Source organism: Peromyscus maniculatus, chromosome 6 (assembly GCF_049852395.1).
Source record: "Peromyscus maniculatus bairdii isolate BWxNUB_F1_BW_parent chromosome 6, HU_Pman_BW_mat_3.1, whole genome shotgun sequence".
NCBI classification, from domain to species: domain Eukaryota; kingdom Metazoa; phylum Chordata; class Mammalia; order Rodentia; family Cricetidae; genus Peromyscus; species Peromyscus maniculatus.
In genome coordinates this window covers 109,884,893-109,936,376 of record NC_134857.1, presented here as the reverse complement: position 1 = coordinate 109,936,376, position 51,484 = coordinate 109,884,893, and the positions used below count along the sequence as shown (strand labels likewise).

The 51,484-nt window shown below is 43.5% G+C and overlaps 1 long non-coding RNA gene across 1 annotated transcript; it reads left to right on the top strand.

The window, feature by feature from the left end:
- The first annotated feature begins 11,624 nt into the window (after positions 1 to 11,624).
- Positions 11,625 to 21,328, top strand: LOC143273778 (uncharacterized). The gene is made up of 3 exons (XR_013051953.1): positions 11,625 to 11,786; positions 15,026 to 15,225; positions 20,953 to 21,328. It is a non-coding gene; the product is annotated as an uncharacterized LOC143273778 (long non-coding RNA).
- The last annotated feature ends 30,156 nt before the right edge of the window (positions 21,329 to 51,484 follow it).

Genomic DNA, 51,484 nt, shown 5'->3' with positions numbered 1-51,484 from the left:
CATCTTTTTGTAGCCTTCAACAGCATCCGCTGGTGTGGTTAGGAGTACGAACTTCACAGCAACACTCTCAACCTTCATCTCTGTTTCTCCACCGGGTGTGTGTGGTGGTTTGAAGAAAAAATATCCCCCAAAGGGCGTGGTACTATTAGGAGGTGTGGCCTTGTTGGAGTGGGTGTGGTCTTGTGGGAGGAAGTGCATCATTGTGGAGGCGGGCTTTGAGGTCTCATATATGCTCAAGATACCGTCCAGCGTTAGGAGGCCGGTTCTGTTGCCTGTAGGTCAAGATGTAGGAATCTCAGTTCCGCCTCCAGCACCATGTCTGCGTGCATGCCACCATGCCGCACCATGTTGATAATGGACTATACCTCTGAACTATAAGCCAGCCACGACAATTAAATGTTCTATCTTTACAAGAGTTGTCCTGGTCATGGTATCTCCTCACAGCAAAAGAAACCCTAATGAAGTCAGTGTGTGACCCTGGCCAACTACTTAACCTCTTTGTGTTTCTATTTCCTCATCTGGAAAATGGCAATAATAACAGTGCCTAGTTCATAATGTTTCTGTGAACATTAACAGGCATATCCCATGTAACAGAATAAGCATCAAGCCTATGAAAAGCACTTGCAAATGCATCTATTACTGAATGGGCTGAACTCAGTGCCCCACACTGCCCCCCAACACCCCCCCCCCACACACACACACACGAGTCCCTTTGAACCCAATCTAAGAAAGCATTTCTTTTTTTCTACCCTTGGATGAAATTTTGAACCAACCTAATAACATTTGCATAATTTGCCTGGTGATTCCAATTACTCTCTGTTCCAAGAAATTAACTTGAGTAATTAAAATATTAAGTATTCAAGTCAACAAAATATCTAACCTTTATCTTACACAGAGCCTTTTCCCTTCCCCAACTTGAACTCCTTCAGGCCTGGTGTGTGTTGGGAAGGCCAGGCACAGGTGAGTGGGTGGGATACGAAGGGTCAGCTTTTGTTCTCTTGCCCACCTTTACCTCTTCTCTCCCTTCATCCCATCAGCATTCCCCAGCCTTCCATGGAAACAGCGCATTATGGTGAATCCACAATCATGCTGGTCATGGCTAGTACAGTTGTGGAGCACTCTGAGTTTGGTAGTAGATTAGAGATAGCATTTTCTTTAATCCAATGGTATTGGACTCTTCTTCCTTTGTTTTTATAAGTAAAAGGCTGTTTGTTAACAGAATTTTCCCAAGGGCCTGCCCTGAGAAGATTCCTCCCAGAGTCGTGGGGAAGACGCTACGTCTGGCGTGGGGTATCTGAGGGAAAAGAATCTATGTACACCATGCTCTTTCATCCGTTTACTTTATTTCTCTATGATTAAATTCTATCTGTACAGCTTCAGTTCCATCCTGACCTCAGATCCTCTTTGTCCCTTCTTTTTCTGTCCCCTCCCAGCCCTAGTAATAATTAATCTCCTATGCTTTCAATCTCATCTCTGTCCCCTGTTCCTTGGTCCTCCATCTTTCCTTCCCAGCTCCTTACTCCTGGCTCTGAGAAAACTCTACGAAAGATCTGCCTTACCGTCTATGGAATCTCCTCCTTTCTCTCTTCTCTCCAGCCATGGGGCTCTGTCTCCCATCTATAGACACTGCCTTGTTCTCACTTTTCCTGGCCGCTGGACTCTCTGCCTCTGGGATTCCTCACTGCACCTGGTTATGCAGAAAGCCCTGCTGTCCTCAGTCAGTCTCTCTGCAGTGCTTCTAGGCCTGAAGGCAAGGGATGGTCTGAGCTTCATTTGCACAAGAAGCAAAGCTATGCATCCACAGCCCTGCCTGTCTCCTAGGCTCTGCAGCGGTGTTAGTTACCTAGTGGATCAGCAGTAGGTCTGAGAAGCTTAACTCTTTGCCATGGCCTGATAGTATATGGGTGCACAAGAATTTCATAGTAGAAGACAGCTGAATAATAATCTATAATTAATAATTTATTAAAAACTGAATAACACCAAATATTCCTTGATATATGGCTTCCTCTAGAAAAATGCCTTGAATTTTCTAGGTATATACAGCTGAATCTCTATAATATATTCTTGCAGCCAACTAGAGTTAATAACCTTAACTCTAATCCTGTGGGCATTTGGCAGTTGTCCCAGACCCTCTTTGTTGGGCCCCTCACCATCCAAAGAGCACTTTAGGCATGATAACGTTAAGAAGGCCCCAAGGTAAGTCGGCTCCCTCATCCTAAATCCTGATTGGTAACTCCTGCATCCTTGCCTTGCAGTCAGTAAAAGAACAACATGGCTTTCTCCCCTTCATTTTTTTCTACTGAGGCTTGTGTATTTAGTCATGCATCCTCAACTCCAAGGCATATGTGTCAAGCTTCCAACAAGGCTCCCTGAAGCCTCCCTCATATAACAGAATGTGAATGCTCACAACCTTAACATGCATCCTCAAAAAAAGTCTCAACAAATGATCTTCTCTCCCAATTTCTTTAACCTCTTCCAGGTGGTGCTCCCTAAGCAGGCACACACACCACCACCTATGGTGTGTGGAGTGATTCAGTTGTGCATCATTTAATCAGCAATTTTTGGCTATTTAACCCAAAGTGTGATCAGAAGTTGCTATAGTTTGAGTGCTGTGTTGAAGATGCTTTCCCCTTACCCATGATGCCATAGTGTCTAGTAGGAGGAAGTTAGATTCCCAGGGCCTGCCCTTGAACTGTGTAGGAAATCCCATCCCTTCATCTTTCTACTTTCTGGCTGCCACAAGTTGACCTGCTTCCTCTACTATGTATTCACCATGCACATGTACTACTATGTACACAACCATATTGTACTGCCTCACCATAGACCCAAAAGCAATGAGTGAGCTGACCACATACTGAAATCTTCAAAAGTATGGATTAATGTATTTCTCCTCCTTCTCCTCCCAGTCCCACCCCATATCCTCTTTTTTATGAGCAGGGTCTCTCTATGTATCGAGGCTCCCCTGGAACTTGAGAGCTCCCTACTTCTGCCTCCCAAATATTTCAGGTATATGCCACCACACCCAGATATCCTTTCCTCTGTGTAAGCTGATTATCACAGGCATTTTGTTACAGTAATAGAAAGCTCACTAGCATAGAAGTGTCCCTCCTTGTGTTTCTTATACATATTTTTAGTAATTGCTCACTTCCAAGCTTCTCTTCACATTTGTTGGGGTCTTTGATAGCTATATTAGTCTCCATCTATACCTGGAAGTCTATTCCAGTGGACGGATTTATGCAAATTTAATTGTACACAACTGTAGAACAAAGAATGTAGGCAGTAAAAGGAAAAGTATGAATTTGAAGCTGGGCTTTAGTAATTACAACCATATGTAATCTCTAACTGGTACATGATCGTCTCTTCCTCCTCCTCCTCCTCCTCCTCCTTCTTATCCTCCTCTTCCTTTTCCTCCTCATCCATTTATTTTCTGTCTATGTGTATATGGAGGACACATGTGCCATCTGGTGTGTGGAGGTCAGAGGACAACTTGCAGGACTCATTTCTCTCCATCCACCATGGACATCGGAGGGAGTGAATTCAGGTCATCCCTCTTGAAGGCTGGTGCCTGTACTGAAGATCTGCCATCATCTACTACTTCTATAGACATATTCTATTTTTCACCATATTTCCATGGCTGAAATGCTTTCAAACTATGTGGTTCTCACCTCACTTAGTACAAGTCTATTATTTAAACATCTGTGGTTTAGAGGCAAATGGCCCTTAAGTTCAAGTGTGCATGTTGTTCCTAATGAAGAAATGCTGATTTTTTTTTTATATAGTGAGAGAGTCTGGGTGACAGAAAGAAGCTTATTTAAAAGAGAGAGAGGAAAAGGAAATAGGTTGACAAAAACATCTTGATTTGCTCAGGCATTCCTTGTTTGAACATTAAAATTTCCGTATCCTAGAAGATTCCTTGATCTCAAGCAAACCAAAATGGTTGGTTTTCCCATTCATAGGGCCAAGTGTGGTACTTAATATTTGTCCTAGTTATCTTTAACTGTCAACTTGACACAGCCTAGGGTCACCTTAGAAGAAGTCTTAATTGAGGGACCAGACTGGTTTGTTGACATTTCTGAAGGAGATTGTCTTGACTGTGAATTGGCCTCTGTGGGCAGCGCCATTCCCGGGAAGGGGACTCTGGAGTTTATAAGAAAGCTAGCTGGTCACAAGCTTAGAGATGAGATAGCAGGCAGCATTCCTCCACTGAGGTATTCAAGTTCCTTCTCTGGCTTCCCTCAGATAGTGATAGTGATAGACTGTGGCATGTAAGCTGAGATAAACCTGTTACTCCCATAATCTGCTTTTGGTCAGAGTATTTTAACACAGCAATAGAGATGAAACCAGGACAATACTTCATTTCAGCTTGAAAGGGTTAGAGGCAGCCCAGATACCTGGCAAAATATTTCTAGATGATTTTGTAAAGTTTTCTGTAGGAAATTAACATTTGAGTCAGTAGACTAAACAAGGAGATGCATCCTCATCCATGGAAGTAGGCCTGGGCATTGTCCACACCACTGAGAGCCCAAAAGTCAATAGAATGGAAAGTAGATGAATTTTCTTTTTCTGAGCTGGGACCTCCATCTTGTGGCCTTACACATAATAGCTGTGCCTCCTGGGGACCCCCACCAGCACCCTCTCCAGGTCTTTGCCCTAGGACCATGAGTTACTTCACTGGCTCCTCTGGGTCTCACTCAGCCTACCCTACACCACTGGCTTTCTTGGCTCTCTCTTGCAAATTGTGGGAGTTCTTGGTCTCCATAAGCCAATTTCCGCAGTTCTTTCTTTTTCTTTCTTTCTTTCTTTTTTTTTTGGGGGGGGGGGGTGTGAGACAGGGTCTCTCTATATAGTTCTGCCTGTCCTGGGACTCACTGGCAGACCAAGCTAGCCTTGAACTCACAAAGATCTGCCTGCCTCTCCCTTCCAAGCGTTGGGATTAAAGGTGTGTGCAACCCACCCCCACCCCACCCCCGCAGATAGTTCTTGATCTGTGATGGCTCAACTTATAATTTTGTAGCTTAAGGATGGTGCTAAATTCACACTCAGCAGACACTGTACTTCAGATTTTGAACTTCTGATCTTTTTCCCTAACAATTTGTGGTACCACCCTCTGTTGTGATGCTGAGGTACGGCAATGACCTGCATCTCCCAGTTAGCCCCACACTCACTTTGAAACAACCAGGACTCTACAGTACAATGTGCAGCTAAGCTGTGATGGTCCATGCACTAAGTATATTAAATGTATTGTCAGCTTTATAATAGTCTTGATTTATGATATGCTAACAGGCTCCAGGTCATTGTGAGCCTCTGCATCTATGCATATTATATTGACTGATGTGGTCCAGGCATCAGAAGGAGCGGCATCCTTCAGAGAGTGAGAAGTAGTGTCTGAGTACCACATTGCTCAAGCTCCCATTCTCTGTCTGCTTCACCATTTTTTCCTACGTCCTTCTTGCCTTTCTCTTTGCTTTTCCCTACATCAAAGAAAAAGAAAAAGACACCAGGTGAATCTCTAGCCAAAGTACTGGAAAGCTAGGTGGGTATTTTATGCAAATTTTAAAGGGGAGTTCTAGAACATTTCATTGCATGCTTCTCAAAGGCTCTTTTGTCCACAAGAGGGAAATGATCCATGAAGAGCACAGTGACCTACTCTAAGCCACACAGCAAGTATGAGGGAAATCTGCCTTTTCTTACTTTTGGCTTAGCCTACCAAGTCATTTTTCTTGGTAAATCTTATTATGCTTGTTTGGACCTCAGTTTTGTTTTGTTTTAACTCTCTCTCTCTCTCTCTCTCTCTCTCTCTCTCTCTCTCTCTCTCTCTCTCTCCCTCTCTCCCTTCCTCCCTCCCTCCCTCCCTCTCCCCCTCCCTCTCAGAAATGGGGATTCCTGTTGTTTTGGTTTTTGCTAATTTACTGGCTAGTGATGAGGACTGAATAAGGAAAATTTGATAATATGTATAAGAAACCTCTCCTGACTCCTCTTTCCTCTCTCTAGGATACTCCTATTGCCAGCTCATCTTGGTCTAGACAAGAGATGCTTGTATTCTCTGAGCTAACCATTAAAACTTGCCTGTCCAAGAATATTCATCATCTGTTTCATTGTGGGTGCCAAAAGAAAACCAAGAAATATGAACAGAAACACAAATCTTGACTAATGGGAAAAAGTAAATGTGTCTCACTCTTTCTCCAGTTCACATCATGGGCTTCTTTCTAGGATATTAAAATTGTGTGTGAGGGAGTGAGTGTAGGCAAAAGAAACTGCAAGGGAAATACCACTCTTCACCTATACTGGACCCAGACCCAGAGGACCAGAAGATGACATAGTAGAGTGCAGAGGTCCGTCCAGGAAAGGACTTAAAAGGTCCTCTTGCCCACACCCCAGAAACGCAGTGAACATGGATGCCTGGAATTGAATTTGCAGATGTGGTGAGTCACCAAGTGAGTGATAGGAATTGAACCCAGGTCCTCTAGAAGAGCAATCAGGGCTTTTAACATCTGAGCCATCTCTCGAGCCCCTGCGAGGCCTTCTTTGCCAGACACTCACCCATGTCTTTATACCTCCTCTCTCATTGTCATGTCCCTTCCCCTTCTTTGTCCATTTTTACTTCTCACTTACAGCCTTCTGTAGATCCAACAATCTCTAAAACTCTGGAAGCCTAACAGTGTTCCAACTTTCTCTCCCAGCTATTTTACCCACACTGATTTTCTTCTCAAAGTTGATCTTGTCCCTATCCTCATCTGACCACCTCCCTCTCAATCCTAATCTTATAAACTAAAATCTGAGTGTGTGCTAAACCAGCCTTGATTTTTTTTTTTATCCTCCAACGATTACTTAAGTCAAAGGGCCACTGCTGTTAGTTGCTGGGTACAACATTTGCAGAGTGGAGAGCCCAAGCAGTCAAGGTTGTGCTCACAGTTAATGTCTACTCATGAGATGATATAGACTTAACATCAGGCACCCTGAGCTGCTGGACTTGTGAACTATTTTATAAACCACACACTTCAACTCTACCACATCCGAGCTTCACTTGATCATTGCAAATACTTCAACTGAAAGATATAGCTGATTTTAAAATCCCATCAATAAAAAATCCCAATAGAATAACATGGAAAACACAAAAAAAAAAACAAAGTTTTATGAGTCTTCCAAAATTACATGGCAGCATCTGGTGAGAATGAGTTAAATGAAACCACAGACAGGGGACTCAAAATAACAGTTAATAGTTGTTTTTATGTCTGTGATCATAGAAATCTAAGAGGAAAATAAGCGCCTGAGAAGACAAACAGCTGAGTGTAGTAAGCGGTGTGTGACTAGCTGAGTGACAGCTGAATGCAATGAGGTGACCCAAGATGCAAAAGAAAAATTCAACACAGAGATAAACAATCTGAGATGTAGGAATTGAAAACCATGGTAAGCCAAATAGGAAGTTCTGTGGAAAATCTCACCAATAGAATGGCTAGGGAAAGAAAAGAAGAATACATGAGCTTGATCACAAGGTAGAGGAACTGGAATCATCAAACAAGGGCAAAAATAATAATAAGATATTAGTTGGAAATCTAAGATACATGTGACAGTCTAAAAAGATCAAATCTATAGATAATAGACAGAAAAAAGAGGAAGAAGAATCTCATCCTAAAAGCATAAAAAAATGTTTTGAAAGATTTAGAACAGAGACTTTCCAAGAGATGGGGAAAGAGATGCTAATCCAGATAATATAAGATTCCCAAACAGACAAGACCAGAAAAGAACCACCCTCTTCAAATTGTACATAACACCCTACATACACAGAACAAAGCATCTTGAAAGCAACAGGAGAAAAACATCAGGTCATGTAGAAATATATCAAATTATCCATCAAAATAATAGCAGACGATTCAACTGAATTTTTAAAGGCCAGAAGAGCTTGGACAGATGTATTTCAAGTTCTAAATAACAACAACTGTCAACCCAGACTACTATACCCATGCAAAGCTATTTGTCATAATTGAAAGGAAAATAAAAGCTTTTCATGGCTAGTAAATGAAATCATGACTATACTGAAAATACTTGAAGAGATCCTTAGACCAAAGAAAGAAAGGGGGGGAAAAAAAACATCCACACAGGAAAGAATCAGCCATGCTAGACTACTACTAAGCAAGAGAGGAAGAGGAAAAAAAAACCTAAGCATAAAATCAACAGAATGACAGGATTCAATATGTACATTTCTACTATAACTCTGAATATTAATGATCTCAATTCCACAATCAAAAGACACAGACTGGTAGACTGAATTAAAAGGTAGAAACCATCTATTCGCTGCTTCCAAGAAATGCACATCACCACAAAAAATACAATAGGGCAAAAGGATGAAAAAAATATTTTAGGCAAATGGACCTAGGAAACTAGCAAGTATCAGAGTTCTTATATTCGATAAAATAGACTTAAAACCAAAACTAATGAGAACAGATAAAGTTTCATCATACTATAAGATAACAGTCCATCAAGCAAAAGATGGTATGATTCTAAACACACACTTCCCAAGCACGGCATGGGTACACCCAATTTCATAAAACAAATAGTATTTGATATAAAATCACAGACTAAGTCTCACACAGTAGTAATAACTTCAATATCCCACTCTCACCAGTTGACAATCAATCATCTTGACAAGCATAAACAAACATGTTCACTAAAATGTATCACAGTTCAGGATTGAACCAAGTGGTGAGTGACTCTTCTCCAACCAAGGGAGTCCTGCCTCTAGGACATAGACCCTGAGGTACAACCTGTGCCCCCCACCCCCACCCATCGCTGCCCCAGTTGCAGGCCAGCAAGGAAGACGCCTGTGGGCAGGCTTCCCCACCAACACCCCCCAATGGGACCCTGCAATCTACAAGACCCACTCCCTACCCCAAACCCACCCATCCCCCTATGACCTCAGCAGCTTGCTGAGACACAGAATCGGCCAGCTCTGATTGGACCAAGAGTGGCTCCATGAGACACAGAATCCACCAACCCCAATTAGACTAAGAGCTATGATTGGACCAAGAGTGATCACCTGAGACACAGACACAGCAAGCACAGATTGGACCAAGAGCAGCTCCCTCAGACACAGATACCTCTTGCACCCATTGGAGGAAGAGATAGGTAGACACCAGTGCAAAATACATAAAGCAATCTACAGATTCAATGCAATCCCCATCAAAATCCCAACACAATTCTTCACAGACCTGGAGAGAACAATACTCAACTTCACATGGAAAAACAAAAAACCCAGGATAGCTAAAACAATCCTGTATAATAAAACAACTTCTGGAGGCATCATCATCCCTGACCTCAAGTTCTACTATAGAGCTATAGTAATAAAAACAGCTTGGTATTGGCATAAAAACAGACACGTGGGCCAATGGAATTGAATTGAAGACACTGACATTAATCCACACACCTATGAACATATGATTTTTGACAAAGAAGCCAAAACTGTACAATGAAAAAAAGAAAGTATCCTCAACAAATGGTGCTGACATAACAGGATGTAAACATGTAGAAGATTGCAAATAGATCCATATCTATCACCATGCACAAAACTAAAGTCCAAATGGATCAAAGACCTCAACATAAATCTGGCTACACTGAACCTGCTAGAAGAGAAAGTAGGAAGTAGCCTTGAATGCATTGGCACAGGAGACCACTTCCTAAATATAACACCAGTAGCACAGACACTGAGTGCAACAGTTAATAAATGAGACCTCCTAAAACGGAGAAGCTTTTGTAGGGTAAAGGATATGGTCAATAAGACAAAATGACAGCCTACAGAATGGGAAAAGATCTTCACTAACCCCACATCTGACAGAGGGCTGATCTCCAAAATATATAATGAATTCAAGAAACTAGATCAAAATACCAAACAATCCGATTAAAAAATGGGCCATAGAGATAAACAGAGAATTCTCAACAGAAGAATCCCAAATGACTGAAAGACATTTAAGGAATCGCTCAACATCCTTAGTCATCAGGGAAATGCAAATCAGAACAATTCTGAAATACCATCTTACACCCGTCAGAATGGCTAAAATCAAAAACACTGAAGACAGCTTATGTTGGAGAGGATGTGAAGCAAGGGGAACACTCCTACACTGTGGGTGGGAGTGAAAACTTGTACAGCCACTTTGGAAATCAAAAAATTGGCAATCAATCTACCTCAAGACCCAGCTATACCACTCTTAGGCATATACCCAAGGAATGCTAAATCATACCACAAGGACACTTGCTCAACTATATTCATAGCAGCATTATTCATAATAGCCAGAACCTGGAAACAACTAGAAACCCCTCAAATGAAGAATGGATAAAGAAAATGTGGTACATATACACAATGGAGGACTACTCAGCAGAGAAAAACAATGACATCATGAAATTTGCAGGCAAATGGATGGAACTAGAAAATATCATCCTGAGTGAAGTAACCCAGACTCAGAAGGACAAATATAGTATGTACTCACTCATAAGTGGATATTAAATGTAAAGCAAAGAAAACTAGACTACAACCCACAGCTCCAGAGAAGCTAGCTAACAAGGAGGACCCAAAGAGGGATGCATTGATCACCCTGGGAAGGGGAAATAGATGAGATCTCCGGGAGTAAACTGGGGATAAGCAGGGGGGCAATAGAGGGTAGTAGTTACGGCATGAGAACATAAGGGAACAGGGTGGTCGAGCTAGAACAGGAACAGAGTGGGAAAAAATGAAAGAGATACCATAATAGAGGGAGACATCATGGGGATAGGGTGCTAGGAAATTCCCAGAAATCCACAAGGATGACCCCAGCTTAGACTACTAGCAATAGTGGAGAAGGTGCCTGAATTGGCTTACCCCAGTAATCAGATTGGTGAATACCCTAACTGTCATCATAGAGCTTTTCTCCAGTAAACTGATGGAAGCAGATGCAGAGATCCACAGCCAAGCACCAGGCCGAGCTCCACGATTCCAGTCAAAGAGAGAGAAGATGGATTCTATAAGCAACAGGCATCAAGATGATGATGGAGAAACCTACAGAGACAACCAAACCAAGCCAGTGGGAACTCATAAACTTTAGACCAACAGCTGTGAAGCCCCCATGGGACTGGACTAGGACCTCTGTATAATCAAGAGAGTTGTGTAGCTTGATATGCTTAAGGGGCCTCCTGGCAGTAGGATCAGGATCCATCCCTGGTGGATGAGCTGGAGCCCACTACCTATGGTAGGACACCTTGCACAGCCTTGAAACAGGGGGAAGAGCTTGGACCTGCCTCAAATGAATGTACCGGGCTCTGCTGACTCCCCATGGGACGCCTTACCTGGTCAGAGGAAGGAATGAGGGTGGGTTTGTGGGCGGGGGGAGACTGAGAGGGGGGGCAAGGGAGGGAAGAGAGGAGAATCTGTGGTTGGTATATATAATGAATAAAAAAGTCTTTTAAAAAATTCCAAAAAAAGTATCATAGTTCAAATGGACTTAACAGATATCTACAGAACATTTCCAAGCACTACAGAATACACTTTTTATTCAACAGCCCATGAAATGTTCTCTAAGACAAACAGGAAAGTTGAAATAATTCCATGTATTCTGTCTGATCACAGTGGAATAGGGCTACAAGGCAACAACAAGAGAAATTCTAGAACATACAAACTCATGGAAATGAAAGAACACACTATTGAATGATGAACAGATCTTTAAAGAAATAACAGAAGTAAATCTAAAGATTCTTACATTCAAATGAAAATGAAAACACAACATTGCCTGGGAACCCATCTGCCACGCCAGCCAGGGAATCAGGTAGACTATCTTCAGACCTTGGCTCTCCCTCTTCCCCTCCAAATCCGATCCCTCAGCATCATCCCCAGCTTTGTAGCAGACCTCCTGCTTTGGTATCCCCTTCCTCTATGCCCCCATCTACCAAGGACAATCCAGAACTTCTCCTCCTCCAGCCTTCCTCACCCCATCCCTTTGTCTCGGCTGCCAACTCCCTCAGGTACTCCCTGGGAACGCACCAGCCACCAGCCATGGAAGGAAATAAGTCAAGGAAGTGGTAGGTGGTCCTCAGATCCTCACTCCCTCTCCTCTCCTCCAAATCCAATCCCCCAGTCTCAACTCCAGTTCTATAGCAGACTACCTGCTGTGGCCTCTCCCCTCTCTCTGCCCCTATTCCTAGGAGACCCTGCTTTCCTCCCTCCTGTGGATGTCCTCATCAATGAACAGAAACTCTAAGCTGGACCAAGATAAGATGATTTCAGCAAATATTGCAATATACTTTGAAAAGGACATTAGTATGTGATGCATTTCACCAACTAGAACAATCAATACTCAGCCTCTTCATCTCTTATCATTGTAGAGACATAATAAAGAAAAAAACAGTTTATTTTTAAGTTTTGTGATAGGCATTTGGAAACCAGTTCAGAATGTCTCCTCCTAGAGACCTTATTCTGAGGAGAGCAAGGTTTTGTCAAAGAGCCCAGGCTTGATATCTTAAGACAAGATAGCTGAAGGCAGATGGGTTTGTGTAATCAGTCAGACACCACCTACTAAGTGTTCCGTGCTGGCCATATTCTGTCTTTGACCTGTGAGCCAGGGACGAACAGGTGACTGCTGATGAGAAGGAACTAGAAGGAACTAGCTGTATACATGAGTGAGATGTTGTGAATGATACAGAACGGCAAATGGCTCGGAAAGGGCGAAGAGAAGGTCAATGTATTAGGACAGTGTATGGAGAAAGAGTTGCGCAACAGTACAGCACAGGCTGGGAGCATTCACCCAGGGTTTGCCCCTAGAACAGTACAGCACAGGCTGGGAGGATTCACCCAGGGTTTGCCTCTAGAACAGTACAGCACAGGCTAGGCGCATTCACCCAGGGTTTGCCCCTAGAACAGTACAGCACAGGCTGGGCGCATTCACCCAGGGTTTGCCCCTAGAACACGCAGGATGACTTTAAAAGGTCTGCACCTTGTAATTAAGGAGATAAGTCTTCTTTCATTTTTCAGGTAAAATTTTATTAGTCGTTCTCGTAATACTATTTTTGTTTGTTGTTTAAGCCCAGATCCATGGGCTTTGACCCTGAGCTTCTCTTACACACTCTTCTAACATCCACTGAAGCTTTTCCTTCGGAATGAGGGTGCTAACTGTAGATGAATTTCTAAATGGTCTCATTAGATAAAAAACAAAACAAACAAACAAACAAAAGACCACGGAGCCAAATATAAGGGTGAAAGCCTTAGATCCGAGAAATAGGAATAGCCACCAGCCAACCTTACCTCCCCAGCTCTGCAGCTTCCAAATCCAGCTACTTCCTGTCTTACCCATGCCTTTATTGCCTTGCTGTTCTGCCCTCTCATTGGCTCTTAGCCCAGCTACCTCACTTCCTTGTCACTGTCTGTCTGTACAGACCTCCAGGTCTCTGTGGTTGGTACTGGGATTAAAAGCGTGTGTCACCACACTTGGCTCTGTTCCCTAGTATGACCTTGAACACAGAGACCCTGACTGCCACGTGATCAGATTAAGAGCCTGTGCTACCACTGCCTGACTTCTATGTTTACTTAAAATGACTTGCTATGTCCTCTGATCTCCAGGCAAACTTTATTAAAGCACAAATATCACCACATTTCAGCACAAATAAAATATCACTCCAGCTAACAGATCCTCTCTTCTTTTATTTCATTTAATTTTATTATTTTTAGTTACACGTATGTATGTGTAAAGGTTTAGGTGTGGGTATGCCCACTAGAGGAGAGGTGCCTAAAGAGGCCAGAGGTGCTGGAAATCCCTGGAACTATGGAAGCCACCTGATGTGGATCCTGGGAATCAAACTCAGGTCCTGTGAAAAAGTAGTGTATGCTCTCAATGCTGAGTCAGCTCTACAGCCCCCATTCTTCTTTTTTCTTTTTTTAAGATTTTATTTTATTTTGTTTGTTTTAGACGGGTCTTATTATGTAGCCCTAGATGGCCTGGAATTCCATATGTAGACCAGACTAGTCTTGAACTCACAAATATCTGCCTGCCTCTGCCTCCTGAGAGCTGGAATTAAATGTGTGAGCCACCACACCTAGCCTGATTTTATCTTATCTTATTACATGTGTGTATGTATATGGCTATGTTCACATGAGTGCAAGTCCTCATGTAGGCCAGAAGAGGGCATTGTATGTCCCGAAGCTGAAGTTACTGTTGGTTATGAACTACCCAACATGGACACTGGGAACTGAACTACGGTCTTCTGCAAGAACAATATGTGCTCTTAACCACTGAGCTAACTCTCTGATTGTTCTTTTTCTTTTTTCTTTTTCTCTCTTCCTTTGGTTTTTGTTAACATCCCTTCAGGACAAAAAAAAAAAAAAAATCATATAGAAAAGACGACTCCATCCTATGCCTAGGCAGAACAATCCCAGTTTGAATTTCCATGTTGTGTCCACGTAAACATATTTCAGAGAATATACATAGTAATAGCTCCAAAGAAACCCCAAAGGAACTCGCAGCCCAGGTTAGCATTCAAATATTCAGATGCATGCATTCTTCTTTTCGTCTATGCCATCAACAGAGATTCTTCTCTGTGTGCTCACAGTGAATGACTGTCCAGCAGGACAGAAACCAGTCTCTCGTGCCATTCTTTTCCTAAACACCTGGTTTTCCAGTTTTAACAAGGTGACTGGTTGCCACAATAATTGAGCTATGTTTCCACTTGGTTGAGTCCCCCTGGACCTTAAAATAAAGATCTATATCCTTTCCTCCTAGCATTTTAGGAGTCACCTACAGCAAACCACTCATTGAGGGGTGATCCTATTAGGAACGCAAACACAGGCTCCTGCTCTTTCTTCTCTGCTTCTGTTAGATACGCCAAAGCAGGACTACTCTGCTCTGCCCCAATCCACATCCACTGATCTGTAAGCGCAGGTAGAGCTCTCACATCTGTTATTGGCTCTTTTCCTGGTTTACTGTGTGTGTGAAATAACCACAGAGTGAACGCTTTTCCAGGGTTTGTTGTTGTTGTTATAGGATTAGGAAACTAATGGTTTCCATTTAACTTTCAGACCAAAGCGCTGCCGAATATAACTTTCTAAAAGGTTGTTCGGTGGTACAGTTATCCTTCCAAATGCTGCAGAAACACAGAGAAGGAATGGCTTCCAGGTTGAAATGCGGGGTTTCATATGTAACAGGCCACAGCAAGGAGTTTATCTGGTTCTTACGGGTGTTGCTTTTCCTTTGAGAGCAGATGGGCTACAAACACCAGGTAAGTAACTGTCAGCTTTAGCCATTCTTAATTAAATGGTAACTTAGAAGTTTACCACAAACTCCTCCTCCCTCTCTGGTTATAGAGGAACACAATATGTTTTGGGTTTTGTTTGGCTAGGTTTTGCTTTCATTTGTTGTTGTTGTTGTTGTTTTCTCATTTGTTGTTTTGGGGCTATGTTTGTATGACTGGTTGGTGGGTCCGTTTGGTTTTGGGGGAGGGTTTGGGGTGACTTTTTGTTTGGTTTTTGGTTTCTTTCAAGGCAGGACCTCCTATGTAGCTTCGGCTGGCCTTGAACTCAAGATATCCTCCTGCCTCAGCCTACGGAGTGTTATGGCCAAAGGTGTGCACCACCACACCCAATCTCACAAGGTATTTTGAGGAATAAACATATTGTTTGGGAGCCTAGAGAAGTGGATGGATCCATGTTGTTCTGAGCCTCACGCTGCAGAGCAGGACTTCTTGAATATTTTCCTCTTGAGACATTTTGTACCCAAGACATTTTTGTTTGTTTGTTCTGAAACAAGGTCTTACTATGTAGCCTTGGCTAACCTGGAACTCATAGAGATCTGCCTGCCTCTGCCTCCCAAGTGTTGGAATTAAAAACATTCTCCCAAGACATTTTTACATGATGCTAAGTATTTAGGTGTATAAAATTCATACACAAGCTAGAAAGACGACTCAGCAGGTCAGGTGCTTTTTACTGCCCTTCCAGAGGACCTGAGTTCAGTTCCCAGCACCTGTGACTCCAGCTCCAAGGGATCTGACACCCTCTTCTCACCCCAGGCACCTGAACGTATTCACACAGAAACACACATACAAATAAAAGCAAATGTGAAAGAAAAGATTTTTTTAAAATAAATATATAAAATTGGTACACAAACCAAGTATTTATGCATCATAACTCATAAAAGTTATTTTAACATAATTCTTTGGTATATATAATAATTTCATTTTTAGCACAAAAGAGAATTTGCATACTAATGAGATGGATTTGTGTTTTTTTTCTTTACATAAAGTATTAAACCTTGTCTGGATATTTGAAAGTGCAGGACATAGAATACCTTCCATGTTTTTCAGGGTTGATCAGTGTTTGACTTTATAATCTTCAGTGCTGAGAATGCCACCTCACATAGTCATGCAGTATAACATGGCAGAAATGTGCTTAGAGCTACTTCAGAAATTAGTGGAAATTCTGTCCTAATCCCAACCCAAAGCTCATGAAACCATCTTTTTTATTAAAAGATGGAAGTCAATAAGCCAAACATCAACTTTTAAAACTGAACCTTCTAACATGATACAATCTAAAGGTACATTCACAGGACACCTACATATGGAGGAATAGCAGTAGAAGCTATTTGTTTTCCATAATTAAAATAAAGCATTTGTTTTCCATAATTAAGCCATTCTGGATTTCTGTTGTTGCTTTTACTTGTTTAGGTTTATTTATTTTATTTTGCACGTATGGGTATTTTGCCTGACTGTAGGCCTGTGCACCAAGTGTTCGTGCCTGGTGCTTGGGAGGGGGTCAGAAGAGGGTGTCAGATCCCCTGGAGTATTAATGTAGTTACATACGGTGGTGAGCAGCCATATGTGCTGGGAGTCAGATCCAGGTCCTCTGCAAGAGCAAATTCTCTTAGCCACTGAGCAGCGCCCATCACATTTTTTATAAGAGCAGAAAACTTTGCACATACAGTAAAAACTCTAGCTCACAAGACAGTTTTGAATCTGAGTTGAGGTGTATCAGGAACACTAGCCGGCATGTGGTGTGATGGCAGAGAGGGAGTATACAAGTTCAGAACAAAGGCCACAGTGAAGTCAGGTGATGTAACATGGACCAGCATTGCTAGAAACACTGGGATTTATTAAGCAAATGACTTTGAGTTTATTTTTGGTGGCTTACTAATGCCCAATTTTTCACAATCTCCACATTCTGGTACATGACCCACAGTTCAGGAGACTGGGATACATAGGGCTCTTCTTTGCCCCCACCCTACCCTTCCTCATGCCCCAAGTAGACTGTGGCACAAGGAGGCAATGCCCACAGTGTGTGCCTGGTCCCTGCTGGACCACTTTCTAAATCCCAAGGCTCAGAATCCTTTGTTCAAGCAGAGTTCTAGAGTTTCTAGACCTACAGATGACCAAGGAACAGCCTTCAGTCAAGTGTGTAGAGCGGTTGGAGTGTTCACAAACGTGCACAGGAAGCTCTTACAGCGTGACATTAGCTGTGGGAGGAGAAATTAGCAATGGGAGGAGAAGGGCCTGGCTCCCTTCACACCCCCATGCCCTCACAGGCAACTCCAGGTTCAGGTGAAGAACGTCATCTACTGAACAGTTAGCTCTCTTGACTAATGCCGTATCTAGACAGACCTCTACTTGTATTTTTGTCCCCAAATCTCAGGACTGCAAAGGGTGAGACACTGAATTCAGGGAGTCAGAGACCAGCGGTGGATGGAGAAAACTGTTTATTCTTTTCTAAACATAAATCATGTGAACTGTAATACAAGAGACGCGACAGAGAAGGGGGTAGAGCTCCACCATTAAGATCAAACAGCCCCTTCAATCTCTTAAGTTGAGCTCTTTGTTCAAAAAGCACAAGGAGCCAGCTAGGACATTCTTCTCTTTGCCACAAGAATTCCATCTGCAGAACCGTGGCTCCCAGGCTGCCAGCTGCTCCCTGCTCCTCTGTGGTAAGAATGCAGCTGAGGTTGAAAGCTTGTCACCACGTCGGAGCCAAGACCCACCTGTCCCTCTTGTCAGTCTCCTCCTGCAAAAATCTTCCTGGGATTTAAAAACTTAAGCCATAAAAACGGGATTCGCCTCCACTCTTTCTACATCGGCTAGCTACACCCATGCATCATATACGCCAGGATGATGCTGTCTCTTTAAAACTGTGATTAAATAAAATAACAGGTGGGCAGTGTATCAACAGCCATAGCAGTTAGTCTCAGGAATTGTCTGCTTATTTAAATGACCCCTAGATTTTGTTTTTCTCTTTTAATATTGACTTATTTTATTTTATATGTGTATGTTGTATGTGCACACACATGCACCATATTAACATAAGAGCCCAGAGAGATCAGAAGACACGTCAGATCACATGGAAATGGAGTTACAGTTGTGAGCCACCATATTGGTGCTGGGAACCTAACCCAGGTCCCCTGCAAGAGCAGCCCGTGCTCTTAACCACTGAACCATCCTCTCCAGACTAGATTTTATTTTTCAATCAAACATAAAAGAGAGAAAGTGATAAAAGGAGAGAGATCTTCACAGCTATAATTTGCATAAAATCATTTCAATAAATTAAGTCTATTTCCCATCAATGTAAAATTAATGTGTTTATTTACATATGTTTTCTTTCTTTCTTTCTTTTCTTTTTTTTTTTTTTGGTTTTTCGAGACAGGGTTTCTCTGTGTAGCTTTGCGCCTTTCCTGGGACTCACTTGGTAGCCCAGGCTGGCCTCGAACTCACAGAGATCCGCCTGCCTCTGCCTCCCAAGTGCTGGGATTAAAGGTGTGCACCAAAAAAAAAAAAAAAAAAAAAAAAAAAAAAAAAAAAAAAAAAGGTGTGCACCACCACCGGCCGGCTTTTTTTTTTTTTTTTTTTTTTTTTTTTTTTTTTTTTTTTTGGTAACATATGTTTTCTTATATCATGAGTCTAACGTTCTAAACTGGGAAAGAAAACATTGCTGTGTGATATGCATCTAATACACCATTATTTTAATACCTGTTTTTTAAATATATGTATTAATGGGTTTGCTTCAACTTTGAAATCTGTAAGCACGTCTATCTTTTCATCTGATCATGAATAGGAAGAAATGATTATGACATACGTAAAACAAAAAACCTTAATGCAAAGGAGTATAATAAAGATACTTTACCTTCTCAAACCTTCACTATAAATCTTCAGATGGTTCCAGATGTGGATGAGCAGGCAGTACCATGTTAAGACTGATGTGAATAGGGGAATTCCCAGTTCCAAGTAGATTAGGGACAAGGATATCAGGCGTCACTCACATATGTGGAGGCATGAAGCGTTAAATCTAATTAATCTTATGAATAAAAAATTGGGATTAAGGTAAAAACTTGAAAGATCAGAGAATCAAGGGAGCAGTCACAATCACTTCCTACCTCTACCTTTCCTCTGTCCAAATGGGGCTGCAAGATCCTCCCTTAGCCCTGCCTTACCACTTCCTGTCTCCTCTCTGTCTACAGTCCTCCAAACCTCTATGGTCAGCTAGTGGCTAGCTGTACCTCTGACTCCAAGCAAGCTTTGTTTGTCAGAACACAATCAAAACAGCACACACAACAGGGGCGTTTTTCTTGTTCCTTATTTTCTTGTCTTACAAACAAAAGCAATCTGTTGTTTGCCTGTTTTTGGTGGCTTCCTTTGCAAAACAATTTCTGCTCAGTTTTCCCCCCAGTGCCTAAGACGGGGTTACTGGGGCTGCTGCTCAGGGCTAGAGTTCTTGCCTAGCAGGTGGAGTCGGGGATTCATGAGAGAGAGAGAGAGAGAGAGAGAGAGAGAGAGAGAGAGAGAGAGAGAGAGAGAAGAGAAAGAAAACTGACTTCTCTTCTTCCCTCAGGCACAGGGCTCTTATTTAGGAAGAGAAAGGCATTAAGTTAGCCATAACAGACTCTAACTTTATAAATTATGATTATACAGAAACAGATTCCCTTAAGAGGCGTCCTTTTTACAGCGATTAACAACATTTAATCCACACTTAATGAGTATCGTGTGCCATGCCACTGGCATTATTAAAGCATGGGAGAACAGTAAGTGCTAACAGCTAGACTATAGCAAGATGAGGCGCACACCAGCACAGGACTGATGCTGCAGGGTTAGCGGGGAGCACATGGCTCGTCTAGCCCCGTCAGACTCTCCCTCAGAGTGAACTCTTCAAAGATGGCGCCCAACAGGCAGACTAAGCTAAAGAAGGTGACCAGGTAGTGATAAAAGTGACCAGGTAGTGACAGTTATCCATTCTGTTCATATATTCATCTTCAAGTATCTTCCTAGCGTTAACGTTTAAGAAAACATATATGTCTATGTGTTGAGAAGAGGATGCACCTTTGGGACATCACAGTGTTGATGCAGCATCTCCCAAATATGCATCATTTGTTCTGCTGACACGGAGAGCAGCACAGAATAAGGGAAATCAACCGCTTTTTTATTTTATAATTAATTTAATTTTCTATATCGGCCACAGATTCCCCCATCCTCCCTCCTCCCACCCACCCCCAGCCTTCCCCCCAATCCACCCCCCATTCCCACCTCCTCCAAGGCAAGGTCTCCAGCTAGAGAGGAAAGCCTGAGAGGAGAGCCTCGAGAGAGAGCCTGAGCTGACCTACTCTGGTCGTCGGAGGGTTGAACACCCTAACTGTCATGATAGAACTCTCATCCAGTGACTGATGGAAGCCGATGCAGAAATCCACCGCTAAACCCCAGGTAGAGCTCCAGGAGTCCAATCGGCGAGAGAGAGGAGGAATTATATGAGCAAGAGATATCGAGACCATGATTGGAAAAAGCACAGGAACAAATAGCCAAACTAGTGGGAAGTCAACCACTTTAATTGAACCTGGAGTCAAGCTGATCCAAAGACAGTCTCTGAATGAGATTGCCCAGGAGAGTTGCTTCTTAGTTCTCAACATTTCAGTCATAGTCACATGATGCAAATGTCACAGGCTCTGGTTTTCTAGATCTTGAGTCTTGTTTTCTTTCCTTCAGGCACACCACTGTTTCCTTTGGAGAAGAGGCAGAGGTGGGAAGCCAACAGCTGAAGCTTAGAGCTTCCCAGCCCCTCCCCCAGCATTTCATCATCTCCTTCACCATCAATACCAAAGTCCCAAAACATGCCAGGGAGTCAGGGAGGGCTCTGAAGCAAAGCTTGGATTTAACAAAACCTAAACCAGTCCTAGCCCTTCCTAAATCAAAACTCTCGGCTCCACCTGGCAAGACACCAGATCTTCTTTTAAAACACACACTGGAGCCAGGTATTCTGTGAGTGCTCAGACCACATGTACGAGTTAAATAGTAACAGCTTATACATTTGCTTCCCATAACCTCTAGATGTGTTCAAATAACACATATTACTGAAATATCACCACATGTCTACTTTTCTGCCACCTCCACTGAACAGAAAGCTCATTCAAATGTAAGACTCAACGCATTAGAACATGTTTATTTATAAGATTATTTTCCAGCTCGGGTGGGAAGCCAATTCACACACGTTCGATAATTTCAAGAAATAACTAGACTGTATCCTTCTTTTAATTATTGTATTATTTATTTATTATTTTACAGTTGGCCAAGCCGTCGTCCTCACTGACCATGCCACGTGTTCACACACGAGTGAATTTGTACAGATACAAACATAAGAGGCAGATAGCCACAGACACTAAATGCTTGCTGTGTGCCAAGCCATGTGATAATCGCCCTACTCATTTGTTTGACAAAAATGTGTTCAACACCTGGGTTATACAGCTACTTCCTCCAAGTTCAAACATTCCTTCCTGGAAGGATGGAAAAAAAAGAAAAAAAAAAAAAGTTCCTAAGACCCAGGATGCTCACAAAACTAACAAGGCTGGGGGGGCTCAGAAAGTTACAAGAAGCACAATGACCCAACTCCCACCCCCACCCCACCCCCAACCCCAGGCCCAGCCCCACCCCAACCCCAGCCCCGCCCCAGCCCTGCCCCCACCCCCGCCCCCGTCCCCGCCCCCGCCCCAGAGTTAGAAAAGCAGTATCTAACTACTGGGGGAGAGGTGACTTTCTTTGGTAGAGCTGACTCCAGATTGAACTGGAAGTTCCGAAGATGCAGCTTTCCTCATCATGAAGCTGGAGGTGGGAGGACCTTGAGGCAATGAAACTGCCTTTGAGTCGCCCATACTCCTGTAATAACCCCAATAAGCTTACAGTTCCCTAAGCTAAACTGGGGTAGAAACGTCTCTTTCATCTATCAACAGAGACTTATCTGAGGTGAATAGATATCTGTTCACATTTCCCCTGGAAGAGTCACACTGCAACCTCTGATGTGGACTGGGCACTAGATACAGAAGAGTTAAAAAGGCAAGCATGGCCCTGGTCCACTTGAAATGTAACGTCTTATACAGAAGACAAATACTTCCTTAAAATTCTAGCAAGGAATTGAAACAGTCCAAAGTTGTTATCATCCACACCTCTGCATTTCAGGAGACCACTCTTGCCTCTGTTTGGAATGAAGATTGGATATGGAGACCAAATCCCAAGCCAACTTGAGCTACAGAACCAATGATCTGTTCCAATGTGTAGATATGGGGAGGAGAAAAGGAGACAGCCTCGCTGTGACTTGGATCTACAATGCCACCCAGAGACTCGTTTTAGAGGTCGGCTCCCTCGTAGGTGACACTGTTGAGAGCCAATTAGATCACTAGGGCATTAACTTCTTCAAGGGATTAATACACTGGTGAGTTTATAGCTGAATTAGCTACTAGGTGATGGGGCCTGGTTGGAAAAAGTGAGTCGTATGGGGTGCATGTCTTTGAAGAACATAATCTTGTTTCCAAGATCCCCACACACTCTGCAACAATGCTCTACCTCAGCAGCGACAATCCAGCTAGTTAGTGATGTACTAAAACCATGAGCCACAATTAACCTTCATACTATGGGATGTTTTTTCTTAAGTATTTGGTCACAAAGTGGGGACAAAAAAAAAAAAACAGACTAACAGAGTCTTGAGAAAAATGTTTACTACTGTGCCAACTACAATAGCCATGATATGGAAACAGCTTAGATGTCTATCAACAGATGACCAGATAAAGAAAACATAGCACATACATACATTTATTCATTGGTAAAGTGAAGCAGACATGGAAGTGGGGGGCCAGGTAAGGTTTATTAAGGAATAAAATCTATAAGGTACACCCACAACACACAACAGACCTGAGATGCCACCGCTGACTCGGCGGCCTCTGTGCTGCCCTTCCGCCCAAGGATGATGGGGGACCAGCCCAGGAGAGAGAGCATGCGGCCCTTCGCCACAGTTTCTAAGAGGTCCCATATCTTCAGAGAAGACCATGCCCATAAGGCCCAAACATTCAACTGGTCAATGGGCCGAATGGCAAAATTCCCACAACAGTAAAGAAAAGTAAAATTATGACATTCACAGGAAAATGGATGGAACTAGAGGTCATTCTGTTAAGTGAAATAAGATTCAGAAAGACAAATACCAACCATGTTGCCTCTCATATTCAGAATCTAGATTTAAACATTGTCTTAGGGTTTCTATCGCTGTGACGAAACACCACAGCCAGAGCAACTTGTGGAGAAAAGGGTTTGTTTGGCTTAAGCTTCCATTATTATTGTTCATCACTGAAGGAAGTCAAGACAAGAACGCAAGCAGGACAGGAATCTGGAGGCAGGAGCTGATGCAGAGACCATGGGAGGGTGTTGCTTACTGGCTTGCTCTTCACGGCTTGCTCAGCCTGCTTTCTTATAGAACCCAGGACCCCCAACCCAGGGATGGCTCTGCCCACCATGGGCTGGGCCCTCCCCCATCAATCACTAATTAAGAAAATGTCTTACAGGCCTGCCTACAGGCCCCACTTTATGAAGTCATTTTCTTTTCTTTTCTTTTTATTTTTATATGCATTAATGTTTGACCTGTATGTCTTTGTGAGGGAGTTGGATCCCCTGGGACTGGAATTACAGACAGTTGTGAGCTGCCATGTGGGTGCTGGGAATTGAACCCGGGTCCTCTGGAAGAGCAGCCAGTGCTCTTAACCACTAAGCCATCTCTCCAGCCCCGGAGGCATTTTCTTAATTGAGGTTGTCTCCTCTCAGATGACTTCAGCCTGTGTCAAGATGACATAAAACTAGCCAACACAATATGTGTGTGTGTGTATGTGTGTATATACACATATATGTATGTGTGTGTATACATGTAGATATATACATGAGAGAAGAAAGGAAATGGTAAGAGGAGAGGGAGCCTCCCTTCTGAAGGGAACAGGGAACAAGAAAGGAAATGGCATACATATGAACACTGAAGGAAGAGCTATTTGTGAAGAGTAGGGGACCAGGAAGAGGGAAGTCATAGTCAGGGAGGAGGTGGAGGTGTGGATAGTGCAGCATGATGATGTGTGTATAGAAATATCATAATGGGACTCGTTTCTAACCAAAAATAATTAGTTTAAAATAAAACCATGGGGCTAGAGAGATGGCTCATCAGTTAAGAGCACTGGTTTGATTCCCAGAACCACATGGTGGCTCACAATCATCTCTAACTCCAGTTCCAAAGGATCTGATGCCTTCTTTGGGCTGTCACAGGTACCAGGTACACAAGCAGTACACAGACATACATGCAGGAAAAACACTCATACACATAAAAATAAAAATAAGCCAGGCAGGGTTTTGGGGATTTAGCTCAGTGGTAGAGCGCTTGCCTAGAAAGCACAAGGCCCTGGGTTTGGTCCTCAGCTCCGGGGGTGGGGGGTAGGGGCGGAGGGCCTTTCCTTTTCAGCAGTTAACTCTGCAGCTCACACACGATTGAGCCTGTATGATAATGAGTATTCAGAGACAGGTAATGCCTGGGGGGGGTGCTCACCAACCTAAGACAGAATGCCTGTGTGGCCTGGGCAGGCATCTCCATGACAGGTAAAGTGACCTGCTGACGTCCCATGCAACCTAAGTCAGAAGCTCATGTTTTAGTAAAAAGGGGACCTGTAGGTCCCTGGCCCCCATTTTGGGTAACTGTTGCCTTGCTTGCTGACCTTGACCTTGATATCCTCCCTATACTAATTCCCTGCTGGGTTCCACCCTCCTGAATGCTTAAGGGAAGATCCTTGTCTGTGTATCCTTCATAATGGGCATTAACAGCTTAGATGCAAGAATGTAAAACATCGGTAGCGAACTTCTCCCCTCTGGGGTTCTCCCATTGTGCTGTAAGCCTGTATTTAAGACCTCCTCCCTCCTTCAATAAATGACATTTGGCATTAAAAAAAAATAAGCCAGGCAGTAGTAGTACATCCCTTTAATCCCAGCAGTCAGGAGCCAGAGGCAGGCAGCTCTCTGAGTTCAAGACCAGACTGGTCTGCAGAGTGAGTTCCAGGACAGCCCGGGCTACATAGAGAAACCCTCTCTTGAGAAACATCATCATCATCATCATCATAATAATAATAATAATAATAATAATTGTTTAAAACCATAAGTCTAGAGATGGGAAGAGAGTTAGAGAGGTAGCTGGGGAGGGAGAGAGAGAAAATGAGAATATGGTGCTGCCATCAAGACTCAGGCTTTGATTGAACTGAGGAGGAGATATGTGGGAGAGAAAGGAAACCAGATCTCAAGAACTGTCTGAAAGGTACCAGGGTCATAAGGGCCACACCGGTTATCCTTCTCAGAACACTGTCAAGTCCTCCATCCAGTATTGGCACGGAGGAAGAATCAAAGAAGTTTTCAATCAGTGACCAGGAGCCATCTTCATGTCACACGTGGAAGAAACCATGGTTGACAGAAACACCTATTTGGACCTCTTTCCTTCACGTCATCTGAATGAGACCCAATCTCCAAACGAGCGTGTTCTGTAAGCATCCTACTGTATCACTGATATTGTCTTGCTTTGCTCCTGAGATTTATTGGATTCTGTGTATTTGTGTTTATTTCCAAGCGCCTAGGAAATATGAGATTTTACAGTCTGCAGAGCAGACTCTCAAAACTCATTTAGTTGCTTAGTGATCATGGCCAGGATATCATAAAGCCAGAATTGATGAGAGGCCAATGGAGCCTATTTCAAAATATTAACCCTGCAAAAGTCAGAAGAGATCGGCGTGAAAGGGGAAAGCAGGCATGTTACCACCAAGAACACTTACTATAATGAAAATACTGCCTCAGCTGAGATGGCTAAAAGCTCCTATAGGTAAGCCATGCATATAGATCATCTATGCCTATAGGTCAGCTATACCTATAGATCAGCTTTGCCTATAGATCAGCTATACCTATAGATCAGCTATACCTATAGGTGATCAGCTATGCCTATAGATCAGCTATACCTATAGGTGATCAGCTATGCCTATAGATCAGCTATACCTATAGGTGATCAGCTATGCCTATAGATCAGCTATACCTATAGGTGATCAGCTATGCCTATAGATCAGCTATACCTATAAATCAGCTATACCTATAGATCAGCTATACCTATAGGTGATTAGCTATGCCTATAGATCAGCTATACCTATAGGTGATCAGCTATGCCTATAGATCAGCTATACCTATAGGTGATCAGCTATGCCTATAGATCAGCTATACCTATAAATCAGCTATACCTATAGATCAGCTATACCTATAGGTGATCAGCTATACCTATAGATCAGCTATACCTATAGGTGATCAGCTATACCTATAGATCAGCTATACCTATAGGTGATCAGCTATGCCTATAGATCAGCTATACCTATGGATCAGCTATACCTATAGATGATCAGATATGCCTATAGATGATCAAATATGCATATAGATGATCAGATATGCTTACAGATGATCAGCTGTGCCTAGAGATCAGCTATGCCTAGAGATGATCAGCCATGCCTAGAGATCAGCTGTGCCTAGAAATCAGACATAGACCATGCAAAAGAGCTAATAGCTTGTGTACCAACGACTAGACTGTCTCTAAAAGTAAACACAAGTTCACAGTGAAGAAGGCCTGTTTGTATCTATCACCAACTCTAATGATATGATACGGTTATATGAACCTAGTTACTTGTGGAGCCTACCCAAAACAAAGCCCTTACCTACTTTCTTTTAGAGAAAAAGATGCATGTCAGTTAGGGGCATCCAGAGAGTATATTCCTCATTCTACAAATAAACCCCACAAACAATGCTATTTCGAGTTGCTTGTGCTATTGTAGAGTTATTTACTCAGCGAAAAATAATAATAAAATTGGGACGTCTTCCAAATGTCACACTCACAGATCAAGCAAACTAGTTAAGAAGTTATTCTCAGAGAACACATAAAAATGGATTTTCTTTCACAACTGGTGGCTCAATTCTTTAACCCTAGCACTCGAGAGGAAGAGGCAGGCAGAGCTCTGTGAGTTTGCATCCAACCTGGCCTATATAGTGAATTCTAGAACAGCCAGGACTATAGAGACCCTATCTTTAAAAAAACAAACAAACAAACAAAAACTCTATAAAGAAAATGGATTTTCTTCTAATTGTAACCAAGCTGGAAGCTTCCTCTATGCCTGCTAAATTCCATGGTTCCAAAATTCTCTGGGGAGAAAAGGCATCAACGGTCTCACCCAGCTGTGAACTCCATGAACAATGAGATCGACATACCAGTCAAAATGTGCCCACTTGCAAAACAGCAGCTCTACTGTCATGGGTAATCAACTGCTTCCTATTGGATTTGAAGACCACCCCACTGGCAGGAATCCATATGGTAGGTTAACCCCAGTCAAAAAACCCATGGCAAGGGTGAGCCAAGGCCCTAGGGGGGGGTTGAACCCTGTTGTTTAAATAAATTGGCTTGGCATTCAAGTGCCCTCTGAACATTTATGTTCATTCTCATAGACAAATGCTACTCTCAACCTTAGAGAATTCTTTCTCCAGTGAATGGTGGTGAATGCAGTGGTTACACAAGGTGCTGAGAATAGGTGACTGTTGGTTGCTCAGTCCTAAAGAAGACATTTATACCTTCCCTCTAAGGAACATTGTGGAAGAGTGGGTAGATAGAACACACGAGACAGAACACAAGGGAAAGACTGAGAAATGCCATCTCCAAGGCAAGACATAGCTGTTGAAATCTCAAACTCTTATATTTTTGGTTGTGAGCCTAGCCTTTAATGGCTGAGCCACGTCTCTAGCCCAAGAGGGATTATATGTATGAGCAAGAGGGTCAAGATCATGATGGGAAAATCTACAAAGACAACTGAACCAAGCCCAAAGGAACTCACCCACTTTAGACCTACAGCTGTGGAACCTGCATGAGACTAGACTAGACCCTCTGCATACGGGAGACAGTTGTGTAGCTGAGTCTATCTGAGGGGCCGCTAGCAGTGTGATCAGGATCTATCCCTGGTGCATAAGCTGGCTTTCTGGATCCCATTACCTATGATCAGACACCTTGCTCACCCTTGATGCAGGCCGGAGGGGCTTGGTCCTGCCTCAACTGAATGTACCAGGCTTAATTGTCTCCCCATGGGAGAACTTACCCTGTTGGGGGGGGGGGGAGCTCCTAATAAATTTCTTACCAAAAAAAAAAAAAAAAAGGAAATCTCAAACTTACAACAGCTGTGGATACCTGAACTGGGTCTACATAGAATAGGTTTATCACCAGCCAAGTACGAACAGAGGACAGCCTCAGCAGGCTTTTGTATTCATTTGCTCCCGATAGACTGGAGGCAGAGGGTAGCTTCAGTTGTGTACCCAGTGGCGATCCTATTAGGCTCCAATCAATACTTCAAGTCTGAGGCTCACACAGATGGCCCTGTTTAAACTAACTGGATCACAAATCAAACCCCAAAGTCCTGAATCTGTGAAGCAGACTTGTCGTGAATGAGAGAGTGGGGACTTTATAGGGATGGAAGGAGATAAGAGATAAAGAGTGGGGACAATAATCAGGGTCTGCTGTATACATGTGAGAAATTATCACAGAACAAAATTAATAAACTGAAAAAATAAAAACAATGATAATGTCAAAAAACAGCTTTTCTAAGAAACCTATTACATGGGCAAGAACAGTTGATCCTCAAAGCTGACTGAACTAAGTAATAGGATATAGATTTAACTGTTATAGTATTTAGCTCAAATGTACATAGACACAAAAAGCTACATGTCCTAAATGCATTTCTGGGTTGTCTGCTTCCTAACAGAAAGCTCTTTTACAGAAGCAGCCATGTGCTACTTTTTCTGGGGACCAACTCAAAGAAGATGGGGGTGCTTTTTCTGTGGGTAGAGTGTGTAGGCATCCAGGCAAGCAGGAAGGATTGTCTAATCAGCGGGGATGGCGGGGCTCACAGACTGTCCTCCTTCGGGGAATCCACAGAATCTCTTTGTCTTCCCAGGGAAAAATAATGTGAAGTTTCTTTCTTTCTTAAGACTTGAACTCTGAGTCTCAATCCACCATAAGTCACGTTCCAAATAATTTCAACATTGATGAGTGAATCCACAAAGGACTTTATGTAATTGAAGCCCTAGCAGAACAGCAGGAAAGGTCATGATGTCATCTGTTTCCAGGTGAGAGGGGGGAGGGGAAAGGATGGGAAAATCTGGAAGAGGGCAGAAAAGCAGAGCATATGAGCAATCAACCTCCACAGGGGACAAGTGATCTGTAATGGAGTGAGAACAACTGACTCCGTCCCCAGAAATCAAAACTTACGACGAGTAACAAGAATGGCAAAATCGTAATGGCATTTACTTTATGCCAGGTTCCTTTGTAAAGCTTACACATATGTTACTAACCCAGAGATACCACTAATGGCTAATAATGGCCAGTGGCCCATTTTACAGATGAAGTCACCAGGGCATGGGAAGGATCACAGACTCTCTCTCTCTCTCTCTCTCTCTCTCTCTCTCTCTCTCTCTCTCTCTCTCTCTCTCTCTCTCTGTGTGTGTGTGTGTGTGTGTGTGTGATGATAATGGAGTTGAACCTAGGACCTCACACTATCTAGACAGGTGCTCTACCACTGAGATACATCCCAGCCCTCTGCCAAGAATTGCCAATCGGGGAAAGCAGGATTAGAATGTAGGCAGTTTTGACTTGAGGCTCTATTTGCTGTGTCCTTAAACTTTATTGCACGTTTGGGGGCAGTGCCGGATACAGGACCACTGAAAGTGCTAGTCCATAGAGTACAAGTTATTTATCCACAATGATACTTAGTTCTGGCACCAGAATATAACTATATCATTAAACATACTGCCCAATGTAGCTAAGGCCTCTTGTTGCTTGGGGAAATTTTCTACATGACAGAAGAAGTACACCAAACTAAGCATGGTGGCACATGTCTGCAATCCCAGCACTTGAGGTGGGGGCAAGGGAAGCAGAAAAGTCAGTCACCTGGGTGACAAGAGTGTGGCCCTGTCTCGATAAAGCCAGGAGGGAGGGAGGGAAGGAAGGAAGGAGGGAGGAGGGAGGGAGAGAGGAAGGGAGGAAGGGATGAAAGAAGGGAGGGAGGGAGGGAGGGAGGGAGAAGTGGAGGGAGGAAGGGAAGGAAGGAGTGAGGGATGGAGGGAGGGAGTGAGGGATGGAGGGATGGAGGGAGGGAGTGAGGGATGGAGAGAAGGAGGGAGGGAGGGAGGGAGGGAGGGAGGGAGGGAGGGAGGGAGGGAGGGAGGGAGTCTACCTGATCTAGGTCTATCTCAAGCTGTTTGTCTCTCCTCTACTAGAAAACAAACAGCTCATTGAATAGCCACAGTCTATGAGTCACCTTTTGAATGGCACAACTCCCGAGCAGTCTCCTCCCTAGAATCAGAAGAGGGACAGGAACTAACCCTTTCCTGCAATGAAATCACTCTTGGCTTTCTCTGTATAATTTCCACAGGAACCTGAAAGTCACCCTCAGAGTAGAACTTACTGGACCTGCCAAGAATCCACAGTTATGGAAATGTCTGGTCTAATCTCACAACTAGCAAGAGGGCTGCGTAGAATCTGAACAGGGATCAGACTGGTACCCAAGCAAACAGCAGGCTGAACCATGTACTGTTTCCCACCAGCTGGGCTAAGGACCAGGAAAGAACAGCTCTCGAGTTCCAGAAGATTGGGGAAGAGGGCAAATCCCCTCTAGCTCTCTCCTACCCAGTCTCCATCCAGAGGCTTGTGACACTGGTACTTCAAATTAGACATGTCCCTTTGAGTTCCTTTCAAATTAACCTACATGATTTTGACCAGACTTTAGGCAAACTGGACCATGGAAAGTTTTCCTGTAAGTGCAATTAACATATGTCCTTATTCCAGATAGAGGCAAAATACATATACAATGTAGTTTGATTTCACTGTATCTGGGGAAGACACCTTTACATTTGGGAAATAGAAATGGACCTTCTCCCATTCCACTATACCTGTGGCATGGAGGGGTGTCTAGATAAATTTCTAAACAGTCTTATTAAATAAAAAACATGGAACCAAATATAGGGGTGAAAGCCTTAGAGATCAGGGAAATAGTGAGAACCACCAACCTTACCTCACCAGCTCTGCAGCCCCCAAAAGTGAGCTACTTCCCATCTAACCTGTGCCTTTATTGCCTTGCTGTTCTGTCCTCTCATTGGCTCTTAGTCCAGCTACCTCACTTCCTTGTCACTGTCTGTCTGTACAGAACTCCAGGTTGTTGTTGTCTATGGTTGGTACTGGGATTAAAGGCGTGTGTCATCACGCTTGGCTGTTCCCTAGTGTGTCCTTGAACACACTGAGACCCTGCCTGCCAAGTGATCGGATTAAGGGCATATGCTACCACTGCCTGACTTTTGTGTTAATGGCTTGCTATTTCCTCTGATCTTCAGGCAAACTTTGTGTATTAACATACAAATAAAATATCACCACATTTCAGCACAAATAAAATATCACCACAGGGGTGTGCGTGGGAAGAATCTGATTCTCTCTCCTAGTTGAGTGAGCAGTTTTGGTCTTAACACTATCCTGCCCTTGCTCTGCTCTCAACACCTAAATCAGCTACTAGGTATGGGCAGATGAGTGACAGTCCATAGGTGGAGAGTCAAGCACAAACTTCTCCCTGAAGAATGCCACGCCTGGGAAACGGCTGCTCGAGTTCTGTATACACCTTCAGTGACAGGGAAAGAGTCACTTCGGAAGCCTGGGGTGTCGCTCAGTTAGTAGAATACTTGCCTAAATTTCACAAAGCTCTGGTTTTGATTCCCAGCACCACATAGAGTATGGTGGTGCAGCCTATAATCCCAATACCCATGAGGCGGAGGCAGGAGGATCAGTTCAAGGCCATCCTCAACTATACAGTAAATTCAAGACCTGCTTGGGATCCATCTCAAAAAAAAAAAAAAAAAAAAAAAAGTGATCGCGTTGACTAGGAGACCATGTTGATTTTTTATATCTCTAATGGTTTGAAAGTCTTCTTCATACCAAGCTACAATTTGCTTCTCTTGTGTTGTCTACACTATAAGCTCTGGTTTTTTTACCCTCTGGTGTGTTACTCAGCCCCCCGGCTCTATCAAAAAAGATCTAAGAAAAAGTTTGTCTCACTGTGTCTGAGGCTTCAGTGCATGGTCAGGTTGTATTTAAGACCGTGGCAATGTAGTATGTTTTGGCACAGAAGCCCTTTGCCTCACGGCACAAGAGAGGTAACCTCATGGTGGTTCAAAAGTGTTGCCAAAGCCCGCTAAGTTAGGAATCCAACACAGCAGACATGATCAACCTCTTGATATTGCAACATGACTTTATTATCTACAAAGTTCACATTCAAGAATCACCTAATCAATTAAGTTTTTAAAAAAAAAAAGAATCCCATAATGTCCTAAGCAAATTTAAGATTTTGTTTTGAGCCACATGGATAGCTGTTCTGAGATGCATGTGGCCAGTGGGCAGCAAGTTGGACACACTTGGATGTGTGACAAGGTCCAAGTCCTCAGGATTCAGTCACCTCCCAAAGGGCCCACCTCTGAGCACCACTGCACTGGAGATCAAGCCTTCAATTCATGACCTTGTGGGGCTCCTTGGGTCCAAACCACCGTTTGGACAATGGTATTAAATCTTATCTTCCTTCTGCAACCTCCCTTAACACACTGGAAAATCGTCAGTAACCGTGAGTGCTCCCTTCCCTGAGGAGAATGCCCCTTCCTCCAGCCTTTGGTCATGTAGTACCGTTTGTGGAATCAGTCACTTTGTTCCAGATCTCCAGATGCAGGTGAGATGGCTGAGCTCTGAGTCTTGTGATCTGATGCTTGGTTTGAATCCTGGTTCTACAGTTATTAACTGTGAAATAAATGGAGAACTCATGTTTACACTTCCTGTTTGATTTTTTATTGGAAAAAGAGAGTACCTGCTGTTGCTGGAGGGCTTCTCTCCAGGTTCCCCAAGCCCCACAGTCCCACAATCCACATATAAAATAATCACTCAGACGCTTATATCACTTATAAACTGTATGGCCATGGCAGGCTTCTTGCTAACTGTTCTTTTATCTTAAATTAACCCATTTTTATAAATCTATACCTTGCCACGTGGCTGGTGGCTTCCCAGCGTCTTCACATGCTGCTTGTCCTGGCCGTGGCTGCAGTGTCTCTCCCCTCAGCCTTCCGCTTCCCAGAATTCTCCTCTCTCCTTGTCCCACCTACTTCCTGCCTCGTCACTGGCCACCAGTGTTTTATTTATATAGAACAATATCCACAGCACTTGCCCTTTTTTCTTTTTTTTTTTAAAAAAGGAAGGTTTTAACTTTAACATGGTAAAATTATATATAACAAAACAATTACCGAGGAAGAATTATAGTTACAATATTAAAGAAGATGTCCTATCTATCTTATATTTGTGAGTTTAAGGTTTTATATCTAACTTATCTTTTATCATAACTGAGGAAATTACAACTATCTAGTTTTCAACCACATCAAAGACCTGAGAAGGAACATAATGGTACCTGAGAAATGGTAGATGGATGCAAGCAACTTTCGGGAATCTTGTAAGAGTAGACCAAGACAGCTGGCAGCCTGGACAGTCACCTAATGTTTCTCAGCATTGTTGGTGCATTCAGATTGGCTACAGGCCTAGAATATCTGACAGACCATTTTCAGAAGCAGGAATTTTGAGAGACCATCTTACCCTGTCTTGGCAGAGTACAGTGGTCACTTTTCTTGTGTCCCGCTTGTCCAGAAAGGACAGCATTGCATTTGTACTGTCAGCCATCAAGGCAAGGGCAGTTCTTTGCCCAGTAGGCCATTTTGTGACAAAAAGACAAACTTCCAAATGGAAATGTCTTAGAAGCCCAACATTCTCTCGGGATCAATTGGTGCAGCCAGGAGCAATTGTGTCTCACATCAACAGAATTTTAAGTTATTTAAATGCCATATTCTCTAGGTCTATGAAGTGTTTGAAGATTACCTATCTATCTGAAATATATCTATGTATACCTAGAAAACTTAACTAACATGGCTACAGATATGATTATCATAGATGACTAATTATTAATCTATTTTTAATTATCCATTACAATTTTAAATGAGTTACATAAACATAATACCTCAAACAAGAATAGAAATATATATATATACAGTATAACAAAATTAACTTCAAGTTTGTATCAATAAACTAAAATTTATACCAATGTAAAACATTTTAAACATAAACTAAAATCTATACCAATGTAAAACATTTTAAACAAGTTTTTCTTTAAAAGTAGATTCATTAATCTACCCTTTTATCTTATCATGTCCATATCCTCCTATATATCTAATCATATCCCCTTTTTCTTTTTTAGAAAGAGATCACATTTATAATCAACCTGTTTTAAATAAAAATATTGGTTTTTCTCTGTCCCACACCAGAGGGCTCTTCTGATTTGGGACACAAGAATCTCTTAACCATTTTTTTTTAAGCAATATGTCTGCGTTTAGAGGGGGAGTGAGCCAATTCCACCTCTAAAGCCAGCTTGGTATATTTGGGAATTTGGGCGTAGCATCTCTTACTACTTCCTGCTGGAGGGGGGCGCTGTATCTTATGGGGATGCAAAGAAAATTTTAGACCTATGGGGTAGTCCGTGAGGCTGTATTGTTTGAACCAGTTGCCTTGAAACCGCTCTGGATGCTGGATCATCTGGGCCATGGTGTCATCGGAGACCTTTCAGGGGTCTTGGCTGTTGAAACCTGATGTATCTTAATCTGGAACAAATCCATAGCCTCTGGATTTCTGTGGAAACAAAAGCAGAACCTCTTTTCCAAAGCAACATATCCTTAAATCCAAATTTTGAAGTCAAGTTACCTTTAAAATATACATATTGGTTTAATTCAACATCTTTTTTGATCAAATGTTTTTTTGCAGTTAAAAATCCCAAAGACAACACAATCCAGATTGTCTGTGTAATATTCATCTTTACATGGCTTTTTACATTAATTTTTTGTCTCTTTCAAGCCTATGTATATTTTACACACATTGTAAACGATGTTATCTGAATCAGTCTTTTTGTGAGCCTATTGCTTTAAACTGCATCCTTCTAAGCCTGAAACAGCGCTGTGGCTGCTGGCTCCGCCCACTTTAGCTTCCCAACATGGCAGTGGTACGATTTCCGCCAGCTCTGGGAGTCATCAAGTCTCAGAAATAGTGGGTCTAAGCTTTTATCAAAGCAGCGTGTAGCCCAGAAACCTTTTTTTTTTTAAATACTAGTAAAGACTAAATCTACCACACATTGTAATGTGCCGCTGGCAGACGCCTCATTTCCGCCATACTGCGGGTCACACGCACATGCCAGGAACCCGCCAGTGTTCAAACCAGTGTTTTGCGCTGTCTAGCTGCCTGTATGAGACAAAAAGCAGGAACCTGGTTTTGGCTCTGTTTAGAATTGGTTATTAAATATTCTCAGGTTTAAGGTGGAAAATCGAGCCGTTGGGCGCCATTTGTTGCTGGAGGGCTTCTCTCCAGGTTCCCCAAGCCCCACAGTCCCACAATCCACATATAAAATAATCACTCAGACGCTTATATCACTTATAAACTGTATGGCCATGGCAGGCTTCTTGCTAACTGTTCTTTTATCTTAAATTAACCCATTTTTATAAATCTATACCTTGCCACGTGGCTGGTGGCTTCCCAGCGTCTTCACATGCTGCTTGTCCTGGCCGTGGCTGCAGTGTCTCTCCCCTCAGCCTTCCGCTTCCCAGAATTCTCCTCTCTCCTTGTCCCACCTACTTCCTGCCTCGTCACTGGCCACCAGTGTTTTATTTATATAGAACAATATCCACAGCAACCTGCCTTATAATATCATTGGGAAAAGCAAAGAGAATTGGCAATAATTCAAGATCAACATAGTCTATGTAGTGAGTACCAGACCAGCCAGCACCAAAAAATTTGGGGTTTTTTTTGTTTTTGTTTTTTCTTGGTTTTTTTGAGACAGGGTTTCTCTGTGTAACTTTGGAGCCTGTCCTAGAACTTGCTCTGTAGACCAGGCTGGCCTCAAACTCACAGAGATCCACCTGCCTTTGCCTCCTGAGTGCTGGGATTAAAGGTGTGTGCCACCACCGCCCAGCAAGAAAAGGGTGTTGTTTTTTTTAAATAAATGGATAAAATATACATAAAGTACATAGTAAGTGTTCAAAATTTTAGATCCTATCACTATAACATCCATAGTGACTCCATGTTCCTTGTTTGGCACTTGAGATTCTGATAACATCATCCAAAATTCCATAAACGTTCATAGCAGACATTATCCATTCTTTCACTCAACCAACCTTTATCATGTTCCTGCTCGGAGCCTCTGGAGGGAAGTGACTTACAGAACAAGAAGGAAACTGAGTTGTAGAAACACATCAGGGAACGCACCACTGGGAGGGTGATGTGTGAGCAAGGTTTTGAAGCAAGGGAATTGACAGTGGATATTTCAAGGAAAAGAATGTTCCATCCATGCGTAGATACGAAGACAGGCGTGGCATGGCATGTTCTGGGAATAGAGAGATGACTGTGACTAGAGCAGGGTGTGCCTAGGAGAGAGAGAAGAGAAGAAAGTGGGGGAGCCCTGACCTGCTGGAGCTGGTGGGTATTTACATGCCGACTTTTGAAGGCCAGTGAATGATCTGATTCAAAGGCTGGTTCTGGGTGCTGCTTTGGAAAAGATCCCCTCTTGTTAAGTCCTGCAGGCTGGTGAGCAAGCAAGTTGGGAGAATGTTGTCATATCACAGGAGGAAGATGAGGGACCTCAGACCAGGGTGGTGGCAGTGGCGGAGACAAGAAGGCCAGACTCTGGATAATCTCCTTTTCTTCTTCGTCTTTCTTCTCTTTTGCTTTGGAGAAAGGGTCTCACTACGTAGACCAGACTGGCCTCAAACTCTCAGTAATCCACCTTTCTCTGCCTCCTGAGACCTGGGATTAAAAGCATGCACCAGCCGGGCGGTGGTGGCGCACGCCTTTAGTCTCAGCACTCGGGAGGCAGAGGCAGGCGGATCTCTGTGAGTTCGAGGCCAGCCTGGGCTACCAAGTGAGTCCCAGGAAAGGCGCAAAGCTACCCAGAGAAACCCTGTCTCGAAAAACCAAAAAAAAAAAAAAAAAAAAAAGCATGCACCAATGGTCCAATTCCCAGGGGTGCAGAGGATTGAGGGGGGGAGACAAAGACAGGCAGATCTCTGAGTTTGAGGCCAGCCTGGTCTACAAAATGAGTTGAGTTCCATGACAGCCAGGGCTACACTGAGAAACCCTGTCTCAAAAAACAAACAAACAAAAATTAATTAAAAAAAAAAAAAAGGCACACACCACCACTCTTTGCCCTATTTCTGGGGAATTCCAAGGGAAGAGTCAGAGGTTTTCTGATGGATGAGGTATGAAACCGAAAGGAAACAGGACTCTAAAACTACTGATGATCAATGTCTTCAGTTGTGTGCTATGGGTAAGCCCACCAGGTTCCAATGCACAGTTCCAAACCCACGGCCCATAGACAGCCCTAGTTAAACTCAGTGGGTCCCAACACAACATGGAAAGACGTGAATGTAAGAAAAGGACTTGTAGAAAATAGGGTGGCTGACAAGAGTGAAAAGGAGATAAAAGAGGGTGGGGTGAGAGTGACCAGAAGGCGTCATATCCGTGTGTGAGGCGGTCAAAGAACAAACAGGAACTCCATGAAAATGGTAATGAAAAAGAATTAGAAAGTATTTGCAAATTTTATGAATTAATTAGTAATTAATTAAAATAGCTGACACTAGTCTTCAAATGTCTGCATAATAAACAGCCAAAGGATCAAAGGCACCTTGTAAAAAAAAAAAAAAAAAGCACAGCCCCAAACTGTGGCTGGCAGGTCAAGCAAATGAGATCTAAGAACTGAACTTCCCGACCTAAAGATGGGGATGAAGCCGAAGACAGACTGAATGATGAGCTAGGGCAGGATGCTCACTGAAGTGGGCCGAGAAAGAGTTGCAAGACCTCCCGCTCTGGCCATGAGGAAGCTTCGGGGCCAGTTTTCTCCTCCATCTTCAACGCCTAACACCTAGACAGGGTACGGGGGTTGAGGCACTAGGAAGCAGGCAACACAGTGAGCTCTGAGAATGTAGAAACAAGTGAGAGCTCCCCGCCACACCCCCAGACTGCCCAGGGCACTGCTGAGGAGAGTTCCCAGAAGTCACTGCAGAGCAAGAATCCCCAGCGTGGAAGGGGGGCGGGGGTGCACCCAGGACTACACGGAGAAAACGCTCCAGGGGCCGCCAAGGTTCTATAGAGCGTGCGGTCCCTCTGCAGAGTATCTGTGAATGATGGGAACTGTGCAGTAGAGAGGTAAAACTGCAGTGTGGGAGGAGGGAAGCGTTGTACGGGCAACGTAAAAGCAGCAAAAGCGTGTGTTCTGGGCCGTAAGTAGAAGCGGGAGTCTGAGATAGCCCGTAATGAGGAAGAGGGCCGTGTTTGTGAGTGGAGATGCTGAGAGATGGGGAGACACGGAAGAAGGGAGTGCAGGGCCTTTGCGTTGGCTTTGGGCTGTGTCAGTCAGGTGGAAAACGGAGCGCCAGCTGAGAAGAATAAGAGGGATGATTCTGAGGCCCGGGGAAAGGGAGAGAAGTAGGACAGACGCATCCAAGAGCGTAATAGAGAAAGGTCCCCTGCCACCAGGAGCAGTTAGATGGCTCTAGGCGTGACAGTATTAACTGGCCAATTTGATGATGAATTTGAAATAAGATTTTCCCCTGCGGTAGTGTTTCTCCAGCTGCATACAGCTAACCTGTACAGGTTTGGCAGCTAAAGGGTAGCTTCCACCTCGGTTATGAGTTTACCAAGGACGTAATGGAAGAGAGAGGGGCAGGTAGCCATGCATTCAAGGAGCTGCCTTGGATGGAGTGCATCCTTTCTGTGTTCTCTCCTCTGAGTGTCTCTGTAGCCAGCTCATCTCTCTGCTGTGCAGTCCATGTATGCAGTTGGTTCTTCTCTGCCTATACATTTGATTCTGTTGCCCGTCACCAGCAGCCATCCTTCCACATCTGTGTCAGGGACCTTCCATGCTTTCTTCCTAGTCACCACACTGGTCAGGACAAGGCCAAGGGCAGTTGTTACCTCTTCAAGACTCATTCTCCATTGAGCCGACATTTGTCAGTAGACTTGGTCCATGTATTGAACCAGCTCTCTATTCTCCACCCATGAATATTGCCTGTCCCAACTGCCTTCGACTTAAACCCCGTAATCTTTTCACAATGACATTAAGAGAGTTTATTAAATAAATATCTGCTAAAGGCCTTATAGCATTTTTAGGCTGATTCAAAAAAAAATAAGTTAGTTTGGCATAACATGATATATTTCCACATTTTTCTATCAACAATTAATGTTGGGGGGTGTTAAAGATGATAGCGCTCAGGCTGGAGAGATGGCTCAGAGATTAAGAGCACCGGCTGTTCCTCCAGAGGACCCAGGTTCAATTCCCACCACCCATATGGCAGCTCACAGCAGTCTGTAATTCCAGTTCCAGGATACCGGACACCCTCATGTAAGCAAAACACCAATGTACATAAATTAAAAAAAATGATATCACTCATGTAAATGAGTCAACTATGTCTACTCAAAAAAAGAAACAACAACTGTGATAACCAATAACTGAAATCACTTCACCTGGGGCAACTATATATACACCAGTCACCTCAGGCGGGCTCTAATTTAGCCCAAGCTTCGCTCAAGTTCGCCAGGTGGTAGAGGTGTAGAGCTAAGGCTACCGGAAACCACTCCCAGGTGCTTACCTAATTTCTCCCCTTTTACGTCTTAACCTAGTGCCCAGTGTCACCCTTGAGGAAAAAGGAGTTAGGCTAAAAGGTGAGAAGGCAAGCTGTGTTCATTCATCTTTTTGCTCCCTGGAGTTCCTATCTTCATTCAGGCCAACGGGAAAAACGTTTGCATGCATTCCTAATTCTTACATATAAAAACTTTTCTTTCCTGGTCATTTTCTTTTTCTTCTGGCATCAAGGTGACTGTGATATTGGAGGTCACGACTGGACAACTCCGGGGACGAAGAGTGCGTGTCAAGGCTGATGAGGTCGAAAGTGAGGGGCGTCGGGCGCCTTCTTGGTGCTGTGGATCTCTGCAGCAGGCCTCAGCTGCCCACAGACTTCGCGTGCAAAGACTACAGACTCCCTTTGGACGAAGCCACTAATGCAGAGTTCCTGTTGCCTGAGCTGAGCCGGGACCTGCACTCGCGGGTGGGAGTTGGAGACCTGCCAATCACCACAGCCGCTCAAGAAACTGCTGCTCTCTTCATCGCTCCTGCTACGTGGTCTGTCTCCCAGGGTGTGTGTTTATTTTTCACGGACATTGATTTATTCCCCTCTCAATGCCTTCTTATCTAATTACTGCGCCTGGTTTTTAAGCCAAGCAGTCTGCTGCTGGTTATTTCTGCTCTCCTGATTTTGTTCACAGTCCACGATGCCTTTCCAGCATAGTGTGATATGACTTTTACCTTTCAGCTCCCCCACTAATTTTCTAATCACTCCAAATCCTAGGGAGGAGTATAATTGTCCTGTTTTAGGTCACAGGCCAGTTTATTGGTGAACTATGCCAGCATCTGGCATGTACCACCAACCCAGTCAACTATGTTCTGTGAGAAGGGACTGCAGCTAGGTTCTGGGGGATGGAATGTAGCTGAAAACCACCCTCTAAGAGTGCTTTCAGCAGAGAGCGTGGGCAGGCCAGAGCTAGCAATAAGGGGTGTGGGAAGCATCACAGTGATCCTCAAGCCTGGCGCCGTGTGCCCATAGACAGTGTAGCCATCCTGCAGACCAAAGCTACTTAAATCATTTGAAATCACTCATATTTCAGAAACCATAATTTAATAAACTGTGAGTGGAAATGCCAGGACTCAAGGCATGGTCCCAGTGTCTCTATTAACACACTCTGTGGAAGTTGGAAGATGTCTGTGTGTTTTATTTTCTTCATCTGTGAAAACGGGGAACTCATATCTATTCCCTCTTGAGGTTCAGAGAGGAGCAATAAAGTTGATTTGTAAAATGTTTTATTGCCATAAAGTGCTATGTTGAGATGGCCTGTTTTTAAATAGTCTGATTTGTTACAGTGTATGATGCAGAGTGATATCGAAATAATATATTGTAAGCAAATGCAGACTCAATTTAAGGTCCCTTTGTGGCTTTTTTTTCTGATCAAAGTCACTGAGATTTAGGAAGTGGAATGAGGTAATAAAGCCTTCATTTACCCCAAAATTAAATCCTGCTCTCACTGTGCAATCCACTTACCTAACATTTAAATATAACAAGTATGCTCCAGACTTAAAGTTTTAATGTAGAGAAGCAAAATTAAAAGAGGGAGCCTGTAATGACTTAGAGAATGGATGCACTCATCTCTTCCTGACTCTGCATCTCTTCTCAGCTTCATTTTTGATGATGTTGTGCCGATCCCATGAAGTCAGCTGTAGTGAGGATATTTACACCATAGAAGTGAGCAAACCGAGTTTTGTGCGGTGTGCAGTGACTCCTGCTGCAGTGAGCTGAGCCAAGAGCATGGACAAGCTGGGAAACCATGACATGACCCAGCGGCAGCCAGCAGAGACATTCAGGCCCAGCGGCGGCCCACAGAAGTAGACGGGCCCAGCGGCGGCCCGCTGAGGTAAACAGGCCCTGCGGCAGCGGCCGACAGGGACATTCAGGCCTGGCGGCAGCCGGCAAAAACATTCAGGCCCAACGGCGGCCCATAGAGGTAGACAGGCCCGGCGGCAGAGACAAGCAGACGCAGGTAGGCCTGCGGCGGCGGCCCGCGGAAGTAGACGGGCCCAGCAGCAGCCCGCTGAGGTAGACGGGCCCAGCGGCGGCAGCCGACAGGGATATTCAGACCCAGCGGCAGCTGGCAGAGACATTCAGGCCCAGCGGCGGCCCACAGAGGTAGACAGGCCCAGCGGCAGAGACAAGCAGACGCAGGTAGGCCTGCGGCGGGGGCCCGTGGAGGTAGACGGGCCCTGCGGCGGCAGCCGACAGGGATATTCAGACCCAGCGGCAGCCGGCAGAGACATTCAGGCCCAGCGGCGGCCCACAGAAGTAGACGGGCCCAGCGGCGGCCCGCTGAGGTAAACAGGCCCGGCGGCAGTGGCCGACAGGGACATTCAGGCCCGGCAGCAGCCGGCAGAGACATTCAGGCCCAGTGGCGGCCCACAGAGGGAGACAGGCCCGGCGGCAGAGACAAGCAGACGCAGGTAGGCCTGTGGCGGCGGCCCGCGGAGGTAGACGGGCCCAGCGGCGGCAGCCGACAGAGATATTCAGGCCCGGCGGCAGCCGGCAGAGACATTCAGGCCCAGCGGCGGTCCACAGAGGTAGACAGGCCCGGCGGTGAAGACAAGCAGACGCAGGTAGGCCTGTGGCGGCGGCCTGTGGAGGAAGACGGGCCCAGCGGCAGCCCGCTGAGGTAGACGTGCAGCGGCCGACAGGGACATTCAGGCCCGGTGGCGGCCCCCAGAGGCAGACAGACCCAGCGGCAGCTGACAGGGACATACAGGCCCGGCGGCGGACCACATAGGTAAACAGGCCCAGGGACGAAGACAAGCAGACACAGCTTGGAACAGGGACGCCCCTAACCCCAACATCTGGGGAAGAAGCTATCTCCGTGGGTCAGAACCAGAACGAATCTGAACACTCCGTCTGAGGACAACCCAGGGCCCAGCTGCTGATCCTGTGAAACCCAACAACTTGGAGGTGTTGGTGAGACTACCCTGCTCAGCTGAAACCCATCTGGGAGAGGATTCAAATGCCTACAGTTTAAAGTCTGAAGAAACAAGATCAGCTGAGGAGTTGACAAATGAACAAAAAGTGACCTGAGAACACAGAAGAAGGCGCTACCCAGACACCAAACCAGATCACCAGAATCATAAGTATATAATTCACCGATCGAAATCAGCTGCCCCTGAAGAAATAGCCCAAAAGCACCAATTTAACCAAGAACCCCTACTAAACCAAGACTAAAAATTAGAACAAGAGAGGCACTCTCAGACACAGACACCACCTGCACCTCACAGAGGAAGAGATGAGTAGGCGCCAGTGCAAAAATACAGGCAACAACATAAAGACCTATATGGCAACATCAGAACCTAGTGATTCTACACCTGCAAGACCTAAACATACCATGACAGAAGAAACAGAAGAAATCAACCCTAAAAATGACATTAAGAAGATGATAGAGGCCCTTAAAGAAGAAATAAAACATTCCCTCAATGAGGAAATAAAAACTTTCCTTAAAGAGGAATTGAAAAACTACCTTAAAGAGGAAATAAAAACTTTCCTTAAAGAGGAAATAAAAAACTCCCTTAAAGAGGAAATAAAAACTTCCCTTAAAGAGGAAATGAAAAACTCCATTAAAGAGGAAATAAAAAACTCCCTTAAAGAAATGGAAGAAAAAAGGAACAAAAAATGGGAAGAAATCAAATCAAGCCAAGAAAAAGCAATTAAACAGATGAAAGAAACATTCCAAGATCTGAAAAATGAATTTGAGACAATAAAGAAAACACATGCTGAGGGAATGCTGGAAATAGAAATCCTGACAAAACGAACAGGAACTACAGAAACAAGCATAACCAACCGATTGCAAGAGATGGAACAGAGAATCTCTGACACTGAAGACACGATAGAGAAAATAGATTCGTCAGTCAAAGAAAACAATAAAGACAAAAAAGTCCTAACACAAAACGTCCAGGAAATTTGGGACACCATGAAAAGACCAAACCTAAGAATAATAGGGATAGAAGAAGGAGAAGAATACCAACTCAAAGGCACAGAAAATATATTCAACAAAATCATAGAAGAACACTTTCCTAACCTAAAGAAAGAAATACCTATGAAGATACAAGAAGCTTACAGAACACCGAATAGGCTGGATCCAAAAAAAAAGTCCCCTCGCCACATAATAATCAAAACACTAAACACACAGAATAAAGAAAAAATATTAAGAGCTGCAAAGGAAAAGGACCAAGTAACATATAAAGGCAAACCCATCAGAATAACACCAGACTACTCAATAGAGACTATGAAAGATAGAAGATCATGGACAAACCTCATGCAGACACTAAGAGACCATGGATGCCAACCCAGACTATTATACCCAGCAAAACTCTTAATCACCATAGGCGGAGTAAACAAAATATTCCAGGATAAAACCAGATTTAATCAATACCTGTCCACAAACCCAGCCCTACAGAAAGCACTAGAAGGGAAAATTCAACCCAAAGAAGCTAAACACATCCATGAAAAATCAAGCAATAGATAATCCTACACCAACATACACCACAGAAGGACAACACAACACAACCAAAAAAATAACAGGAATTAACAATCACTGGTCATTAATATCCATCAATATCAATGGTCTCAACTCACCTATAAAAAGACACAGGCTAACAGAATGGATTAGAAAACAGGACCCATCCATATGCTGCATACAAGAAACACACCTTAACTCCAAAGACAGACACTACCTCCGAGTAAAGGGCTGGGAAAAGGTTTTCCAAGCAAATGGACCTAAGAAACAAGCTGGTGTAGCTATCCTAATATCTAATAAAATAGACTTCAAACTAAAATCAATCAAAAGAGACCAGGATGGACATTACATATTCATCACAGGAAAAATCCACCAAGATGAAGTCTCGATTCTAAACATTTATGCTCCAAATACAAAAGCACCCACATTCATAAAAGAAACACTACTAAAGTTTAAAACGCACATCAAACCCCACACATTAGTTGTGGGAGATTTTAACACACCACTCTCACCAAAAGATAGATCTACCAGACTGAAACTTAACAAAGAAATAAAGGACCTAACAGATGTTATGACTCAAATGGACCTAATAGATATCTACAGAATATTCCATCCTAACACAAAAGAATATACCTTCTTCTCAGCACCCCATGGAACCTTCTCAAAAATTGACCACATGCTTGGACACAAAACAAATCTCAACAGATACAAAAAAATTGGAATAACCTCCTGTATTTTATCAGACCACCATGCCTTAAAGTTAGAACTCAATAACAACAAAAATTATAGAAAACCCACAAACTCATGGAAACTGAATAATACCCACCTGAAACATCAATGGGTCAAGGAAGAAATAAAGACAGAAATTAAAGAGTTCCTAGAATTCAATGAAAATGAAAGTACAACATACCCAAACTTATGGGACACTATGAAAGCAGTGCTAAGAGGAAAATTCATAGCTCTAAATGCACACATAAAGAAGATGGAGCAATCCCATACCAATGAATTAACAGCACAACTGAAAGTTCTAGAACAAAAAGAAACAAACTCACCCAGGAGAAATAGACGCCAGGAAATAATCAAATTAAGGGCTGAAATCAATGAAATAGAAAACAAGAGAACAATACAAAAAATCAATGAAACAAAGAGTTGGTTCTTTGAAAAAATCAACAAGATAGACAAACCACTAGCCAAATTAACCAAAAGGCAAAGAGAGAACACCCAAATTCACAAAATCAGAAATGAAAAGGGAGACATAACAACAGACAATGAGGAAATCCAGAGAATCATCAGATCATACTTCAAAAACCTGTACTCCACAAAAATGGAAAACCAGGAAGAAATGGACAATTTTCTGGATAAATACCAAATACCAAAATTAAATCAAGACCAGATAAATCATTTAAATAGACCAATAACCCCTAAAGAAATAGAAACAGTCATCAAAATCTCCCAACTAAAAAAAGCCCAGGACCAGATGGTTTCAGTGCAGAATTCTACCTGACTTTCAAAGAAGAACTAATACCAATCCTCTTCAAAGTGTTCCACACAATAGAAACAGAAGGAACACTACCAAACTCTTTTTATGAGGCTACAATTACCCTGATACCCAAACCACACAAAGATGCAACAAAGAAAGAGAACTACAGACCAATCTCCCTCATGAACATTGATGCAAAAATACTCAACAAAATATTGGCAAACCGAATCCAAGAATACATCAAAACAATCATCCATCACGACCAAGTAGGATTCATCCCAGGGATGCAAGGATGGTTCAACATACGGAAATCAGTCAATGTAATACACCATATAAACAAACTGAAAGAAAAAAACCACATGATCATCTCCCTAGATGCTGAAAAAGCCTTTGACAAAATCCAACACCCCTTCATGATAAAGGTCTTAGAAAGAATAGGAATACAAGGAACATTTCTAAACATAATAAAAGCAATTTATAGCAAGCCAACAGCAAACATCAAATTAAATGGAGAGAAACTCAAAGCGATACCACTAAATTCAGGAACAAGACAAGGCTGTCCACTCTCCCCATATTTATTCAATATAGTACTAGAAGTTCTAGCTAGAGCAATAAGACAACAAAAGGAGATCAAAGGGATACAAATTGGCAAGGAAGAAGTCAAACTTTCACTATTTGCAGATGATATGATAGTATACATAAGTGACCCCAAAAACTCTACCAGGGAACTTCTACAGCTGATAAACTCCTTCAGTAAAGTGGCAGGATACAAGATCAACTCAAAAAAATCAGTAGCCCTCCTATACACAAATGATAAAAGGGCTGAGAAAGAAGTCAGAGAAACATCACCCTTTATAATAGCCACAAATAATATAAAATACCTTGGGATAACACTAACTAAACAAGTGAAAGACCTTTTTGATAAGAACTTTAAATCTCTAAAGAAAGAAATTGAAGAAGATATCAGAAAATGGAAGGATCTCCCATGCTCATGGATAGGTAGGATTAACATAGTAAAAATGGCAATCTTACCAAAAGCAATCTACAGATTCAATGCAATCCCCATCAAAATCCCAACACAATTCTTCACAGACTTGGAAAGAAAAATACTCAACTTTATATGGAAAAATAAAAGACCCAGGATAGCTAAAAGAATCCTATACGATAAAGCAACCCTTGGAGGCATCACCATCCCGGACCTCAAACTCTACTATAGAGCTATAGTAATAAAAACAGCTTGGTACTGGTATAAAAACCGACATACGGACCAATGGAATCGAATTGAAGACCCTGACATTAATCCATGCACATATGAACACCTGGTTTTTGACAAAGGAGCCAAAACTATACAATGGAACAAAGAAAGTACCTTCAACAAATGGTGCTGGCATAACTGGATGTCAATATGTAAAAGATTACAAATAGATCCATATCTGTCACCATGCACAAAACTCAAGTCCAAGTGGATCAAAGACCTAAACATAAATCCAGTTACACTAAACTTAATAGAAAAGAAGATAGGAAGCACTCTTGAACGCATTGGCACTGGAGACCATTTCCTAAATAAAACACCGACAGCACAGACCCTGAGCACAACCATTAATAAATGGGACCTCTCAAAACTGAGAAGCTTTTGCAGGGCAAAAGACACAGTCAATAAGACAAAAAGACAGCCAACAGATTGGGAAAAGATCTTCACCAACCCCACATCTGACAGAGGATTGATCTCCACAATATATAAAGAACTCAAGAAACTAGACATCAAAGCACTGAACAGTCCAATTAAAAAATGGGCTAAAGAGCTAAACAGAGAATTCACAAAACAAGAACTACAAATGGCTGAAAGACATTTAAAGAAATGCTCAACATCCTTAATCATCAGAGAAATGCAAATCAAAACGACTCTGAGATACCACCTTACACCTGTTAGAATGGCTAAGATCAAAAACACCAATGACAACCAATGTTGGAGAGGATGTGGAGCAAAGGGAACACTCCTCCACTGTTGGTGGGAATGTAAACTTGTACAACCACTATGGAAATCAGTATGGCGGTTTCTCAGAAAATTAGGAATCGAACTACCTCAAGACCCAGCCATCCCACTCTTGGGCATATACCCAAAGAATGCTGATACATACCATAAAGATACATGCTCAGCTATGTTCATAGCAGCACTATTTGTAATAGCCAGAACCTGGAAACAACCTAGATGCCCATCAACGGAAGAATGGATGAAAAAAATGTGGTACATATACACAATGGAGTACTACTCAGCAGAGAAAAACAATGAAAGCATGAAATTTGCAGGCAAATGGATGGAACTAGAAAAAATCATCCTGAGTGAGGTAACCCAAACCCAGAAAGACAGTTATGGTATGTACTCACTCATTGGTGGATTCTAGATATAAAATGAACAATCAGACCACAACCCATAGAACCATAGAGGCTATATATATAGCATGGAGGTCCCTAGGACGACTGTGGCATATAATAAATTTCAGTTTTACTCAATTACTGAAAAAAATAGCCAAATGAATGGAAACACATGAACTATGAACCAAAGACTGAGGGGCTCCCAGCTGGATCAGGCCCTCTGAATAGGTGAGACAGTTGATTGGCTTGATCAGTTTGGGAGGCATCTAGGCAGTGGGACTAAGTCCTGTGCTCATTCCATGAGTTGGCTGTTTGAAACCAGGAACTTATGCAGGGACACTTGGCTCAGTCTGGGAGGAAGGGACTGGACCTCCCTGGACTGAGTCTACCAAGTCGATCACAGTCCTCGGGGGAGGACTTGTCCTGGAGGAGGTGGGAATGGAGGGTGGGCTGGGGGTAAGGGGAGGGCGAGGGAGGGGGGAGAATAGGGGAACCCATGGCTGATATGTAGAACTGAATGGTATTGTAAAATAAAAAATATATATCACAAAAAAAACAAATAAAAAACTATAAATACAAAAAAAAAAAAAAAGAAGTGAGCAAACCTAGAAAAAAGTCAGTCAGTCTCTCTCTCTCCTAGATTGCTCCTCCTATTTATTCTCTCTGCCTGCCAGCCCTGCCTATCCTTTCTCTGCCTAGCTATTGGCCATTCAGCTCTTTATTAGACCAATCAGGTGTCTTAGGCAGGCAAGGTAAAACAAATGCAACACATCTTTACATAATTAAACAAATGCAGCATAAACAAAAGTAACACATCTTTACACAGTTAAAGTAATATTCTGCAGCATAAACAAATGTAGTACAACTTAGCCTAGTTCAAATAATATTCCACAACAGGGTTTCTCTGTGTAACAGTCCTGGCTGTCCTGCAACTATATAGACCAGGCTGGCCTCAAACTTAGAGATCCCCCTGCCTCTGCCTCCTGAGTGCTGGGATTAAAGGCGTGTGCCACCACTTTTCAGCTTTAAAAACTGTGTAGCCCAGGTTGGCCTAGAACTCGTGATCCTCCTGCCTCCGCCACCTTCAGCAAATCCTACCAGTGTGCACCACCACAACCAGCCTGCTTATTTAATGAAACTGAGAAATGAATTTCATGTCCACATCTCTGTGCTAGTTTTTTTAAATGAAAAGAAATCCACTCATAGTTTGCCGTCATTCATAAAGATGTGTTGTAATAACGATGAGAATACACAAGAAAGTAACCCAGAGGCGGGAGTCCACAGACCAGCAGGACCTGCAGTAGAACCCGCTTCAGTCTGAAAACCAGCGGCCCTGGGCATTCATTCCATGTGGCTTTAATAACCCTGTTCCCCTGCCGCCTTTTCACCGGCAGGTCTGTGGGTCCGGAATCTAGAGATGTCAGCATCTACAGCCTCACTGCTCTTCATTCCTGCTTCTGGATCTCTAAGGCTCTCCTCACACTCCCTTCCCATCATCACCTTCTCTGCCTCCCACGGTTCCTCCACTGCCATGTGACAGAGCCACTGAAACCTCCCGGTTCCCACACCTTGCTACCATCTCCAAAAGCATTGTGTGTTCAGATCAACCTTGTGCACTGCTTCCACGACCCTAGGCTTATCTTTTGGGTCAGAGTGAATGAGGGCCTCCGCTAGGCCCGCTCCTAGATCTACCCATACCGTATCCAAGACAAGGCTGCACAGAATACAACGGGGCTGGTTTACATGTCACAATTTTGAGAAGCTGCTCTGTTCAGCAGGAGGGTGTGGACAAGCCCTCAAAATATGAAAATCCATCCACAGATGGACCTTTTTTAAAGTTTTATTTGGTCCAGCAAAGAGAAGAAACCTGAATGGTTGAGGAGTCATGGGTATCTGCACCAGGTGTCTAGAATTGCCTGAAATTCCCATCAAGTCCCTCCCAGGCTAGTTCGTTTCGAGGAAGCGAATGAATGAGTAATTGTGAAGGCTGATTTCCCCCAGAGCAGATCTGGACACGAAACTCTGTGTGCTGCTGCTGACTAGTTACCTAGCATCTCAGAGAAAAAAAATCAAGATGTGAAACTGGACAGGAAGTCAGTGGGTGGCGGTATGCTTGTAATGCACACAGCATTCTGGGTGAGCGAGTACAGCCCAGTGGCCTGGAGAGCACAGCCCAGTGGCCTGGAGAGCACAGCCCAGTGGCCTGGAGAGCACCTGCAGTCACAGAGAATGGGTAAGGGCAACCACAATCTATCAGTAAGTCACTGGAGGGGGGGGCATTAAATCTCCAGTGTACCCTGCCACCAGAGAAGGTCCAAAGTCATCTCTACTTGTAGACTACAGTCACAAGGCAACAGGAAGTGGGCCAGCCTCAGCAATACAGCTTATCTCAGACACTCAGCCCCCTCATGGTCTTGCCCAAGAATCTCACTGCCTCAAATTTCAGAATTCCAGGCAACAGCAGGAGCCTATCTTAGTCCTCAGTTCTATGACCCTGAGCACTCAGATCTAACAACAGAACAATCCCTCGAAATCCACATATCCCAGAAATCTCAGGAGCCGTCGGGCCGCCAACTGTTTGTACTCAGCTGTAAAATCCAAAAGTGAGGCCTGGTGTGGAGCTCAGCAGGTAGAGGGCTTGCCTAGCATGCAGGAAGCCCTGAGTTCTATCCCCAACAACAACAACAACAACAACACACACACACACACACACACACACACAGGTGTGATGGCACACACCTGTGACCTTAACACTTAGGAGGTAGAGGAAAGAGGTTTTGAAGTTCAAAATCATTGCCCTGCACCCATGCTTCACCATCCACCCATTATATACACCTGTGAACTCACTGTGAAAAGACCTGTTAATCATGAGTGAATGAGTGTGTGTGAGAGAGAGACAGAGACAGAGACAGAGAGAACGTGTGTGTTTAGGAACGTGTGCCACAGAGACAACCTAGAGCGTCGGCCCTTGCCTCCCACATTGGTTAAAGTAGGTTCTCTTGGGTGTTCACCCCAGGTGCTCCCAGCTGTCTGGCCCACAAGCGTCCTGGGAATCTCCTGACTCGAAC